The 71,848-nt window shown below is 49.3% G+C and overlaps 2 protein-coding genes and 1 pseudogene across 2 annotated transcripts; all 3 read left to right on the top strand.

The window, feature by feature from the left end:
* Positions 1-31,149: 31,149 nt before the first annotated feature.
* Positions 31,150-36,374, top strand: LOC125536813 (rab GTPase-activating protein 22). The gene is made up of 11 exons (XM_048700083.2): positions 31,150-31,522; positions 32,435-32,530; positions 32,665-32,768; positions 33,291-33,550; positions 33,626-33,748; positions 33,822-33,910; positions 34,058-34,163; positions 34,259-34,356; positions 35,347-35,622; positions 35,829-35,912; positions 36,089-36,374. Exons 1-11 carry the CDS (start codon positions 31,421-31,423, stop codon positions 36,107-36,109), a joined length of 1,359 nt encoding a protein of 452 aa, XP_048556040.2. The 5' UTR covers positions 31,150-31,420; the 3' UTR covers positions 36,110-36,374.
* Positions 36,375-36,977: 603 nt separating this feature from the next.
* LOC147984597 (uncharacterized) lies at positions 36,978-37,511 on the top strand. Its single transcript, XM_087541173.1, has one exon. The coding sequence runs from the start codon at positions 36,978-36,980 to the stop codon at positions 37,509-37,511; it is 534 nt and encodes a 177-aa protein (XP_087397299.1).
* Positions 37,512-38,989: 1,478 nt separating this feature from the next.
* On the top strand, positions 38,990-41,254 carry LOC147984596 (uncharacterized; annotated as a pseudogene).
* Positions 41,255-71,848: the final 30,594 nt, after the last annotated feature.

Raw genomic sequence — 71,848 nt, 5'->3', positions numbered from 1 at the left:
TTTAGCGGGTTCGCTAATTATGACATATAAATCATATTTTATTGTCAGAAATAATGGTTAAAATCAAACAAAAAATATGAGTAGATCTTTTTTAACAAAAGTTGATGTTATTAGCTTAAATGTAGCATCAAGAAAATACACACATTTCCGGCTTTTGCATGGCTTGGATGCACATAGGAAAATCATATTTTATTGTCAGAAATAATGGTTAAAATCAAACAAAAAATATGAGTAGATCTTTTTTAACAAAAGTTGATGTGATTAGCTTAAATGTAGCATCAAGAAAATACACACATTTCCGGCTTTTGCATGGCTTGGATGCACATAGGAAAATCAATACACACAAGAACGCGCAGCACTTAGCAAAGTCATAGTCCCAAACTATGTGTAGGCTAGAGAAAAAGAAAACAAATCACAGAGCGTTCAGATCCGTGTGCGGCAAACTATAGCAAGGACAGTATCCATATCAATCATCTCATGTCACCACACGGACGACGACATTCTTCTACAGTTGTGCCTTCGGGAAGGAAACGACGCTCAGGTGTTTCCGTCACCGGATTCAACTATCAAGACCATAATCTAAGTTTTCACCCCTAAAATTCAGTCCAAGTATATCCGAGCAATTGTTATGTTATGCTCCAAATTCAAGTATAAAGAGAAAGACTAACTTCTCTTGATGCTTTCAGTAGGCTTGGGCCCATGAATTCCGCCAAGTTAAATGTTCTTAGAGGAAGCACTATTACTGGTACTGTTGTTGTTGCTGTTACTTCTGATAAATCCAGTAAAACTAATATTTGGCATATGCGCCTTGGGCATATGAGTAAACTTGGCATGGCAGAATTGACCAAGAAAGTACTTGATGGCTGCAACGTAAGTGAGTTGGAGTTTTGTGAGCACTGCATTTTTACTAAGCACAAGAGGGTAAAGTTCAATGTTGCTGTTCATACTAGAGAAGGTATATTAGATTTCGTACATGGTGATTTGTGGGGACCTTCCCGTAAACCCTCGCTTGCTGACGCTCGTTATATGCTTACAATTATTTATTTTTTCACGAATACGTAAAAGTGCGTATCATTTCATTGATAGGAAGGAGAGTACGAGGGGGGGGGGGGGGTTGCAGCTCGAGCCTTGTACGGTAGAGGCAAGGCATGGAGCCATAGAGCATTGGTGACAGGGTGCTCGGCCCGTTACACGAGAGGGCCTGTGCTATCAAAGCGCCAAGACCACGCGCTCCTGCCCGAGCCCAGGTGTGGGCCTCTTCCTGGATCGATGAGAAGAGTTGCGAGGGGGAGGGGTTCTCGCCATCGAAGACACAACTGTTGCGGTAGCGCCAAATAGACCATGTCGTGAGCACCACCAGCGTGGCTAGGCCCTTGCGGTGGCCGGTAGGGGATATCCTGATTGTGGCCGAGCACCAGGGAAGAAAGGCTTCGTTGCCAGAAGGGGGGTGAAGTAGCATGGGCCCAAGCAAGAACGTCATGCCAAATTTGTTGGGAGAAAGGGCAGCCAATGATGATGCGCTGTATGGTCTCCTTGGCCTGGTCACACAGGGCACATCGATCATTGTGCGGCAGGCCATGTCGAGAAAGTCTAGCAGACGTCCAGCAACGGTCGAGGTCCATGAGCCAAGTGAACATCTTGACGCGGAGGGGAGCCCAACATCTCCAGGTGAGGCGCCAGAATGACGCAGAAGTGGATCCAGAGTAGAGTGCTCGATAGCAGGATTTGGACAAGTACTTGGCGTTGGTAGTCCATCGCCAGAGGAGGCGGTCCGGGCGGGTGGAGAGGGTGGTGTACCGGAGCAATCTCCAGAGGCGGACCTAATCGGTCAGGGCGGTGGGGTTGAGTGCGACGCGTAGATCAGCAATCCAGCGACGGTCCTGAAGGGCGTCGGCGACAGTGCGCTTCCGCAGGCGCCGTGGAACCAGGGGGGCAGAGACGGAGCAACATCCGAGATGGTGTGACCGTTGAGCCAGTGGTCGGTCCAGAAAAGGCATGTTTGGCCGTCGCCGACGGCCCAGGATGTGGAGGCCCTGAAGATGGCAGAGACATCGTGGTCGCTCGGGAGGTGGAGATGCGCCCAAGGCTTGGAGGGATCCGTGCGCTGAAACCAGAGCCACTGAACTCGCAGGGCAATGCCCTGGCGGTGGAGGTCCTGGATGCCAAGTCCGCCGAGCTCGAGAGGGCGGCAAACACGTTGCCAGTTGACGGGACCATGGCCGTTGCGGGTTTCTGCCGTACCACAGGAACTCGCGGATGGTGCGGTTGATCTGCTTGAGAATCGGCGGGCAGATGGCGATGGCCACCATAATGTGAGAAGGGATCGCGCATAGGACATGACGAACCAGAGCGAGGCGCTCGCCGCGGGAGAGAAGGGCAGCGCGCCAGGTGAACAGCTTCCTCGCGAGCCTCTCGACGATTGGTTGCAGGGATGATGCCGAGGGTTTCCGAACCAACAATGGGATGCCCAAGTAGGTGATAGGAAAGTCGAGGACAACCAGGCGAGCTCGGAGTTGATGCACGTGAGCTCCGATTCACCGCAGCGGATGGGCGTAGCCGAGCATTTTGCGAAGTTGGTGCGGAGCCCGGAAGCCACACCAAAGATGCACAGCAGCTCGCGGATGACTCGCAGGTCGTGGCTGGAAGGGTGGCAGAATATGACCACGTCGTTGGCGAAGAGGGATATGCTCAAGGTGGCATGGCGGGCTATGAGGCGCTGGAACAGGCCGCGCTGATGGGCGTGCAGCAACAGGGAGTTGAGGACATCGATGGCCATCGTGAAGAGCATGGGAGATATCGGATCACCCTGGCGCAGGTCGCAGGCGAGGGCGATCGGGGGGCCGGGGGATCCGTTGATGAGGATCCGCGTGCTGGCGATGGAGAGGAGAAGCCAAGATGCCGGAGGATGTCGATGAGGAAAGGCCAAGAGAGCGTGTCGAACGGGCGTGCGATGTCAAGCTTGAGGAGGACACGGGGTAGCCGAAGATTATGAAGCTGGCGGGCGGTCTGCTGGACCAACATGAAGTTGCCGTGCACGCAGCGGCCAGCGATGAAAGTGCTCTGGTTCATGGACACGAGCTGTCCCAGCCGTAGGGCGAGCCGGAGGGAGAGGACCTTTGCGATGAGCTTGGCCACAAGGTGGAGCAGGCTGATGGGGCGGTAATCCGAGAGGGCGGAGGCGTCTTGCCTTTTGGGTAAGAGGATGATTAGATCTTCGTTGAGGCGCTGCATGCTACGCCCGTTCATGGAGTGGAACTTGTCAAAAACTGCGCAAATGTCGGCCTTGACGATGTCCCAGCATGCCACAAGAAATTCAGATGTGAAGCTGTCAGGTCCCGGAGCCTTGCCGCGGGGAAGCGCGCGGGCAGCTTGTAGGATCTCCTCCTCGAAGAAAGGAAGCTCGAGGTCAGTGAGGTCAAATGATCTGTCGTCGAACTGATCAAGATCAAGGGCGAATTAGTGTGGCGAGGAGGAACCGAAGATCGAGGAGAAATGATCGAAGGCGGACTCGGCCATGTCGTGCTCGTCATGAACCGTTGTGTCGTTGACCCGAAGGGAGTGGATGACGTTCTTTTGGCGCCGGTGAGCAGCATGGATTTTGAAGAATGCTGTGTTCGTCTCGCCCTCCTTGAGCCAGGAGAAACGCACGCACTCGCGAGCAATGGATCTCTCGAGCGAAGCAAGCCCGAGGTAGGTGCGCTTGAGGTTGTTGCGGAGCCAGGTTTCGGACTGGGATAGAGGGCGGTAATCCTACGCCGCATTGAGCCAGGCCATGAGTTCTCTGGCTATCATGAGTTGTAGAGTGACATGGCCGGTAGTGCGCGCGCCCCAGCTCTGGAGGCGGAGCGTGGTTAGTATCGAACGTACGGCACCTCCGCGTTCAGCACACGTTCAGCTCGGTGACGTCCCGTGAACTCACGATCCAATAGAGCTCGGGGAAGAGTTTCGTCAGCACGACGGCGTGGTGACGATGTTGATGAAGCTACCGCAGCAGGGCTTCGCCTAAACACCGCTACAGTATGACCGAGGTGGATTATGGTGGAGGGTGGCACCGCACATAGCTGGGAGAGATCTTTGTGATCAACTTGTGTGTCTAGAGGTGCCCCCTGTCCCTGTATATAAAGGAGCAAGGGGGAGGCCGGCTGGCCCTTGTTGGCGCGCCTAGGAGGAGGAATCCTCCTCCTAGTAGGAGTAGGATTCCTCCCTTTCCTACTCCTACTAGGAGGGGGAAAGGCAGGGACAGAAAGAGAAGGAAAGGGGGGCGCCGCCCCTTCTCCTAGTCCAATTCGGACAGGGGGAAGGGGGCGCGCTGCCTGCCCTAGGCCGGCCCCTCTCTCTTTCCCTTATGGCCCAACAAGGCCCATTAGTCCCTGGGGGGTTCCGGTAACCCCTCTGGTACTCCGGTAAAATCCCGATTTCACCCGGAACTATTTCAATGTCTAAATGTAGGCTACCAATATATCAATCTTTACGTATCGACCATTTTGAGACTCCTCGTCATGTCCGTGGTCAAATTCGGGACTCTGAACACCTTCGGTACATCAAAACATATAAACTCATAAAACTGATCATCACAGAACTTTAAGCGTGCAGACCCTATGGGTTCGAGAACTATGTAGACATGACCGAGACACGTCTCCGGTCAATAACCAATAGCGGAACCTGGATGCTCATATTGGTTCCTACACATTCTACGAAGATCTTTATCGGTCAAACTGCACAACACTATACGTTGTTCTCTTTGTCATCGGTATGTTACTTGCTCGAGATTCGATCATCGGTATCCAATACCTAGTTGAATCTCGTTACTAGCAAGTCTCTTTACTCATTCCGTAATACATCATCCCGTAACTAACTCATTAGTTATCATGCTTGCAAGGCTTATAGTGATGTGTATTACCGAGAGGTCCCAGAGATACCTCTTCGACAATCAGAGTGACAAATCCTAATCTTGATCTATGCCAACTCAACAAGTACCATCGGAGACACCTGTAGAGCACCTTTATAATCACCCAGTTATGTTGTGATGTTTGGTAGCACACAAAGTGTTCCTCCGGTATTCGGGAGTTGCATAATCTCATAGTCATAAGAACATATATAAGTCATGAAGAAAGCAATAGCAGTAAACAAACGATCAAGTGCTAAGCTAACGGAATGGGTCAAGTCAATCACATCATTCTCCTAATGATTTGATCCCATTGATAAAAAACAACTCATGTCTATGGTTAGGAAACTTAACCATCTTTGATCAATGAGCTAGTCAAGTAGAGGCATACTAGTGACACTATGTTTGTCTATGTATTCACACATGTATTATGTTTCCGGTTAATACAATTCTAGCATGAATAGTAAACATTTATCATGAAATAAGGAAATAAATAATAAATTTATTGCCTCTAGGGCATATTTCCTTCAGTCTCCCACTTACACTAGAGTCAATAATCTAGATTACACAGTAATGATTTTAACACCCATGGAGCCTTGGTGTTGATCATGTTTTGCTCGTGGAAGAGGCTTAGTCAACGGGTCTGCAACATTTAGATCCGTATGTATCTTGCAAATCTCTATGTCTCCCACCTGGACTTGATCCCGGATGGAGTTGAAGCGTCTCTTGATGTGCTTGGTTCTTTTATGAAATCTGGATTCTTTTGCCAAGGCAATTGCACCAGTATTGTCACAAAAGATTTTCATTGGACCCGATGCACTAGGTATGACACCTAGATCGGATATGAACTCCTTCATCTAGACTCCTTCATTCGCTGCTTCCGAAGCAGCAATGTACTCTGCTTCACATGTTGATCCCGCCACGACGCTCTGTTTAGAACTGCTCCAACTGACAGCTCCGCCGTTTAATATAAACACGTATCCAATTTGTGATTTAGAATCGTCCGGATTAGTGTCAAAGCTTGCATCAATGTAACCATTTACGATGAGCTCTTTGTCACCTCCATAAACGAGTAACATATCCTTGGTCCTTTTCAGGTACTTCAGGATGTTCTTGACCGCTGTCCAGTGATCCACTCCTGGATTAATTTGGTACCTCCCTGCTAGGCTAATAGCAAGGCACACATCAGGTCTGGTACACAGCATTGCATACATGATAGAGCCTATGGCTGAAGCATAGGGAACACTTTTCATTTTCTCTCTATCTTCTGCATTGGTCGGGCATTGAGTCTTACTCAACTTCAGACCTTGTAACACAGGCAAGAACCCTTTCTTAGCTTGATCTATTTTGAACTTCTTCAAAACTTTATCAAGGTATGTGCTTTGTGAAAGTCCAATTAAGCGTCTTGATCTATCTCTATAGATCTTGATGCCCAATATATAAGCAGCTTCACCGAGGTCTTTCATTGAATTTTTTATTCAAGTATCCTTTTATGCTGTCCAGAAATTCTATATCATTTCCAATCAACAATATGTCATCCACATATAATATTAGAAATGCTACAGAGCTCCCACTCACTTTCTTGTAAATACAGGCTTCTCCAAAAGTCTGTATAAAACCATATGCTTTGATCACACTATCAAAATGTTTATTCCAACTCCGAGAGGCTTGCACCAGCCCATAAATGGATCGCTGGAGCTTGCACACTTTGTTAGCTCCCTTTGGATCAATAAAACCTTCAGGTTGCATCATATACAACTCTTCTTCCAGAAATCCATTTAGGAATGCAGTCTTTACATCCATTTGCCAAATTTCGTAATCATAAAATGCGGCAATTGCTAACATGATTCGGACGGACTTAGGCATCGCTACGGGTGAGAAGGTCACATCGTAGTCAACTCCTTGAACTTGTCGAAAACCTTTTGCAACAAGTCGAGCTTTGTAGACAGTAACATTACCGCCAGTGTCTGTCTTCTTCTTGAAGATCCATTTGTTCTCGATGGCTTGTTGATCATCGGGCAAGTCAACCAAAGTCCACACTTTTTTTCTCATACATGGATCCCACCTCAGACTTCATGGCCTCAAGCCATTTTGCGGAATTTGGGCTCATCATCGCTTCCTCATAGTTCATAGGTTCGTCATGGTCAAGTAACATGACCTCCGGAATTGGATTACCGTACCACTCTGGTGCAAATCTTGCTCTGGTTGACCTACGAGGTTCGGTAGTAACTTGATCTGAAGTTTCATGATCATCATCATTAGCTTCCTCACTAATTGGTGTAGATGTCACAGGAACCGGTTTCTGTGATGAACTACTTTCCAATAAGGGAGCAGGTATAGTTACCTCATCAAGTTCTACTTTCCTCCCACTCACTTCTTTCGAGAGAAACTCCTTCTCTATAAAGGATCCATTCTTAGCAACGGATATCTTGCCTTGGGATCTGTGATAGGAGGTGTACCCAATAGTTTCCTTTGGTTATCCTATGAAGACACATTTCTCCGATTTGGCTTCGAGGTTATCAGGTTGAAGCTTTTTCACATAAGTGTCGCAGCCTCAAACTTTAAGGAACGACAACTTTGGTTTCTTGCCAAATCATAGTTCATAAGGTGTCATCTCAACGGATTTTGATGGTGCCCTATTTAACGTGAATGCATCCGTCCCTAAAGCATAACCCCAAAACGATAGCGGTAAATCAGTAAGAGACATCATAGATCACACCATATCTAGTAAAGTACGATTACGACGTTCGGACACACCATTACGCAGTGGTGTTCTGGGTGGCGTGAGTTGTGAAACTATTACGCATTGTTTCAAATGTAGGCCAAACTCGTAACTCAAATATTCTCCTCCACGATCAGATCGTAGAAACTTTATTTTCTTGTTACGATGATTTTCCACTTCACTCTGAAATTCTTTGAACTTTTCAAATGTTTCAGACTTATGTTTCATTAAGTAGATATACCCATATCTGCTCAAATCATCTATGAAGGTGAGAAAATAACGATACCCGCCGCAAGCCTCAATATTCATCGGACCACATACATCAGTATGTATGATTTCCAACAAATCTGTTGCTCGCTCCATAGTTCTGGAGAACGGCATTTTAGTCATCTTGCCCATAAGGCATGGTTCGCAAGTACCAAGTGATTCATAATCAAGTGATTCCAAAAGGACATCAGTATGGAGTTTCTTCATGTGCTTTATACCAATATGACCCAAACGGCAGTGCCACAAATAAGTTGCACTATCATTATCAACTCTGCATCTTTTGGCTTCAACATTATGAATATGTGTATCACTACTATCAAGATTCAAAAAGAATAGACCACTCTTTAAGGGTGCATGACCATAAAAGATATTACTCATATAAATAGAACAACCATTATTCTCATATTTAAATGAATAACCGTCTCGCATCAAACAAGATCCAGATATAATGTTCATGCTTAACGCTGGCACCAAATAACAATTATTTAGGTCTAAAACTAATCCCGAAGGTAGAGGTAGAGGTAGCGTGTCGACAGCGATCACATCGACTTTGGAACCATTTCCCACGCGCATCATCACCTCATCATTAGCCAGTCTTCGCTTAATCCGTAGTCCCTGTTTTGAGTTGCAAATATTAGCAACAGAACCAGTATCAAATACCCAGGTGCTACTGTGAGCTCTGGTAAGGTACACATCAATAACATGTATATCACATATACCTTTGTTCACCTTGCCATCCTTCTTATTCGCCAAATACTTGGGGCAATTTCGCTTCAGATGACCAGTCTGTTTGCAGTAGAAGCACTCAGTCTCAGGCTTAGGTCCAAACTTGGGTTTCTTCTCCTGAGCAGCAACTTGTTTGTCGTTCTTCTTGAAGTTCCCCTTCTTCTTCCCTTTGCCCTTTTTCTTGAAACTGGTGGTTTTATTGACCATCAATACTTGATGCTCCTTCTTGATTTCTACCTCCACAGCCTTTAGCATCGCGAAGAGCTCGGGAATAGTCTTATTCATCCCTTGCATATTATAGTTCATCAAGAAGCTTTTGTAGCTTGGTGGCAGTGATTGAAGAACTCTGTCAATGACACTATCAACAGGAAGATTAACTGCCAGTTGAGTCAAGTGATTATGATACCCAGACATTTTGAGTATATGCTCACTGACAGAACTATTCTCCTCCATCTTGCAGCTATAGAACTTATTGGAGACTTCATATCTCTCAATCCGGGCATTTGCTTGAAATATTAACTTCAACTCCTGGAACATCTCATATGCTCCATGACGTTCAAAATGTCGTTGAAGTCCCGGTTCTAAGCCGTAAAGCATGGCACACTGAACTATCGAGTAGTCATCATCTTTACTCTGCCAAACGTTCTTAACATTGTCAGCAGCATCTGCAGCAGGCCTGGCACCCAGCGGTGCTTCACGGACGTAATTCTTCTATGCAGCAATGAGGATAATCCTCAAGTTACGGACCCAGTCCGTGTAATTGCTACCATCATCTTTCAACTTTGCTTTCTCAAGGAACGCATTAAAATTCAATGGAACAACAGCACAGACCATCTATCTACAACAACATAGATAAGCAAAATACTATCAGGTACTAAGTTCATGATAAATTTAAGTTCAGTTAATCATATTACTTAAGAACTCCCACTTAGATAGACATCCCTATAATCATCTAAGTGATCACGTGATCCATATCAACTAAACCATAACCGATCATCACGTGAAATGGAGTAATTTTCAATGGTGAACATCACTATGTTGATCATATCTACTATATGATTCACGCTCGACCTTTCGGTCTCAGTGTTCCGAGGCCACATCTGCATATGCTAGGCTCGTCAAGTTTAACCCAAGTATTCTGCGTGCGCAAAACTGGCTTGCACCCGTTGTAGATGGACGTAGAGCTTATCACACCCGATCATCACGTGGTGTCTCGGCACGACGAACTTTGGCAACAGTGCATACTCAGGGAGAACACTTTTATCTTAAAATTTAGTGAGAGCTCATCTTATAATGCTACCATCAAACAAAGCAGAATAACATGCATAAAGGATAAACATCACATGCAATCAATATAAGTGATATGATATGGCCATCATCACCTTGTGCTTGTGATCTCCATCTCCGAAGCACCATCATGATCACCATCGTCACCGGCGCGACACCTTGATCTCCACCGTAGCATCATTGTCGTCTCGCCAACTATTGCTTCTACGACTATCGCTACCGCTTAGTGATAAAGTAAAGCAATTACAGGGCGATTGCATTGCATACAATAAAGCGACAACCATATGACTCCTGCCAGTTGCCGATAACTCCGTTACAAAACATGATCATCTCATACAATAAATATAGCATCATGTCTTGACCATATCACATCACAACATGCCCTGCAAAAACAAGTTAGACGTCCTCTACTTTGTTGTTGCAAGTTTTACGTAGCATCGTTCGTCAAGTTGGTGATGTTTTAACCTTCTCAAGGACCGGGCGTAGCCACACTCGGTTCAACTAAAGTTGGAGAAACTGACACCCGCCAGCCACCTGTGTGCAAAGCACGTCGGTAGAACCAGTCTCGCGTAAGCGTACGCGTAATGTCGGTCCGGGCCGCTTCATCCAACAATACCGCCGAACCAAAGTATGACATGCTGGTAAGCAGTATGACTTGTATCGCCCACAACTCACTTGTGTTCTACTCGTGCATATAACATCTACGCATAAAACCAGGCTCGGATGCCACCGTTGGGGAAAGTAGTATTTTCAAAAAAATTCCTACGCACACGCAGGATCATGGTGATGTATAGCAATGAGAGGGGAGAGTGTTGTCCACGTACCCTTGTAGACCATTAAGCGGAAGCATTATGACAACGCGGTTGATGTAGTCGTACGTCTTCACGATCGACCGATCCTCAGTACCGAACGCACGGCACCTCCGCGTTCAGCACACGTTCAGCTTGGTGACGTCCCGCGAACTCACAATCCAGTAGAGATCGGGGAAGAGTTTCGTCAGCACGATGTCATGGTGACGATGTTGATGAAGCTACCATAGCAGGGCTTCACCTAAACACTGCTACAGTATGACTGAGGTGGATAATGGTGGAGGGGGGCACCGCACACGGCTGGGAGAGATCTTTGCGATCAACTTGTGTGTCTAGAGGTGCCCCCTGCCCCTGTATATAAAGGAGCAAGGGGGAGGCCGGCCGGCCCTTGTTGGCGCGCCTAGGAGGAGGAATCCTCCTCCTAGTAGGAGTAGGATTCCTCCCTTTCCTACTCCTACTAGGAGGGGGGAAGGCAGGGAGAGAAAGAGAAGGAAAGGGGGGGCGCCGCCCCCCTTCTCCTAGTCCAATTCGGACAGGGGGAAGGTGGCGCGCTGCCTGCCCTAGGCCGGCCCCTCTCTCTTTCCCTTATGGCCCAACAAGGCCCATTAGTCCCCCGGGGGTTCCGGTAACCCCTCCGGTACTTCGGTAAAATCCCGATTTCACCCGGAACTGTTCCGATGTGTAAATGTAGGCTTCCAATATATCAATCTTTACGTCTCGACCATTTAGAGACTCCTTGTCATGTCCATGATCAAATTCGGGACTCCGAACTACCTTCGGTACATCAAAACATATAAACTCATAAAACCGATCGTCACCGAACTTTAAGCGTGCGAACCCTACGGGTTCGAGCACTATGTAGATATGACCGAGACACGTCTCCGGTCAATAACCAATAGCGGAACCTGGATGCTCACATTGTTCCTACATATTCTACGAAGATCTTTATCGGTCAAACCGCCAACACTATACGTTGTTCTCTTTGTCATCGGTATGTTACTTGCCCGAGATTCGATCATCGGTATCCAGTACCTAGTTCAATCTCGTTACCGGCAAGTCTCTTTACTCGTTCCGTAATACATCATCCCATAACTAACTCATTAGCTATCATGCTTGCAAGGCTTATAGTGATGTGTATTACCGAGAGGGCCCAGAGATACCTCTGTCGGATTTCGGGTTCCGGCAGACCCTTGAGGTTCAAACACTGGGGTGCGCGCGGAGATCTCTCCCCTACCGATCTACGTCCAATCTCCTCGCGTGATCTAAACTGGAAACAACAAACAACACAAGGGACACAAGGTTTATACTGGTTCTGGCCACCGTTGTGGTGTAATACCCTACTCCAGTGTGTGGTGTGGTGGATTGCCTCAGGGGCTGATGATGAACAGTACAAGGGAAGAACAGCCTCGCGAGAGGTGTTCTTGAGCTGGCGCGATGAACTGCTTGGGTGAGTTCAATCGCCTCTCTCTCTCTCTATCTCTCTTTTTCGGTCCCTTCCTGTCTGTCCTTTACTCTGTGGTGGCTAGCTCTATTTATAGAGGCCCTGGGCCTCTCCCCAAATAATGAGCAGGAAGGGCGCCAACAATTGGCCATTTCGAAGGGGAACATCCAGTACAAGTTATCCTGACCAAAGGTGGTCTTCGGCTGCCAAAAGTACTGGTGATGATGCCGTCTTGGGCTCCACGGTGACCTCTGTCCTGCCGCTCTGCTGGTCTTGGTCTCGTTGCACCGGAATGGTAACCTTTGCCCGATGCCTTGGCCTGTGCTTGCCCCCTTTGCACCAAAGGGGAAACAAGGACACTGCGCAGGCCGGCGCCCGCCTGGCGCCCGCCTGGTCTCAAACGTCATGGCTTGCGTCACGGGCTCCTCGCAAGGTACCCCTGCCTTGATCTCTCTGCCTCCTCGTGAGCCTGCCTGACGAGGCTGCCTCTGAGGAAGCTTCCTGTAGTCCGCCCCGCGAGGCTTGGCCCCTCGCGAGGGTCTTGAGCTTGAGCTGATGAAGATGGGCCGCGCTGGGCCCCCACTTGAGCCACGCCGCAGGCCGCAGGCAGGCAAGTCTGGGGACCCCCGTCCCCAGAACGCCGATAGTAGCCCCCGGGCCCAAGGCGCGCCCGGGCTTGGCCTAGTAGGAAAGCGAAGGGTCAAGCACGGAGTGCCGCGGGCCCTAACAGCCTGCGGCCTTGGGCGCCGCATGGCGATTGATTGGACGTGGGCGACTGCGCTTCCCCACGACGCCTCGGTGACCGCACGACTTGATAAGTCCCTGCATGCAGAGAAACCGATCATGATTACCTGCGATCGTGGTGCTCGGCGGTTGGCCTCCTCCGGCTATAAGTACGGGGCCGCGCAAGCCCCTTCAGCCCGTCCCTTCTTGCTGCTCCTTTTCTTCTTCTTGGCTACTCGCCGTCCCCATGGCCCCAAAGAGGTTCTCGGCCGCGGAGAAAGGAAAGGCCCCCCAGGCAGGGCCCGACTCCCCCCCCCGACGAAGCGCGGCCGAGGCCGCCCTCGAAAGTATACCACGGTCCCCGTGGTTGCCTCCCGCGGCCATGGAGGCGATTCCCTGCGCGCTGGTGAGCGCCCGGTTGCCGACGGGGGGCATGCCGTGGGTGTGCGCCCCCCTAGGCCATGCTTTCGCTCTGCGCAGGTGCTGCTGGAGTTCGTCGTGTGGTCGGCGGACCCATACAGCACCAGGCTCCAGCTCCCCCATTTCTTCGTAGATGAACTGCCGGCCAGCGCTCGGTGCGGCTTCTGGCTCCAGGCAGACGGCTGCTGCAGCAGGGCCTCCTGGGCTTCGCTGGAGGTCTCCGTTTCTGGGAATAGGGCTTTGACACGCGGCTGGCAAATGTTTGCCCGCGCGCGCAGCCTGGGCCGGTTGTGCACCCTGTACTTCAAGTTTGATGGCGACGCCACCCTCTACGTGAGGGTGTTCGGGGAAGATGGTCGCCGTGCCGGGTGCTGCCCTGAAGACGACGACCGCGGCCGCCTGCCCAGCCCCGACACTGACCAGGATGAAGATGGCGACTGGCGTACAGGCGGAGGTGCTCGGGGTTCGCTGAGCTTCGGCGACCCCCTCTCAGGCAACAGCTCCTCCAGCGGTGGCCGCGACCAGCCCCCGCGCCGTCGCGCCCGCCTGGGTGAAGGTAGCGGGTCAGCCCGCCGTCGCGCCCCGGTGAAGCGAGAGGAGGGATCCGCCTGAGCTCTAGGAGCAGCTTGAGCCTTCGCTGTGAGCTGGCGCAGGACGAATCACGCCTGTTTTGTTTTCTTCCTTATCTTGCGCAGAAATAGAAAGTAATGTAGGGCCCCGCGGGGGCGTGTTAGAACTGCTGCTGTTTAACCATCGCGTTGTTTCCGCTATTTCTGTGCTGTGTTTCTGTGCCGCACACCCATTTGCGAGAACTATTTTAGCTCGGTGGGGCTTGGCGCGGTCCTCGCCTCTCAAGGCCGTGGCCTCGTCGTGCGCTTCGTGCCCTGCAAGGATCAGTAGGAGGGGTAACTTACAGTCTTGGTTGTGGGGGCGATCGGCCCAGGTCCTGCGCTCGTGTCGCGATGCCCGTGGGGCACGAACTGGGAGGGGTGCTCCCGCAGAGGACTCGGATAGGAAAGCTCCAAACGATCGGGGCAGAAAACACTCGCGAGGGTGCCCGCGAACCTCCCTCGCGAGACTTGTGCGAGAGGAAACGAGGCAAGCGAGCGAGAAAGACAAAGAGTCACAAGCCAGGAACGTCGGCAACTCCAATAAAACTTCAAACGAGAATAAACAAGCCAACTGCAGAAAGAAAATGGGAAAGCCACGCCCGGCACCTATTCTAGTCTTTGACGTCTTCTCACCAGCGCGGAGCTAAGTGCTGCCACTGGGCGTGGGCGGGAGCCCCCGAGGCCCGAGGGCGGCACTCCGGAGACTCCGGGGCGTGTATAGCCCCACTCATTATTACGTGAGAGTGTCACGGGTGGCGAGCTTCACAGGCATTCGCCTTCTTCATAGGCACCGGGCCTTTCCCAAAATGCAACAGCTTCACAGGCATTCGCCTTCTTCACAGGCACCGGGCCTTTCCCAAAACGCAGCAGCTTCACAGGCATTCGCCTTCTTCACAGGCACTGGGCCTTTCCCGAAACGCAGCAGCTTCACAGGCATTCGCCTTCTTCATAGGCAATGGGCCTTTCCTAGGCGCTAGGCCTCGCTCAGGGATAGAACCTCCGGAGATGTTGAATGTTCCACGCGTTCTAGATGGGTACCCCCTCCATGGTCTCCAAGCGCGCGGAGCCAGGCCTGGAAACATGAACAACCTTGAACGGGCCCTCCCACATGAGAGAGAGCTTGTGCAGCCCCTCCCTGGAGAGAACCCGTCTGAGCACGAGATCCTCTACCTCAAGAGTTCTGGGGCGGATGTTGCGGCAGTGGTATCGTCGCAGCGCCTGTTGATACCTTGCCGCTCGCAGCGCGGCTTCTCGACGGCGTTCCTCCCCCAGCACGAGATCCGTCCCCCGCATGGCGTCCTGCTGCGTCTCATCGAACGCCAAGACCCGTGCGGAGCAATGCCTGACCTCGTGCGGGAGAACAGCCTCTGCTCAGTAGACGAGGAAGAACGGGGTCTCGCTAGTCGGCTTGGTCGCAGTTGTGCGGATGGACCACAGCATGGACTGGAGCTCGTTGTACCAGCCCCTGCCACAGGCCTCCAGCTTCTTCCTGAAGGTCCTGGCTTTGAGGCCCCTCAGGACCTCCGCGTTGGCCCGCTCGGCCTGGCCGTTGCTCCGGGGGTGTGCTACCGAAGCGTAGCATATCTGCGTTCCAAGGTTAGCACAGTACGTTTTGAAGAGATTACTGGTGAATTGCGAACCGTTGTCGGTGATGATGCGGTTGGGCGCCCCAAATCGGCTCACGAGGCCCTTGATGAATTTGACCGCTGAGCCTGCCGGGATTATGCGGACGGCTTCCACCTCAGCCCACTTGGTGAATTTGTCCACGGCGACGTAGAGGTAGCGATAGCCCCCTGGTGCCTGAGGAAACGGGCCCAGAATGTCCAGCCCCCAAACTACGAACGGCCATGAGAGGGGTATAGTCTGTAGACCCCCCGCAGGCTGATGGATCTGCTTAGCGTGAAACTGGCAGGCCTCGCAAGCCTTCACAAGCTCAACGGCGTCGTTGAGCGCTGTGGGCCAATAGAATCCATTACGGAACGCCTTGCCGATGAGGGTCCGTGACGACGAGTGGTGCCCGCAGTCTCTGCCGTGTATGTCCGCCAGTAGCTCCTTCCCTTGCTCTCGAGAGATGCAACGTAGGGACACGTCATTTGGTCGCTTCCTGTAGAGCTCTCCATCCTTGATGCAATAAGCCGTGGCCTGCCGCGCCACACGCTCCGCTTCCTCCTCATTCTCCGGCAGAGTCCCTTGCATCAGGTAGTTCTTGAGCTCCGGGATCCAACACCTTCCTGAGGCTCTAACGCCAGGAGCAGGCGTGCCCCTGAGGCTGGGCCGCAGACCGGGGCTCCTGAGGCAGGCGGCTGAGGGAGCTCCTCCCTTGGTTGCGCCGTGCTCGACAGTGACGGCACCACCGAGGGTTTGAAGAGCCGCTCCTCGAAGACGCCAGGCTCCTGAGGCAGCCACCTAGATGCCCTCTTGGCAATGTCATCAGCCTCCTGATTGGTGCCGCGAGGCACATGCTGCAACTCCAGCCCCCAGAACTGTTTCTCCATCTTGCGAACCTCAGCGAGGTAGGCTTCCATGTGCTCGTCCTTTGGCTCGTATATCTTGTTGGAGAAGTTGATGAGGAGCTACGAATCGCCCTTGATTATGAGTCGCTTTACCCCTAAGACAATCGCGGCCTTCAGGCCTGCTATGAGGCCTTCATACTCCACTATGTTGTTGGAGACCTTTTCTCCGTGCTGGAAGCAGAGTTGTACGGCGTAGTAGAGTTTGTCCTGGGTAGGGGATACGAGCAGTGCGCCAGCTCCCGCACCGTGTCGGGAGAATGCCCCTTCGAAGTACATGACCCAGCCGTCCGGTGCTTCACTTCCCGGGGAAAGTGGTCGGTCTTCGCCTGCCTCGAGACCCGGCGCTTCTGCCCATTCTGCCATGAAATCCGCAAGTGTGGCTCCCTTGATGACTCTGGTCGTACTGAATTCTAGCTGAAATGCCTGCAGCTTAATGTTCCACTCAGCGACCCTCCCAGCTAAGTTGGGGCTCCTGAGTACTCTTTCCAAGGGGTATGCTGAGACGACTTTGATGGGATGGCCTTGGAAGTAGTGGCGCAGCTTGCGTGAGGCCACTAGTAGCGCGAGGAGGAGTTTTTGAGGCATGGGGTACCGCGCCCTTGCGTCCCGTAGCACCGTGCTGACGAAGTACACAGGATGCTCGATGAGGTTGAGGGTGCTGGCGCAGCTTGCGTCCTCCAGAGGTCGAGGCATTTCTTGAGACGACGGTGCCCCCAGTGCTCGGTCACCTGAAGAGGCCCCTCCTGCTTCAGGTGCATTCTCCTGCTGCGGTTGTTCCTTTCCGGCTATGGTTGCGGCCTTCGCAAGGCCCTCCCGGCTCTACTTTGCTTCAGTCCGGACGGTCGATGCGGCCTTGGCACAGCGCTCCTCCCTGACCGCCACCAGGGTTGTGCTAGCGGAGTAGGGGGTGGCCGCAAGGTAGAGCACTAGGGGTTCTCGAGGACGCGGAGCTACCATCACTGGTGGGCTGGTAAGGTACCTCTTGAGGTCTTGTAATGCCTTGTCAACCTCTTCGGTCCATTCGAAGGGGCCCTTTTTCTTCATTAGCTTGAAGAAGGGCAGCGCTCGTTCCCCAAGCTTGGAGATGAAGCGCCCCAGCGCAGTCACATGCCCAGTGAGCTTCTGCATTTCTCTGAGGGTCCTCGGCGGGCTCATGTCTTCGACTGCCTTGACCTTCGCTGGGTTGGCCTCGATGCCCCTGTGGGACACGAGGAAACCCAGGAGCTTGCCCGAGGGGACTCCAAACACACACTTCTCCGGGTTGAGCCGTAGGTCCACTTCATTGAGGCTCGCAAAGGTTTCTTCCAGGTCCTGTATCAGGGTTCTTGCCTCACGAGACTTCACCACAATGTCATCCACGTAAGCTTCAGCGTTGCTCCCGAGATGCCGGCCTAAGGCGTTGTGCATCATCCGCTGAAAGGTCGCGCCTACGTTGCGCAACCCAAATGGCATGCACGTGTAGTAGTACACTCCACACGGGGTCAGGAAAGCCATCTTCTCCACGTCTTCTACCGCCATCTTGATCTGGTGATAGCCCGAGAAGGCATCTAGGAAGCACAATAGGTCACACTCTGCGGTGGAGTCGACTATCTGGTCAATGCGGGGGAGCGGGAATGGATCCTACGGGCAGGCCTTGTTGAGGTTGGTGAAGTCGACACACATGCGCTCCTTTCCTCCCTTTTTTGGCACAACGACCGGATTAGCCAGCCAATCAGGGTAGCGGACCTCGCGGATAACTCCTGCCGCCTCTAGCTTCCGGGTATCTTGAAAGATGAAAGCGTGTTTCTCAATAGACTGCCGCCTTGCCTTCTGCTTCACGGGGCGCACATTGGGGCACACGTTGACGTGATGCTCAATCACTTCCCTTGGGACCCCTGCTAACTGATCAGGTTCCCACGCGAACACCTTCTTGTTCGCATGCAGGAACCTGATCAGGGCCTTCTCCTGCTCGGGCTCGAGGTTGGCCCCTATGGTGAAGGTGGCGCTAGTGGACCCGTCCTCGTCGACTGGTACCTGCTTGGTTTTCGCTTTGTCTTGGGTGAATAGCTGCTTCTTTTTAGCCGGTGCAGCCCCTTTGGGCTCAAGGGCGTCGGTGCTAGTGGGCTGTGCCACCGCGGCTGCCCTAAAAACAAGCTGGAGCACCTGCAGCGCATCCCTTGTGTCTCCTGACACGGTGAGGACGCCGCTGCTCCCAGGCATCTTCATGAGGTTGTACGTCGGGCGAGTTGCTTCCATGAACCGAGCCAAGGCCGGATAGCCGAGGATGGCGTTGTAGGGGAGGCCAATGGGGGCGATGTCGAAGTCGATCAACTCCGTGTGGAAGTTTTTGTAGGTGCCGAAGGTCACTGGGAGGCGGATCTGTCCCAAGGAGGTGGTGGAACCAGCTCCGACGCCCGAGAAAGGCCTGCTGGGTTGGAGCTGCTCCAGCGGCACGTGGAGGAGGCTGAAGGCCTCCACCGAGAGCACGTTGAGGCTGGCACCACCGTCGATGAGGGTCCTGGTGACGGCCACATGGCAGATGGTGGGGGTGCACAGCATCAGGAGCGCGCCCGAACCGATGGGGTTGAAGGGGTGGTCCCCCGAGTCGAAGGTTAGATCGGCTTCGGGCTCCACCTAGCCCGGGGGGGGCTTCTCGGTGCTTGGAGGTGGTGTTGATCCGACGGGTGAATGGCTTGACGTGATGGCTCGAGGGCGGTGCCTGGGAGCCACCCAGGAGAGCTGCGACGACGGGCGGCGCTGGAGTTAGTGACGGTGTGGCGGTGCGGTCCTCTCGCCGCACCGAAGGATGCTGGGACGAGGCCTGCTGCTCATTCCCCGCCGGGCCGGTGGCGGCGTTGGTGGCAGGCGACGGGGAACGACAGGGGCGTCCGCCGACGGGTGCCGTTTGGGCGACGCGGGTGGCGAGAGCAGCCCGGCGCTCGGCGCGAGCCCAGCGGGCGTCAGCCATGGACACGACGGGAGATCGTACGCGAACAACGGAAGAGAGATTCCGGCGCACCCCCTACCTGGCGCGCCAAATGTCGGATTTTGGGTTCTGGCAGACCCTTGAGGTTCGAACACTGGGGTGCGCGCGGAGATCTCTCCCCTACCGATCTACGTCCAATCTCCTCGCGTGATCTAAACTGGAAACAACAAACAACACAAGGGACACAAGGTTTATACTGGTTCGGGCCACCGTTGTGGTGTAATACCCTACTCCAGTGTGTGGTGTGGTGGATTGCCTCAGGGGCTGATGATGAACAGTACAAGGGAAGAACAGCCTCGCGAGAGGTGTTCTTGAGGTGGTGTGATGAACTGCTTGGCTGAGTTCAATCGCCTCTCTCTCTCTCTATCTCTCTTTTTCGGTCCCTTCCTATCTGTCCTTTACTCTGTGATGGCTAGCTCTATTTATAGAGACCCTGGGCCTCTCCCCAAATAATGAGCGGGAAGGGCGCCAACAATTGGCCATTTCGAAGGGGAACATCCAGTACAAGTTATCCTGACCAAAGGTGGTCTTCGGCTGCCAAAAGGACTGGTGATGATGCCGTCTTGGGCTCCACGGTGACCTCCATCCTGCCGCTCTGCTGGTCTTGGTCTCGTTGCACTGGAATGGTAACCTTTGCCCGATGCCTTGGCCTGTGCTTGCCCCCTTTGCACCAAAGGGGAAACAAGGACACTACGCAGGCTGGTGCCCGCCTGGTCTCGAACGTCATGGCTTGCGTCACGGGCTCCTCGCGAGGTACCCCTGCCTTGATCTCTCCGCCTCCTCGCGAGCCTGCCTGACGAGACTGCCTCTGAGGAAGCTTCCTGTAGTCCGCCCCGCGAGGCTTGGCCCCTCGCGAGGGTCTTGAGCTTGAGCTGATGAAGATGGGCCGTGCTGGGCCCACACTTGAGCCACGCCACAGGCCGCAGGCAGGCAAGTCTGGGGACCCCCGTCCCCAGAACGCCGACAACCTCTCCGACAATCGGAGAGAGAAATCCTAATCTTGATCTATGCCAACTCAACAAGTACCATCGAAGACACCTGTAGAGCACCTTTATAATCACCCAGTTACGTTGTGACGTTTGGTAGCACACAAAGTGTTCCTCCGGTATTCGGGAGTTGCATAATCTCATAGTCATAAGAACATGTATAAGTCATGAAGAAAGCAATAGCAGTAAACAAACGATCAAGTGCTAAGCTAACGGAATGGGTCAAGTCAATCACATCATTCTCCTAATGATGTGATCCCATTGATCAAATAACAACTCATGTCTATGGTTAGGAAACTTAACCATCTTTGATCAATGAGCTAGTCAAGTAGAGGCATACTAGTGACACTATGTTTGTCTATGTATTCACACATGTATTATGTTTTCGGTTAATATAATTCTAGCATGAATAATAAACATTTATCATGAAATAAGGAAATAAATAATAACTTTATTATTGCCTCTAGGGCATATTTCCTTCAGACGCGCCGGAAGGGATCAGGGTCGTCGACGCCGGCCCATGCATCCGCCACAGCGGCATGAAAGCCGTCAAGCTTGATCCAAAAACATTCGAAGTGGAATCGTTTTGGGCCAGCGTGTTGTGTTGAGCAGTCCAAGAAGAGAGGGCAGTGGTCGGAGACGGTCGTGGCGAGGCACCAGAGAAGGCAGTGCGGCTGCGAAGTATCCCAGTCTGAGGTGCAGAGAAACCGATCGTTACACACAAGGGTGGGGGAGTCGCGCTCGTTCGACCAAGTATAGCGACGACCATGCATGTACACGTCACATAGCTCCATGTCACCGATGAAGTGTCGGAAGCGGCTCGAGGTGCGCCTATTGATGCGCCCATTGCTCTTGTCCTCGAATTAGGAGACGAGGTTGAAATCGCCGCCCAGGAGCCAGGGGCCAGCACAAGTGTCGCGAGTTTCCTGGAGGTCTTGCAGGAAAAGGATCTTCTCATCATCCTCCTGTGGCCCGTAGACGCCGAAGATCCACCATGGATGCGCTCCGGATGTGGTCGAAACGAGGGTCGTGATGTGGTGTTGACTGATGTAGGGGCTAGAGATGGAGACTTCGTTGCGATTCCAAGCTAGGAGAATGCCACCGCGCGTGCCAATCGTAGGGAGGAAGAAGTCCTCAAAGCAGGGACCAAGGGTCTCGATGACAATCGGCAACGAGAAAGAATCCAACTTGGTTTCTTGGAGGCACACAATGTTGGGAGAGACCGACGCAATGACGGAGCGGACCGCGGTACGTTTGGCCTAGCAGTTTAACCCGCGGACATTCCAGAAGAAAATTTTAAGAGTACAATCCATAAAAAATGAGTGGGGCGTTGGGGCGAAACGCACAGTGACTAGCTGGCAGAGATTGCGTGAGGAGCCGAGGGAGATCCGCCTCGGTCAGACAGCGCGCTAGAGGGGATGCGCCAGCCGTAGTAGTCCACGAAGGCTTGAACAACATCCTCGGCAAGTGGCTGCTCAAAGAGCTTGCTGTATCACTCGAGTGTTGCTGTGGAGGACGGCTCCCCCTCACGGATGAAGCCAAGACAAAGCGAAAGCACCCTTTTCGCCTTCGCTTCAGAATCCAGGCCCCGATCATTCTTGGCGATCTGGTGGCTCCTCCTACGTGTGAAGTTGGGAGGAAGCTCCTTTCGTTTCCGCTTTGGGCCTGGGGTGGGCAGCGCCGGTGTGTCACGGCGTTGTATTCCAAGGAGAAAATCCTGCAGCATCAAGTCGTCAGAGGCAGTTGGAGCGCCGCATGCATGAACCTGCATGGAAGGAGCGGTGGCGGTTCGTCCAGTTGGCGAGAAGGGGGTGGCCGCAGCGGAAAGCTGGCTGGGAGAGCGGTGGCCCGCCACAGGAGATAGGGGGACAGCGTGCAGGTAGGGGCCTCGGGTTCCGCATGTGCATCCAGTGGTGGGGGGGAAGGCACGTGATCAGGGGTGTCGGGATCCGACAGGAGGATCCCGCGCGACAGCACCGGGGCGGGGATGGCAGCCGAGGCCTGGTTGGCGGCCTCAGGATCCGGCAAGTGGGCCTCGCGTGGCAGCACCAGAGGGGGCGGGGTAGCCATCGTCTAATTGGCAGCCACGAGATCCGCCTGATCCGCTGACGGCCGGGCTGTCGGGAAAGGCGAGGCGGGGGTGTCGGCATCCCTGGCGCTAGCCAGGAGTGGGCCCCTGAAAGGCTCGCGAACAGGACTCGCAGGAGGGGAGTCCTCGTCAGGGTTGTGGTGGGGCCTGAGAGTCAGCAGTAGAGGAGGGTGACTGGGTGGAGCCGGGACGGACAAAGTGGGAGAGTGGTTCGCCACTTTCGCGCCCTGGTCAAGGCGGCTTTGCGCGGGTCCAAGACGGCTTTTGGCATGGGCCTGGGGGGCGTCAGCATGCAGAGGGTGGGGGCTGAGGATCCCACGTCCGTCGGAGGGAGGGTGGTCGCCGTCGACGGGAGTGTCGTCCAGCGCCATAGGTACCGGAAGTAGAGCTCGGGGCGGGCTGCGCGTCGGCACCGTTGCCGGAACAACGCGGGAAGTCGAAGTGGCGTGGCCAGGCAGCAGGGCACGACGGCGAAGGAGGTGCGCTGAACGGGTTACTATCGTCAGAAGGTGGCGGTGGCGGCAGCGCCGGGGCCGGGAGACGGAAGTCAGTGGTGCACGTCACATGGATGGTCACTGGGTAACGCAGGACCTCCATGGCGAACCGCTCGGCGGCGTCGGGGTTGGCTTTAGGGAGAACGGCGCATGCTCCGAGAGGTAGAGGTCGGATGCCCGAGGGATCAAGTCAGGGTTAGGGGTCCAGGCGGACAGCCGGAAGACGGACATGTCAGAGCCATCGCGGGTCTCGGGGGCGAGCTCGTCCACCAAGCAGAAGGGCGCGAGCAGGGAGATGGCAGACGATTTGTGCCAGCCGTGGTTGGGGATGCCGGAGAGTTCCAGGTCGACCCTGAAGCGGAGCGTGACCGGGTGGGCACCGGCGAGGCGGCTCCAGGGGTGCATGAGGAGGCGGAAACGCAGCCCGCGAGCGACGCCCGCAGCAAGGCGAGCACAATCCTCCATGCGCTAGAAGCGTAGCAGGAACTCCGCAGGGCCATGCCGGTGGACCGAGAACGCATCGGCAGGGATCTTGAAGCATCCGCTGATCAGGCCCGTGACGTTGGTGCAGGACACCCCGGAGCGGTGGCCGGCCACCGAGGCCACCAGGGCGTGCTGGAGCGCTACCTCGGCAGTGTCGATCTCGGCGGAGCGCGGGATGAAGCACGTCGCGGCGGCAGGGTGGAGAGCGGGGTGGCCAGACATCACTGTAGGCATGCCGGACGAGGAGGATCGCGTCGCGGCCGAGGACGACGAGGATGGTTGATGATCCAGCAGCATCCTGGAGCGGGGACGAGGCCGAGGGGGGCGGGGACTAAGCCGCCCCGGTGGTCGACGTCGACCGCGGCGGGGAGGGCGCTGGAGACACGGAGGGGGACGCCAAGGCGGGGGGAAGGGCACACGACCGCTTGGCTGGACCGGGCCCGTGGAGGAGCGCACGGGGCACGGTGCAAGCACGCGCCTTGTGCACAAAGAACCTGCAGCGGTGACAACGGATGTCCTTATGGCAGTCAATGCGGGGGTGGCCGGGGGAGAGACAGCGGGGGCACGCGCCGTCGGAGAAGGCCGGGGAGCGCGGGCGATTCGTAGCAGGGTGACGCAGGCGCTGGGGTCGCGGCCTCTTCCGGCGACGGTCCATGGCCACCTGCCAAGGCTCCTCGGAGGGCAGAGACGCGCAGTGGATCTTCGATCGCGGCCCCGACCGGCGAGAAGGGCCTGAGATGGGAGAGGGGGCATCGACGGAAGGCGCGGGAGAGGCGAGGAGGGCGTCGCGATAGGAGCATGCGACGGAGCCAGATCCGCCGAGGACGGGCTGGAGGCCAGCCAGCGCGGCACGGGGTGCTAACCATCGGGGGAGGGGGAGACGTCCATCAGGCAGCGGCCGGCGGGGCGCACAGATGAGGGGTGGCCGCCGGGGCCGGAGTGGCCACCGGCGCGGCTGGGCTCGCGGAGCGCTAGAGCGGGGGAGCGGGGGCGAGTTTTTCTTTTTGGCACTGTCGGCTATGCTTACAATTATTGATGATTACTCCAGAAAAATATGGCCTTATTTTTCTAAAAATATATATGATGTGTCTGATGCCTTTAGGGATTGGAAAGTTATGGTAGAAAGACAAACTGCGAGGAAGATAAAAATACTTCTCACTGACAATGGTATGGAATTCTAAAAGCTTTTAACAGTTATTGCAGAAACTTGGGCATCGTCAGGCACCACATCGTCCCATACACTCATCAACAGAATGGTGTGGTTGAGCGCATGAACATAATCATCATCTGCAGGGCTTGTTGCATGTTGTCCAATGCTCGCATGCACAAACATTTTTGGGATGAAGCCGCCTCCACCGCCTGTTACCTCATCAATGGATCACCATCCATTCCACTTAATCAGAAAACTCCCATTGAGGTATGGATTGGTACACTAGCTGATTAGTCACAGTTTAGAGTTTTCGGTTGCACTGCATATGCACACGTTGATAATGGAAAACTTGAGCCTAGAGCTATTAAGCTTGTGTTTGTTGGTTACGGTTCATGAGTAAAGGGATACAAGTTATGGAATCCTGAAACTAATAAGATTTTCATGAGAAAGGGTGTTGTTTTCAATGAATCTGTTATGTATCATGATGATCTATCCACGGGTACTTTTGATGAACAGCCTCAACGAGTTACTGTGCAGGTGGAGCAACTTGATGAGGAGGAAAATGTAATTGTGGATAATAATGATGTTGCTCCAGATGCACAGGTTGGTGATAATGGTGATGGTGCTCCAGATACAGAGGTCCATGATGATGATGTTGTGCAGCACTCACCCCCTGTTTTGCAGTGACAAGTTCAATCTCTTGTAGCCGGCAGGAGAAAGAGAGTCATTAACAAACCTAAACGCCTAATTGATGAATGTGACATTGTTCATTATGCTTTCAGTTGTGCAGAACATGTTGAGAACATCCATGAGCCATCCACATACACTTTGTTTCCGGTTACTGGGAGAAGTTGATTGCTGCTATGTAGGAAGAGATGTTGTCACTTGAGAAAAATGGCACATGGGATGTTGTGCGCTTTCCTAAACAAAAGAAGACCGTTCGCTGCAAATGGATCTTCAAAAGGAGGGAGGGCTTGTCTCCTAGTGAGCCCGCGAGATTTAAGGCAAAGTTAGTGGCTAAAGGTTTCAGTCAGATACCATGTATTGATTATAATGATGTGTTATTTTCAATTGTGAAGCATAGTTCCATTCATGCATTTTTTTGGTATTGTTGCTATGCATGATCTTGAGCTTGAGCAGGTAGATGTTAAGACTGCTTTTCTGCACGGTGAACTAGAGGAGGAGGTTTATATGGACCAAACAGAAGGTTTCATAATGCCTGGTAAGGAGAAATTTGTTTGCAAGTTAAAGAGGTCCCTATATGGTTTGAAACAATCTCCGAGACCGTGATATAAAATGTTTGATTCATGTATGATAGCACATGGATTTAAGAGGTCTGCATATCATAGTTGTGTTTACATTAAATTTATTGATGGATCACCTATATATACTCGTGTTGTTGTTTTATGTTGATAATATATTGATTGCTGCCAAGGGCAAGAAATATATCACTACTTTAAAGGCACGGTTAAGTAGTGAGTTTGAGATGAAGGATCTTGGTGCTGATAAGAAAATTCTCGGTATGGGACAAAAATTTTGATTTCTTATTTCTTAGTCAGCAAAGTTACATTAAGAAAGTTCTTCATCGTTTTAACATGCATGATGCTAAGTCGGTAAGCACTCCCATTCCTCCTCATTTCAAATTATCATCTTCTCATTGTCCAAGTAATGATGAAGAGTTTGAGTATATGTCAAGAGTTCCATACTCCAGTGTTAGTTTTTTAATGTATGCCATGGTGCGTTATAGGCCTGATTTGTCATTTGCAATGAGTTTGGTCGGATTTTCAGGTAGCTTCGTGGCACTTCCAATGCTTGTTTGAAATTTGGCAAGACTGGTGAGGGACTAGCTGGCTATGTGGATTCGGATTTTTCTTCCAGCGATTTGGACAAGAGGAGGTCCCTTACAGGTTATGTGTTCATAGTTGATGGTTGTGCCGTGAGTTGGAGGGTAATGTTGCAGCCAGTAGTTGCCCAATCTACCACTGAAGTAGAATATATGGCTATTGCAGAAGCATGTAAAGAGTCAGTTTGGCTGAAAGGTTTGTATGATGAGCTTTGTGGAGATAATTCTTGCATTAATTTGTCTTGTAACAGTCAGAGTGCCATTTACCTCACTAAGGATCAGATGTAAACCTCCTCCTCTAGTTCACCGTGCAAAAAACTGTAGGAAGTCACTGTAGCACAGTCTACGACCTCCCTGCCGACTAGGTTTGAAGCACCATCAAATCTAAGTCAAGGCAACCACGCTGGGTCGATCATGGACGATGCCAAAGCTACTGTTGCCCGACATCATATTTGTCAAAACCTCCATTATCAACACACACCGTAGCTACCACCTGTCACCTCCTCCTCCGCAGGCCTGGTTGGACCCTGATCTGGACGACTGCTAGACCATGTCGGTTGGATCGGTTGCCGGACCGCGGTTAGGCCAACTCCACCGCACGACCCCAAACGGACGTCCGCTTTGTCCGGATTTTGTCCGTTTGGGGGTGCCAATGAGGTCGTGTCCGCCCGGATTTGGATTTGCGTCGGCCGAGCGCCCACCGCAGCACACCCATCCCAAAAATTGTCCGGCTCGGTCATTTCAACAAACACACAAAAGACAGCCGGCGCCGCCCTCCCAAGCGGCCGCCACTCGCCAGGCCGACCGCGGCAGCCCACGCGCCGTGCTCGCCCGTCAACGACAAACCGCGCGTGCGTCGCAGCTCGACCGCCCGCCGCGCTTGCCGTTCGCCGTGTCGCCCGCCGCTTGCCGTGCCACTCGCCGCTCGCCGTGCGGCACGCGCCCACGGCTGCAGCGGCTGGCTAGCTAGCCCGCATGCGTAGCGGCTCGCTAGCTTAGCCCGCACGCGGAATGCGCACACGGCCGCGGCGGCTCGCTAGCTAGCAAGCTCGCCGGCATGCACGCACGCTCGTATGCCTGAAGCTAGCTAGCTAGCCCGCAGGCACGCGTCGCATGCTCTCGTCGCCGTGCCTCGCCTGGCCGTCGCGCCTCACTCGTCGCCGCGACGTCGCTATGCCCGCTCGCTCTGCCGCGCGATGCGCACGCCCGCCCCCGCGACCTCGCCACGCCCGCTCGCTGTGCTCGCCGTCGGTCCGCGCCGCGCCTCACTCGCCTGCGCGACCTTGCCACGCCCGCTCGCCACACTCGCAGCCGCACCGCTCCCCCTGCTCCGTGCTGCTGTTGCCGCAGTCGAGCTCTCCGCGGCCTGCCCGCCCCGCCGTACTTGCCGCTCACCGCCACCCGCCGCGCCACCGCGTCCTGCCCACCCTTGCTTGCGCGGACAGGTGGGTGGGTGGTGGGTCCCTTTTTGTTTCGATGACAGATGGGGCCATCATCTGCATGCACGGACGCAGCCGGACGCACGAGCGAGGAAAACGTCCGCATTCTGTCCGCTTTGACCCCAAAACCAGACCAAGTTTGGGCTGGGGATGGGTCAAAAGCGGACACAAAACGGAGAAAAGTCCGTTTGCGTCCGTGCGCTGGGCCGTCTGATTTGTCTGTTTTACCCCAAACGTATGGGGATAGACAGGATGGGGTCGCGCGGTGGAGTTGGCCTTAGAGCATCTCCAGCCGTTCACCCCCCAGGGCGCTAAAAAAGAGTGGTCTGGGGGCGAACCGGCGCTAGTTCGGCCCCTGGGGGCGACCTAGCTCCCAGCCACGCCCCCAGGACGTGAAAAATTTGAACTTGGTCGTTCCCGCTCACAAAAGACGCCACAAGTCGGGCGATCACAAGCCACAGTTCGGCGTACAAAAAATAGAGCGGTAGACGTTCACGTGCGCATCACTCGGCGGGCTCTGCCCCAGGCGTCGGCGGAGTTGGCGTGCGCGAGCTTGGCGGTGTCGGAGCAGCCTCTGCGCTGGGCGGTGTCGGCACGGCTTCGGTGGTGCAGGGCGTCTTGGAGGCGTCGTCACGCGGGCTGGGCGGCGGCGTCGGCGTGTGCGTCGGCGTCGGCGTCGGCGGCCTTGTCGAGGAAAGCTGGTTCAGGATGAGGCCGCGCTCCGCCAAGTACCACGCCTTGACCGCCTCGTCGGTGCTCTGGAGTATGTCCGCCCCGCCCAGCAAGAAAGCCAGGTCGGTGTTTCTCTTCTTCGCGGCGACGTTCGTCTGGAGCAGGTCGAGCTTGACGCCGCTGCTCGACATCAACGCCAACCACCGCGCCTCGGTCTTCTCTTCACGAAGGACGGCACGAGCCTGCGCGTCGGCGAGGCAGTGCTCGATGGACTCCTGCACTCGAGCGGTGGCCGCGTCGGCGTATTTCTCCTTCTTGGCAACTTTGTTGCCATCCAGCCGCCCTTTCGATGCGCCAGGAGTCGGCGCGTCCGTCTTGTAGGTCTCCTTGGCCTTGTCGAGGGTGCGCCGGACTTCCGCCCACTTCTCGCACTTGTCAATGCGCTTGTAGACGTGGAGGTACTTGAATTCGGCGTCGCTGTTGCTCTGCCGGTACAGGGCGAACATGCGCAGCAACTGCGCGGAGGAAGAAACAGTTGGCGCGCGTACACGGCGAAGAGAGGCGGGAGGCCGGCGTGGCATACCTGATCCTCGACGCTGGCGCCGCTCTCCGGGCGAGCCGCGACCTCCTCGACGACCCCATGCCATTTGTTGCACGCCCCCAATGGTTTGCCATCGCCTTGGAGCCGCACTGCATGTAGATGCCTTTGAAGTAGGGGTCGACGAGTTTGCGCTCGTCGAACTTGGCCTTGATGCGGTCCCAGTACGTGTCGATGCTCTGGTTCGTGTCGGTCGTTGGGTCGAGGCAGACGACTTTCCATGCTTCGGCGAGGCATTCCTCCTCCTTGGACGCCCACTTGATGCGCGGCTCGCCTGTCCTGGCCGCATGCTTCTTCTTCTTGCGCCCCCTCGCCGTCGCAGGCGTCGGCTCCTCCTCCTCCTCCTCCTCCTCGTCGTCGTCCTCCTCCTCCTGCTCCTCCTGCTCGTCCTCGCCGTAGACGTAGCGGAGCTCGCCGTCCATGCTGCCACTGAGATCGACCACCTCGTCCTGGGTGACGAACCCGGGAGATGCGGCGGCCGCGGCCGAACCTGCCGCGATGATGTCGTCCATGTTGGCCTTGGTCTCGTCGGTGTCGCCGAGGTGCGAGAAGGGCAGCGGGCCACGACGTAGTGGGGGCGTCGGGGAGGAAGCGTAGGCGGGCGGCGAGTAGTTGTATGGAGGGTACTGCACGCCGGCCAAGACGGAAGAGGCCGTGCGCTGGGCCGGGTATCCATGGGGAAGGTGATGTTTGGGTTGAACCCACCGTGCGCGTCCCCGTCGGCGTAGCCCGGCGAGGGCGATCCCCATGGCTGCGAAGAGCCGACACCTTGCTGGCCCCAGGACGCGTACTGGGCGTGGCTTCCGGGTGGATTCATCATCCCCGCGCGAGTCGCCTCGGCCTCGGTTTGGTCCGCCGAGGCAGCCGCAGCCGCGCGCGCCGCGTTGTCGTGGGCCTTCTTGGCGATGGCCCTATTCCGCCGGTCGGCGGTGACAGCCTCCCGCCGCTGAACTTTCGCCCTTCACTCGGTGTTTGACATGCCCGGTGGCTTGATCGGCGGCGCCCTCGGCTTCCTCTGCTTCGGCTGGGCGACGGAGGCGGTCGCGGTTGCCGTCGCGCGGGGGGCGACGTACTTCTTCGGTGGCATGGCGGCCGACTGGGAGGAAGGCGAGCGGGAGGGAGATTGGCGGGAGGAAGGAAGAGTACGGGAGGGAAGTGGGGAAAACGCGGGAAGAAACGGCGGGAAGAGGCGCTCGTCTCGCCGACAGGGCGGACCCACGCGCCCTTTTCGCTTGTGCCGGCGCCCTAGGCGTCCTAGGAAGCCGGGTTCGGACTAGGTCCGCCGGCACCAGTTTCGCCCCAAGCCGGCAAAAAACGAGTTTCTGAAGACGCGACTGGACCGTTTTTTCGGCGCCGGCACGGTAAAAACGTCTGAAAAAGACCTGTTGGGGGCACGGCTGGAAATGCTCTTAGCCACGTCCTGCCGCTGCAGTCTCTCCTGGCCGAGTGGCCCATCGCCCGGAGCTATCCACTCGTGAGGGCAGAGCAACTGCCGGCGGCGGCGGCGGCACGAAGCAATGTAGACCGACATGGGGGAGGAGAGGACGGGGAAGAAGGGAACACCCTGCCGCCGCCATGCAACGCATGGAGCTTTGCCCCCGCGTGGCCAGCCGGCGATGGAGAGGAGAGGCAGCGTGAAGAACAACAGATTTTGGGTGATGCGCGGCCGCCGCTCGAGTTGCCTGGAGGGGACGCAGGGGCCAGATTAATTTTTTCGGAGACCCAAATCGTCGTTTCGAAATATGAGTAGATGGAGGGAGTATTTGGAATTAATCATGAAATTGAGTAATTTTCCAAAACTGGAACCAAGTCTTCCTTTTCTCCAAAAAAGGAAAAGGACAAGGCGAAGTCTTCTTCGCTGAAGAGCAAGCGTCGCTCTCCATTTCCGACCATGAAAACTAGCACCAAGATGGGCAAAGATGCCCGTAGAAGCCGGCAAGCTCGTGCCCGGCAGCGGCTTGGAACCGGTCGTCCTCGTCCTTCCACGCCCTCCGGCCCTGTCCTCTCTAATTTAACCCCACTAGGCCTTCCCGATTTTGCCTGACCTCGTCCCCCCTTAACCTCCCCTCCTCCTGCTATTCCACTCGCACCCTTCCTTTCAGGAGGAGAAGGTCCAAGGGGGGATCAGTTCCATTGCACTTGATCCCATTTTCTCTTCCTGGTTTGCTTTTGCCATTTTTTGATTCGTGAGGTCAAATAGAGCCCGGTTCCTCCCCCCTTCCCTCAGAGGCGCTGCCGCCTTTCTTGGCTTCTTGATTGGGTTCCGGCTGCTGCTACATTCTTGATTCACTTGGAAAATGATCAAGTGGGGGATCAGCAGCGGGACGCCCGCGGATTCGTACTACGAGATCCGCTCCGATTGCACAGACGATGTGCCCAAAAGCAAGTTCAAGATCAAGGTTTGCTTTCCTTTTTCCTTCTATTTCATTTTGTGTTTGTGTGGTAGCTGTTGGGCCTACCGAAATGTACTGGTTCTAGGCAAAATGGGATATTCATGGCATTGGAGTATGTACAATGCAATATCGATGATATGAATGAAAATGACGAAGAATCTCGAGGAAAAACATTACACGAGTGAAAATATGGAGAATTTATTTTTGAGTTGAAAATATGGAGAATCTAAGGGTGTATCATTGCAATAAAAATATTTTTTGCTTTTGCAGAATAATTTTGGAGTAATTTCCTTTTGTGAATGTGAATGTGTTGCAAATGACAGTCGAACTATTTGTTTCTTAATTTATCACTGATTTTGTACAAAATGACAAACAATATTCACCACATTGCAACATATATAGGTTTTCCTGAACACACATCAAAATGCACGTCATTTTGTATCAGAGAAAGAAGACAACCAGACCCGCCAAAAAGATACAAAACTAACAAAGCAGAACAAAAAATGGAAAAAAAAACCCGAAACAAAGGCCTAAATAGGACAAAGAAGTAAAATGTAGCATTTATCATCAGGTTAAATGAAAGCGAGGAAGTTGGCACGGGGTTAATACAATTAGAGATAGGAAGTTTGTGCATGTTTAGTTCTAATCATAGTTGCCGTGAAAACTCGTTTTTTTATGTGCTTCTACTGATTTTAAAGCTCAATGTTACTTACTTTCAAGCATGATGATTTGTGGTGGTGCTTGTAAATAAGGCTGCAATGTGCTTTAAATTTCGTATTTTCCATCTTAGTTCTTGGGAGAGCACTGGGGAACATACCTATTATGATCTGCAATGGTGTTAAGGCCACTCTTGTTTCTTATGTATGGAGTAGAGTCCTTTCTTATTCTGAGCAACTTAGTATTGTCCCTTTGTTTCAGGCTGGCAAAACACTGAGTGTTCGGAAATGGCAAGCTGCATTTAATCCTGATGGCTGTCTTGACATTGTCTCGGTCCTAAGCCGGATACAAAAAGGAGTAAGATTCCTCAATTTAGAGTTTTTTCTGAGTTTCAAAATACGCTATTGTTAGACAGTTGTCTTCTTATATGCATTGTGATTGTGCATGGTTAACAATCTAAAGATCATAAATGGTTTATTTTGTTCTTTTAGGGTGTTCACCCGACTGTCAGGGGGGAGGTTTGGGAGTTCTTACTTGGCTGCTTTGATCCGAGGAGTACCTTTGATGAGAGGGAGGAGATCAGGCAAATAAGAAGGTACTGTCCTTCCTTAGAGCATCTGGTGTGCAATTTTGCTACTGCACACTACCTTGAAGAGTGATGTCATCGTGTGCACATCTTAACCATGCATCTGACATCCATTATACGGCTGTCCGCTCACGCTATTTATTTCAAATTTGAGTTGTTGAATTATGTCTGAAGATAGTTTAACCAAACAGTAAGCATGGAGTTTGTCCTTATCTAAATCAGCCATATTGCTCCAAAAAAATTGTTGCCTACTTAATGTACTCTATCCCCCAAAAAGGATAGTGCCTTCCAAAAACAATAAACGTATGCTTACATAATGAGAAAAAGGAGGCAATTGTGGGTATCATCAGGAGCATGCCAATTTTTCTGTAACTGTTAATCATGCAGTGGCCATTGTAATATCCAAGCATTACAGTTATGTTTCCCATGATATCTCTAATAATTTATTTTTATGATTTTCAGCAGTAGATAACTGTAAATAGAACACTGTGTTCACTTGGTCTGAAGTGTTTTACCTGATGATTTATGCAGGCTACAATATGCTAGATGGAAGGAAGAATGCAAAGAGATGGATTCTCATGTTGGTAGTGGTAAGGTTATCACAGCACCACTTATCACTGAGGATGGAAGACCTATCAAGGATCCTTTGGTTTTACTTGAGGCTACTTCAAACCAAAACACCTCAGAGGGTGCTTCAACTAGCAGCCACAATGGAATTGAAGTAGACGAATCTGCAGAATGTATTACTGACAAGCAAATTATTGAATGGAAGCTTACATTACATCAAATTGGTACAGTTTAACCCTTATGTTTCTCTACTTTGACTCTTTTCACCCAATTTCTTCTGATTTTTGAAAATAATATAGGACTTGACGTGCTACGTACTGACCGCACCATGGTATTTTACGAGAACAAGGAAAATCTTTCAAAGTTGTGGGATATTCTAGCCGTGTATGCATGGATTGACAAAGATGTTGGTTACTGTCAAGGTGCGCTACATCTGACTTGCACAGGAAACTTAGTATCCAGACAAGCTTACAATGTAACTTGTATATCTCACAGGAATGAGTGATTTATGCTCACCAATGATTGTGCTACTCAACGATGAGGCAGATGCGTTTTGGTGCTTTGAGAAGTTGATGCGTAGATTGGTATGCCTTGCCCTCCATGTTTTCTCATGACATCTTTCCTCTAATTATAAAAGTAACCATTGTGCATTTGTTCTACTAGAAATTACCTAGAATTGATTTCTTTTTTCTTTGTCATTATTCTAACCATCTGATGTTTGATCTTTAAAGCGAGGAAATTTCAGATGCACAGATCAATCTGTTGGGGTGGCTAACCAACTTCAGCACCTTGCATCTATCATTCAGGTGCTGGACCCCAAGCTACATGACCACCTAGGTATAAATTTCTGGACCGATCATATTGTGAAACATCTAATCTTCTTTTCTCTGGTTTACCTATGGTTTTATAATATTGTTGAGTTCTGGACACAGAAACACTTGGTGGAGGTGACTATCTTTTTGCATTCCGTATGTTCATGGTTCTATTTCGACGTGAGGTGTCATTTGGGGACTCCTTGTACCTGTGGGAGGTATGAAGCTATCCTAATAACAATATAGTATGATGAGTATTGCTAGAACCAGACAATCGATTTTGACATCTCATTTTTCTGTTTGATGGTTGTTCTAAATTATTATATGCTGTACATTTTATAGAATGTGAGATAGATGGTGGAAAGTTACTTTAGGGGGGATCACAAAATCCTGTTGGCTTAGGCAAAAGATCAACATGACAATTCCCTTTTTTTGGAAATGTAGTTTGTGGAGTCTTTTGAAGGGGAGCCTTGACCCAACGGTAAAGCTGTTGCCTTGTGACCATGAGGTCACGGATTCGAGTCCTGGAAACAACCTCTTGCAGAAATGTAGGGAAAGACTGCCTACTATAGACCCAAAGTGGTCGGACCCTTCCCCGGACCCTGCGCAAGCGGGAGCTACGTGCACTGGGCTGCCCTTAGTTTGTGGAGTCTTTTAGATGTATCATCGTTTCAAATTAACTTCCAATTGAAAATGGGATGGTAAACCAAAAAAGAGAATTTTGCCATGAATAGTAACTTTGTTCTTTCATTTATTATTTTGTCAGAATTTTCTCTTTTTCATTACTCTCGACATAGAGAGTTAGAGCTTCAATAATACAGATTGGCTAAGTCCATTGAAAAGTACACTGTCTACAACCTGGTTTGGATTCTTCGACTTTTATTTTGTGCTTAAACTAAAGGGTTTGCATGCATGTTGCATTTGATATCTCTCCTTTACTGAAATTATCAAATAGGTGTTCCATTATTTGTTACACGTGGACGAACTTAGTGGCTTGCTTCCTCTTGAGGAAAAAAGAAAGATAATAACACGTTTCCATCTATTTGCAAAGTAGGGTGGTTTGTGTGCTTGCATGAAAAAAAATCTCACAAAATTGTAAGCACTGATATTTATTTGGTATTGGCAAACGTTAAGTGGTATTTGTATCGGAATGAGTTTCTGTTAGTTGCTTCTGATTCTCTTATCTGATTTTTAAAACCTACCAACAGATGATGTGGGCTCTCGAATACGATCCGGATATCTTCTTTGCAGCATGTGAAGAAGCAAGCGGTGCACATAAAAAAGTATCGAAATCAAAATTAAGAGGAGTGCGCCATTTTGCCAAGTGGGATAAGGACAAGGACAAGGACAAGGACAAGGACAAGGATGTCTCTGAGGAAACTGATGGCCCAGTTCCCATTTCAGTTTTCATGGTTGCAAGTGTGCTCAAGGAAAAGAGAGAAAAACTGTTACAAGAAGCTAGAGGACTGGATGATCTTATTAGGGTACTGGACCAAAACCTGACTTTTCTTTCTCTTCAAAATTCCCAATCAATTTTAAGCAAGTTGCCAACGACTAAGCTTCTTTTTAGTTAAAAGAAGGCCAATTTTAAGCACATCTCCTAAAATTAAATCAAATTTGAGCCCATATTATATGTTTGTATATCATCATGTGTTCTGTATCTGCAACTCCTGCATTTGTTTCCTTTCAGATATTGAATGATGTAAATGGGAATTTAGATGCGAAAAAAGCCTGCGCTGGAGCTCTGAAACTTCACAAGAAATACCTCAAACTGGTAAGTTGCTATTCTTCTCACTTTTATTTGCAATAACCTGACTAGATTTAGTGTCATATAAACAGATAAAGTACTCCAATACCCTAGCTACTAGACTATCAATGAGACAAAGAAAATCTAAAATACACTGGAACTGGCAAAGAAAACCTACAAATGTAACTTTGTTCATTTTACAGGTACAGGCAAAGAAAACCTAAAAAGGCACCGGAAGATATGCTTCCACTGAGGGATTCTTTACCATTTGAATCTACACATACACGACCATATTTGGCACAGAAACAGCGAGTGAAGGTTCTCATGGGTGGTCATAATCGGAAGATGGCCCCGGATACAGGATAGATGCAACTTCTGTATGTAATGATATCACATTCTCTGTATCCCACATAAGTTCATATGCTTGTACAGACATGGTGCTGTGGGTACCTTGCAAAAATAATAATTACAATTCAAGTTGAAATGTCATGCATGTTGAGATTCACCTGGAGAGAATATTGTAGCCACAGAAGTACAGAACTTTGTTCCAAGAAAATTTGACGCCTTACACTGCACGATTTTGCTACCTTGTGTTCTGAATCTATTATCTATCTATTAGTATTATATTATTAGAATAAGAGACAAACAAGCCACCCCATTGTTCCACTTAAATTATCTCTACCATTAAAATTTGATACCTACGGCTAAGATTTAAAAGAAGCAAAGGTTAAATATATCATTAATGTCACGTACAAAGTCTTTTTTTGGACACGGGATTAGTGCGATCACAAACTAATCCAAAGGAGTCATGCTGTAAAAGAAGCTAATGAAATGGGGGTTGTGCTATAAAAGTAAGGAAAAACTCCGGTTGTCCCTAAAAAACAGAGCTATCAGGTTGGGTTAAAGAAGAGTAGTTCGGTTCCGAGTTCAAAACAGATTGAACTGCGCAGAGGATTCTTGTGGGAAGGGAAGGAGCTCGCAAATGGTGGGAAGTGCCTGGTTAGCTGGAAAGTGGTTTGCCGGCCGACTGGCTTCGGGGGGCTAGGAATTTCAGACCTCACAGCACAGAGTATTGCCTTGCGGCTGCAATGGATGTCGATGCACTGGACTGACCCGGACAAGGCCTGGAGTGGCTTACCGCTGCCCTCTGACCCCAAGGTGCTGAACCTATTTGCGGCCTCAGCCAGATTCCACCTCGGGGATGGTCAACGTATCAGGTTCTGGCTCGACCCATGGATGGATGGACTAGCTCACTGTCATCGGTTCCCTGCACTATTTCTCTTTTGCACGAGGAAGAAGCTCTCGGTGGCGCAAGCTATGGACGATAACCGATGGACAAGACACCTTAAGACTACCATCTCGCCGCAAGCCATCCGCGAATTCACAAGTCTATGGGCAATGATGCAAGTTGTGGTTCTCGGTGATCAGCAAGACACGGTTTCTTGGAGGCAGACTGCTAATGGTGAATTCTCCATCGCGTCCGCATACACCATTCAATTTGAAGGCTCTCAGCGTTTGGTTTGCAAGCAACTCATTTGGCAATCAGATGCTACCCTGAAATGCAAGACTTTCTCTTGGATGGCCGCCCTGGGGAAGATCTTGACTGTTGATAACCTTGCAAAGTGAGGCTGGCCACATAACCCACTTTGTCAGCTTTGTGGTGTTGAGCAGGAGACAGCGCCTCATTTACTAGCTGCTTGCACCTTCGCCGTTGACCTCTGGAACAGGGTGCTTCATCGTTGCGGGCTGCCAAACACGCTCGGACCAACACCCACAACCTCCTCGTTGCTTCCATGGTGGGAGCGGAGCAAACAACAAATCCCGAAGACCTACCATAAAGCTTGGAACTCGCTGATCCAAATCGTATGGTGGCACACTTGGAAGGAAAGGAACGCGCGTATTTTCGACAACAAGGTCTCAACTGTTGATCAGGTGACGTCCCGCATCAAGACATCGAGCAATGGACGGCTGCCGGCAAGACCAAGATCGCAATGCTGATTCATAGACCTAGAGAGCCCGATTAATTAGCTAGAGAAACCTTTCCTTAGGTGTGCGGTGGGATACTCCCTTTGTAACCCTTTTTGATGTAACATAAAACAATCTTCTTCTGTTAAATTGTGATCCAAATGCTACCGTATTGGACTAGACGTAGTACATACGGTGTGGGCCTTTGCATTGGTACCAATGCGTACAAGTACAACTCGTTTACTTGTCCTCCAAGGACTCTCATATATTGCCCTCATATATACCCCATGTAGTCGCACCTCAGACGGTCTGTCGTCTCGTGCTTGTAATACTCCTCCTCATAGTGATTGCGCCTTCGTGCGTCTGTGGTTTTCTTCCGCAAGGATTTCCACGTAAAAATCAGTGTCTCTCGTGTCTTGTTTTATCTCGTTATTATCTAACAAGTGGTATACAGAGCCAAGTTGAAGATACGAGATTTGAGACGAGAAATTGGGGTTATCTGTGCGTGCCGCCGCAACGTCATGCGATCCGCCGAGTTCGACAGGATTTGACGGCTCATCGTCCGTGTCCAGGTCAGGTTCGGAGACTGACTTTTCTCTAGGCCGAGATCGAGACGAATCCAGCAGCTCGCGTATTGTGGGATTTATTCTGGCCGCCGCTGCTCCCGAGTCTCAAGGCGATAGAAGCAAAGCTGCAGCAGGAGACACATCAAATCCATCGAGTCGACGTGCTGCGTGTGTGAAGACCAATTCCATCGGTAGTACTACTTCAAGTAGAGACGTGTCATCGTGCGGGACATCTCCCCCGCGCCTCCCTCCCCGCGCGCCGCTGGCCGCTCCGGCCGCGGCGGCCACCCACCAGCCTTAATGGCGACGTCTCCTCCGCCATCGCCAGCTGCGAGCGCAAGCTCCGGACTGGATCCACCAGCGTGGGATATTCCTGTTTCCCCTGGTCCGTCCGAGGTGCCGGAAACACATTTGGAGGCTTCCCCAGATCCGGCCGACTGGCCGCAGATCTAGCAGCAATCCTCGCTGCCGCTGGCCGCGGCGCCTTCAAGCGAGGCCGAGCTACCGCCCCCCCTATGCAGCGCCTTAAATCCATCATCGTCGCCCCCCAGCTGTCCAGATTTCTGTTTTGGGATGGACGGTGGGTGGACCGAGGTCAGCCACCAGAAGAAGAAACGCCCTGCCTTTGGCTCGCCGGGCTACAGGGCACGCCTCGGGGTGCAGCGGCCGGACCGGCGCAGTGGCTTCAATGTGGACGCCGCCCGCACGGCCTTCTTAAGTCGGTTCCGCGGCCGCTGCTTCTGTTGCCTCAGCAAGAAACATCGCCGCGCGGACTGCCGTGATCCCATTCACTGCATCCTCTGTGAGCTGCCCGGCCACATAGAGAAGCAGTGCCCACAAAATCAGCGCTCCAGGCCTAGGCAAGCCGCTCCTCCGGCGCCAATCCACTCGGGCCTCTGCTTCCCGCCGCCTGCTGCATCCACCATGCCCACCACCCCGGCCATGCAGCGCCACATCGACCCCTCCCTCTGCCCCAGAGAGAGCTACTCGTTGACCATGTCTTCCCCGGCGATGGAGCAGGCCATTTTCTTCCTACGCAACCACGCCGTCACCATGACTGCGACGGACGGCGTCAATGCCACGTCCCCCATGGTGGTGGGCCGCGTGCTGGAGGCGCAACTTGCCGTCCTAGTGAGCCAGCTGCGTGTCACGGCTCACCACCCGGAGCACTACCTCGTCATCTTCAGCCAGCCCATGCACCGCGTCAACGCCATTCGCCGCGGCTCAATCAGGGTCGATGGCGCCGCCTTCAACATCGCGTCGTGGCATGAGCACGACCACGCCGCCTTCGACACGCTTCAGCTTCACATCAGAGTCGTCATCGAGAAGGTCCCTATGCAGTACTGGTCCTTGGAAGGGATCGAGGAAATCCTCGGGAAGAAGGTGCGCGTCGACCGCCTCGACTGCAGGACGCAGGAGCGCGAACACACGAAGACTTTTGCCTACTGGATCTGGACGAACGACGTCGCCCACATCCCCACCAAGCACACGCTCGGGGTCCTGCCGTGGGGTGCGGGACGCGTCGAGGAGATGCAGGGCTACTCGCCGCCCGACCGGCGCGTTGCTCCACCACCGGGCACCACGGACTACACCATGCTCATCCACGTCGACAGGGTCGAAGACTGGACCCCCCCCCCCCATCGCCGCGCTCTTCGCACTCCACCCAAAGCGGGCTGCCGTCGTCCAACTCCGACACTGATGACCGGCCCCGCTTCACCGTGATCCCTGCCACCTGGACCATGGAGGTCGAGGACGGGCAGAGGGGTGATCGCCTCCATCGCCTTGGGCGCGCCCCGGTGGCCAACCTGGGCTACCGCGGCATGCCACGCGATGGACGCGACCACGGCGACGCTGGCGGAGCTGGCGGTGCTGGTCGCAGATCCTGGAAGGATGCCCTGCTACGTCGGGGACGCGCACCGACCCAGCCGGCGCCGGCGCCTGCCCCGCGTCATCGCAGCCGCTCCCCCCCCAGCCAGGCGCCACCACAAGAGCACGCACAGCCGCCGCGTGGGCGGCAGGAGGCCGTCTGCGGGAGAAGCGCATCAACACCACCGACGGCCGTCCGCCCCTCGCTCGCCACGGGCGGCGTCGGTCTCCGGTGCGGCAGAAGGCGACTGCGTCAACAACAAAGGAAAGGATCCGGTCGACGACTTCTCCAGACAAGCAAAGCGGCCCATCCTAGCGTCGGTGATCATCGACAACTCGGCGGCGGACGTCCAGGCCGCTGCAGACGCCGTAGTTGCTGCTCCCCTCGACTTCGACAACGGCAAGCAGAAGGCAGACGCCGAGATGGAGGCGCAGCTAGATGCGTTCTCCCCCACGCTTGCCACCACCCCCAGGCCACCGGACAGTACAACAGGTGCGCCCCCACACCTTCTCATACGCTGGAGATGCAGCTCGGCACGGTCACCAATCGCGTCTGCCAGCTCAAGATCGCCAACAACGATGCAGAAATCGCCCCCAGCCCCTCGCCACCTGTTAACCGTCGCCCCTGCACCGATCATCGCCAACGCCCCTTTGTGCCGCCCGTCCACACCACCCAAGGCACGTGTGGCCGTGGCCCCTACCAGGCACAACGCTCGACAGGCCGCCATCACCTCCAAGACGCCGGTCTCGCAGCGCGCCTTCCTACGCATCGTCAAGGAGCTCGGCCTGCTCGGGCCCAAGGAGAAGATGACCAAGGAGGTAGCGTACGCCCTCATTCGTCGCTTCGACGAGCCACCCACAGATAACGACATCACCGTCATCGCCAAGCTGACGCGCCTCGACAAGGACTCCATGCTCGTTGCTGCAAGCCTTGTAGGGCCTGAGGGAGCAGCCGCTGCGGCCCCTGTTTAGCCATGTTAGCACACCTAAGTAATAGTCTCCGGTGGCGGATGGCATTCTGCCGGGTAGAGCTAGGTTTCCTTTCCTCTGTTTTAGTAGCGTGTTCTGCTTCTCACCGGCGTGGTTTGTGTGCTATTGGTGGACGCCGGCGTGCCCCTGCTAGTTTGGTGGTGTCTGTACTGTGCCTGAGGCCATTTAGAATCTTTCAGTCACCAGAGAAACTATCGTTTCCATATGAGTGAAAGCTTCTGCCCGATCATGTCGTGGAACGTCCGCGACCTAAACCAGCTGGTGAAATGGGCGGCGATCTGTGAGGTTGTCACAGCGCACAGCAATCCTATGCTTGTAGGAGACCAAGATAGATGTCTGGACGCCCACCATCGCAGGGAAATTGGTGGTGCCGCCCTGACTGATTGCGTCGTCCTCCCTGCGATCGGCTCTCGTGACGGAGCGGCAATTTTATGGAACATTGAACTAGTTAGCATCGCTTCCCACGCAATAGGCGAATTTGCGATCACTGCCAAGGTGACGCTTCTCCGACAATCCAAAAGTTTCTGGCTTTCCATAGTTTACGGCCTAGTAGACGACGCTAGAAAAGCAGCCTTCCTCGACGAACTAGCTAGAACAGCCCCCCCGTCATCTGATCCATGGCTCATCAACGGAGAATTTAATCTCATCTACGAGGCGAGAGACAAAAACAACCATCAGCTCAACCCCAGGGTCATGGGCATGTTCAGGCGGGCCATTGACGTCGCCGGCCTCAAAGAGATCAAGTGCAAAAATCGCCGTTTCACCTGGAGTAACGAGCGCGAGAACCCAACGCTCGTCAGCATCGACAAGTTCTTCTGCAATAGCAGCTGGGAAGATCTTTTCCCCACGAGCACACTGATGGCGGCGTCCACCGCGTGCTCAGACCACTGCCCTCTGCTTCTCGCGGATGCAACTGCTCCTCGCCGTCGCGCCAAGTTCAAATTTGAAAGCTTCTGGCCGCAGTTCCCGCGCTTCCACGACACGGTCGACCATGCTTGGAGCAGGCCAGTCCACAGCTCCTGTGCTTTCAAGCGGCTGTCCATCAAGATGGCGCGCACTTCAAAAGACCTGAAGATCTAGAGCTCCTCCCTTTTCAGCGATGCAACAGAGATCATCCTGCACCTCGACATAGCCCAGGAATCCCGCAGCCTCTCCACACCGGAGTTCAACCTTCGGCGACTACTCAAGTAGAGGCTGCTTGGCCTCGCCGGGATCGAGCGAGCGCACAAGCGTCAAGCCTCTCGGCTGACTTGGCTCAAGCTGGGCGACGCGGGAACCAAGTTTTTCCATGCAAAGTTCCGTTCACGCCGAAGGAAGAACTACATTCACAGCTTGTTGACGAACACGGGATCGCCACGTTGCAAGGAAACAGCCATTTTCGAACACTTCAACTCCATCCTCGGCTCCAAAGGGGCTCGACCAACAACCATCAACTGGAGCCAACTTCAACTGCCCACAATCAGAGGAGGTGGCCTAGATAACCCTTTCTCAGAGGATGAGGTTTGGGAAGCGATCAAGGCCTCGCCGGCGGAAAAGGCTCCGGGACCGGCCGACTTCATTGGAGTTTTCTTCCGTAGCTGCTGGAAAATCATCAAGCACGACATCATGAGGGTTTTCTACCAGTTCTATTGTATATCCGGCGACGATCTTGCCACATTCAACTCCGCCCTGGTGGTTCTGATCCCAAAGAAGGACGTCGCAACAATAGTTTCGATTTCAGGCCCATTAGTCTAGTCCACTCTATAGCTAAGCTGATCACCAAGGTCCTCTCCATGCGCCTCTCCAACGTCATCGACTCCATCATCTCGCCGGCACAATCTGCCTTCCTGGCAAAGAAGAGCACACATGACAGTTTTCTCTATGTACAAAGTGCAGTTAGAGCGCTACACAGGAAGAAGACACCGGCACTGCTTATCAAACTAGACATCGCAAAAGCATTTGATAATGTCTCCTGGGAATACTTACTCGAACTACTCCAAGCCCTAGGCTTCTCAGCTAGATGGCGCGACTGGATCACTATGTTGCTGTCGACATCGACCTCCTCCTTCTTGCTTAACGGCGTGGAGGGCAAGAAAATTTTACACTGCAGAGGGCTCAGGCAAGGCGACCCGCTGTCCCCACTTATTTTCATCATCGCCATAGACCCTCTGCACCGGCTCCTCCAACGCGCCATGGAGCTAGGTGAGCTTGACTCACTACCAGGCAGGGATCTGTCGCTGCGGGTGAGCCTCTATGCAGACAACGCCATCATCTTTGCCAACCCAGTGAAAGAAGAGATTGATACGCTCATGAACATCATCCACGACTTCGGACATGCTTCAGGACTAAAAGTGAATATGCTGAAATCTTCAGTCACTGCCATAAGATGTGATCACATTGACCTGCAGCAGGTGCTTCAGAACTTTGGAAGACAACAAGATCACTTCCCCCTGCGCTACCTTGAGCTGCCAGTCACCATCTCCAGGCTATGGATTGTGCATCTGCAGTTCATTTTGGACAGAATCAGAGCTCAACTGGCAGGCTGGAAAGGACGTCTCTTGTCCATTGCAGGGAGGAGAGTTCTCGTCAGAAGCCTGTTGAGCGCACTACCAACCTTTGCCCTGACTGTTCTGAAGGTGCCAAAGAAGATTCTGGCCGAAGTGGACAAGATCAGACGACGTTTTCTATGGGCTCAAGATGAAGAGATCAGCGACAGGAAGTGCAAAGTAAGCTGGCCGGTGGTGTGCACTCCGATCGACAATGGTGGACTCGGCATCTTAAACCTGCACCAATTCAGCCGTGCACTCAGGCTTAGGTGGCTCTGGTTCTCTTGGATCACACCCAACAGACCCTGGGTTGGCATGCAGCTACCATGTGACCAAGGAGACAAAGACCTTTTCAATGCTTCAACAACGGTGACACTGGGAGATGGGAAGACGGCGAGCTTCTGGGACAGCTCCTGGACTGGTGCAGGAGCACCAAAATTGGAATTCCCCGAGCTCCACAAGCACTAAAGGAGAAAGAATAGGACAGTCCATGCAGCAATCCTCAATGAAAATTGGATCCTGGACCTTGCCCATGGAAACACTCAACATCTCTGGCCGGAAGTGATCCGTCTGAACAGATGGCTCATCTCGAGAAACCTAAGTCTAAATGAGCAGCCGCGAGACACCATTCAGTGGAAGCACACGGCCTAGGGTTCCTTCTCCACCAGTTCGGCATACAACTGCCAATTCCAAGGAATGATCAAGACCAGTTTCAGAAAGATGCCTTGGCAAGCATGGGCACCGGCACGGCTCAATTTTATGGTCTGGCTACTCCTCAAAAACAGGATTTGTTGTAACGACTGGCTACAGAGAAGAGGATGGCCAAATGAGTATTTCTGCCAATTTTGCCTCAGAAACTTGGAAACCTTGCACCATTTGTTTTGGCAGTGCCCCTTCTCATTAGCAATCTGGGAAAAAACTGCTCAACGACGCGGATGCACCTCCCTGCACCCCACAGTTTGGCAGCACAAGAACAAGGCCGTGGAGATCATTGCAGAGATGATCAGCGAAGTCGCAAATGAACATAAGAAGGGCATCAAGACAATGATCATTCTACTACTGGTAAACATTTGGCAGCAGCGCAACGAATGCACTTTCAGGCATAAGATAGCAAATCATACAGAAACACTAGCGAGCATCACAAGAACCGTCGAGCTATGGCGCCAAGCAGGAGTGACACACCTAGAGCACCCTTTCTGGGATCCCCCATGAGAGATTTTCTACCAGCGTAGCCAAGGGCTATTTGTGTTTTCTTTTTAGTGTCTTCTTCTTCTCTCCTTGATCGCTCGATCAAACACCACCTTTCAATGTTTCCCCGCTTGCTTCCTACTATGATTTCAATATATGCCAGCCAGCAGCTGGTCCATTCAAAAAAAAGTAGAGACGTGTCCTACTCCTCACGTGACGGCTACAATAGCACTTGTGAAATCACAATTTGGATAATTAGTACTAGTTGCCGTGAATTGCTTCATCCGCCAGTATAATATCCAGGTGCTATTTACCCTATTTTTTATCTGTTTCGCAAATTAATTCTATTAATAATTTTTCTACTGGCTTGTACTACTTTGTGCACACAAATTTATATACTCATGGCTTCCATGAAGTACGATCTTCCGCCGCTGGACCGTGACACAAGGTTTACCCTATGGCAAGTCAAGATGCGGGCTTTGTTGGCACAAACCGACTATGATGAAGCACTGGATAGTTTTGGGAAGAACAGAATTGAGGACTGGACTGATGAGGAGAAAAGAATTGATCGTAAGGCTTTGTCAAAACTTCAACTCCATTTGCATAATAATATTTTGTAGGAAGTTTTGAGTGAGAAAACTGCCACCGCTCTATGGTTAAAGATGGAAGGGATTTGCATGACTAAAGATCTTAGCAGCAAGATGCATCTGAAGCAAAAATTATTCCTGCACAGGTTACCCGAGGGAGGTAATGTTTTGAATCATATTTCTGAATTTAAAGAGATCATATCTGATCTAGCTACAATGGAGGTTAAGTATGAAGAGGAAGATGCTGCTTTAATGTTACTTTGTTCACTGCCAAGTTCTTATACCAATTTTAGAGACACCATATTATACAGTCGTGATACTCTCACACTTAATGAAGTTTATGAAGCTTTGAACTCTAAGGAGAAGATGAAACTAATGGTGCCTCATGATGGTTTGAGTTCATCCCAAGCCGAGGGATTATCTGTTTGTGGCAGGACAAAGGATAAGAACTCACATAATGGAAATAGAGGAAAAAGTAAGAACGGCTACAGGGGCCGGTCGCAATCCAGAGACAAGAAGTATTGCAGGTATTTCAAGAGAGACGGGCATGACATCTCAGAGTGTTTCAAGTTGCAGAACAAGGAAAAGAGGGAAGGTAACAAACAAGGTGAAAATTCTGCTAACGTTGCTCGTGATGATAGTTCTGATGATGCTCTTGTCGTTATTGCTGGATGTGCTGAGACCAATGATGAGTGGGTACTTGACACTGCATGCACTTTTCATATGTGCCCACATAGAGATTGGTTTAATACTTTTGATTCCACTACTTCTGCTGGTTCCGTTTTGGGTTTTGATAATTAACCATGCAAGATTGAAGGCATAGGTTCCGTTCGAATCAAGATGTTTGATGGCATAATCAGAACTTTGATAGATGTTTGGTATATTCCGAAGATGAAGAGAAATCTTATCTCTGTGAGCGCCCTTGATGCAAAGGGGTACAAGTATTCAGGTGGAGATAGTGTTTTGAAGGTCACCAAAGGTTCCCTTGCTGTGATGAAAGGTGACTTAAGTTCGACCAATGGTATTTATTACCTTCGAGGTTCTACCGTTTCAGGTAACGCTACTCCGGTTGTTTCAAAGAATTCTGATTGTGATGCTGCTAACCTTTGGCATATGCGTCTTGGACATATGAGTGAACTTGGTTTAGCAGAGTTAAATAAGAGAGGTCTTCTTGATGGATACGAACCTGGTAAATTGAAATTTTGTGAGCATTGTATTTTCGGCAAGCACAAGAGGGTGAAGTTCAACACTTCGACTCATACAGCTGAAGGTATTCTTGATTATGTCCATTCTGATTTATGGGGACCATCTCGCAAGAAGTCACTAGGTGGTGCTAGTTACATACTGACTATTATTGATGATTATTCGAGAAAAGTTTGGCCTTATTTCTTGAAGCATAAATATGAAGCATTCTCGGCATTTAAGGAGTGGAAGATTATGATTGAGAGACAAACTGAAAAGAAGGTAAAAATACTTCGCACTGATAATGGTATGGAATTTTGTTCTAAGCAATTTAAGAATTATTGCAAGTCTGAAGGCATTGTCAGACACTACACCATTCCTTATACTCCTCAACAAAACGGTGTTGCTGAGCGTATGAACAGGACCATTATTTCCAGAGCCCGTTGCATGTTGTCCAATGCAGGTTTGCATAGGCTTTTTTGGGCTGAGGCCGCTTCCACTGCTTGTTATCTCATTAATCATTCACCATCTATTGCTCTTAATAAGAAAACTCCAATTGAGGTATGGTCCGGTTCACCCGCTGATTATTCACAGTTGAGAGTTTTTGGTTGCACTGCTTATGCTCATGTTGATAATGGAAAGTTGGAGCCTAGGGCTGTTAAGTGCATCTTTCTTGGTTATAAGTCTGGTGTCAAAGGTTTTAAATTGTGGAATCCTGAAACCCAGAAGGTGGTTATTAGCAGAAATGTTATCTTTAATGAATCTGCTATGTTACATGATGTTTCATCTACTAATGTTCCCGTTGAGAGTGAACAACAACCTATTATTCAGGAACCTACTGTTCAGGTGGAGCATGTTATTGATTCAGGTGATACATCCGGTAATGAAATTGTTGATGCACATGATGAACCCATCGTTAATGATGATCATGTCACTCCCACTCCAAATCAGCCTATTGTTCCGCTCAGTTGGAATCTTGCACGTGACAGAGTTAGGTGGGGTATGAATAAACCTGAAAGGTTAATTGAAGAGTGCAATATTGTTTCTTTTGCTTTATCTGTTGCAGAAGAAATTGAAGGTAATGCTGAGCCTTCTTCATATTCCGAGGCTATTATTTCTGGTGATAGTAATAAGTGGATGACCGCTATGCATGATAAGATGGAATCACTTGAAAAGAATGACACTTGGGATTTAGTAAGATTACCTAGAGAGAAGAAACCTATTCGTTGCAAGTTGGTTTTCAAGAGGAAAGAAGGTGTTTCTCCTAATGATGAGACAAGATATAAAGCAAGGTTAGTTGCTAAAGGTTACAATTAGATTCCAGGTATTGACTATAACGAAGTCTTTTCTCCTGTTGTGAAGCATAGCTCTATTCGCACTTTACTTGGTATTGTTGCCATGCATGATCTTGAACTTGAACAATTGGATGTTAAAACTACATTTTTACATGGAGAATTAGAAGAGGATATTTATATGGAACAACCTGAAGGTTTTGTTATTCCTGGAAAAGAAAAGCTTGTCTGTAAGTTAAAGAAATCTCTTTATGGATTGAAGCAATCCCCTAGACAGTGGTACAAGAGATTTGACACCTTTATGCTCTCTCAAGGTTTCAAAAGGTCTAATTATGATAGTTGTGTTTATTTGAAAATTGTCAATGGTTCAACTATTTATTTGGTCCTTTATGTTGATGATATGCTTATTGCTTCAAAGAGTATGTCAGATATTAATGAACTAAATAAGCAATTGAGTAATGAATTTGATTTGGGTGCAACAAAGAAAATACTTGGCATGGAAATATCCAGAGATAGACCATCTGGAAAAGTATATCTAAGTCAGAAGGGATATATTGATAAAGTTCTTCGTCATTTTAATATGCATAATGCCAAGCCTGTAAGTACTCCATTAGCTGCACATTTCAAATTATCATCAGCTTTATGTCCTAAGTCAGATGCAGATATTGAGTACATGTCTAGAGTTCCCTATTCAAGTTCAGTTGTTTCACTCATGTATGCCATGGTTTGTTCTCGTCCCGATTTATCATATGCATTGAGTGTTGTCCTGGAAAAGAGCATTGGAAAGCAGTTCAGTGGATTTTCAGATACCTGCGAGGTACTTCTAATGCTTATTTACAGTTTGGGAAAACTAGAGATGGACTTGTTGGTTTTGTTGATTCTGATTTTGCTGGTGATTTGGATAAGAGAAGATCACTCACAGGTTATGTTTTCACCATTGGTGGTTGTGCTGTGAGTTGGAGAGCAACTTTGCAGTCTATTGTGGCATGTTCCACTACTGATGCCGAGTATATGGCTATTTCCGAGGCATGCAAAGAAGCTATCTGGTTGAGAGGTTTGTACGCTGAGCTTTGTGGGGATTCATCTTGCCCTACCATATTTTCTGATAGTCAAAGTGCCATATATCTTACAAAGAATCCAATGTATCATGAGAGGACAAAGCACATTGATGTCAGATTTCATTATATTCGAGATGTTGTTGCTGAAGGCGATTTGAAGGTATGCAAGATAAGTACTCATGATAATCCTGCTGATATGATGACAAAGCCAGTTCCGACCAATAAGATTGAGCTTTTCTCAGGCTTAGTTGGTATTTCTCACTAGTCCTATGGACTTTGACGCACAAGGTGTTTATGCTGATTTGGATGGAGTTATCTACTTTCTTCGACTACTGGAGGGAATTTGGCTCAAGGTGGAGATTGTTAAATTGTGATCCAAATTCTACTGTATTGGACTAGACGTAGTACATATGGTGTGGGCCTTTGCGTTGGTACCAACGCGTACGAGTACAACTCGTTTACTTGTCCTCCAAGGACTCTCAGATATTGCCCTCATATATACCCCATGTAGTCACACCTCAGACGGTCTGTCGTCTCGTGCTTGTAATACTCCTCCTCATAGTGATTGCGCCTTCGTGCGTTTCTGGTTTTCCCCCGCAAGGGTTTCCACGTAAAAATCAGTGTCTCTCGTGTCTCGTTTTATCTCGTTATTATCTAACATCTTCTACCAAGTCCAATGAAAAGCTGCGCCATCAGGATTTCGTCAAAAACCCCCCAGAAAAGTGGGTTCAAAATAGAGCAGTATGCTTCCAAGTTCAAAACAGAAAAGGTCATCTACACATCTGTTCTGTCATTGCCCAGTTTCGAAGACAATTTGGTCCAAGGTTGCTAGAAGGAAGGGTTGTGAGGCGATCGACAACGCTGTCAACACAGACACTGGGAGCATCATGGAGCTCTGCCAGAGAGCGATCTGTCGTGCCCTAAGCCCACGCTAAGGAATCAAGACCACTCTAATACTACTTATTTGGAAATTTGCAAGGAAAGAAACATATGGATCTTTACCAAACAGTGCAAACCGGTTACAGGGATAGTTCATGAGATCAGGTTGGCCTTTTTGGATTGGAGATTGGCAGGGGTGAGATTTATTTTTTCTTTCAAAAAAGGGATAACCCTGGCCTCTGCATCAGACGATGCACACATCCATTTTATTAAGCAAGAAGTACATCCAAATCATCGAGTATCAAAAGGTTTACAGCAAATCACGAACATCTCGGTCGGAAACAAGATTACATATCTCAACCACATAATGTACTACCCGGATGCCAGCGAAACTGGCTGAAGAAACCCCGTGCAACCGTTTCCATAGGCTCCCGCGTAGCCACACACTGCAGTGACGACTACATAAGGATCGACGTTGTAGCTCTGAAGATAACCCACAAACAACTTGGAATAGATTATATGTTAAAAACATAATCATTCCGGTATTTCAAAATTGCCCAAAGAATGGCACAAATTCCCACACCGATTTGGCCCTTCAGATTATGGTTAATATGTCTCAACCAATTACAAAACAAATTTGGTATTCTTGTTTGTGGTGGTAAATTGAAATTAACATGAATACTACGACAAATCAATTTGGCAAACAATATGACATGAATAAATGATGAATCATTTCCTCCTGATCACAAAAACAACATTTTGTGCTACCTTGCCCATTTTGTTTTGCAAGATTATCTTTCATAAGAACTACCTCCCTCTATAAAAGCCATATAAAAACTTTGAATTTAGTTGAGTTTTATTTTCTAGATATGTTTTCTTCGAAAATAGGCCCCGAATTCATGAGAACGACATACATAGACTTCACAGTTGAGACACCAGTACTAGTCAACCTCCAGGAGAATGTATCTTGGCATCTAAGTTAGATTGATCTGCATCAACCTACCATTTATCGTGAAGTAAAGCTCTGTGGAATTGAATATTCAAGTGGCTAGCCCCCAAAGCAAAAGCACCGAGGCGTCCTTTCTAAACGCAATATTGTAGATGCATTGTTTCTCCCTTTTGTGATCCTTGAGGAGACCTCTGGTTCCCTCATTTTTCCCTTTCTCTCATCTTTTGCCTTGAGGTTAAGCCGCTCATGTGAATATCTCTAACTTCTTATAAATGAAATCTCTGTCATTTGCCAGATAACTTAAAAAAATGTTCAGCCTAGTCCCAAGACTATAAAAGAAGCCCCATGCTAGATGAGATCTAAAATACTTCCCGATCGGAATTTCTTGGATCGGGGACTCTCACCCAGTCATCCGGCACTAGGAAGCCCCGCCATGGGAGATGAAGCAAAGGTACCAAGGCCATCCTCTCCCCATTAGTTGCTTTTGTTTCCCCACCCCAGCTATCAGCTATAGACGGCTATGTCAGCATGGCCACGTGGTGTCTATGGAAGCCGTCTCTAGCTGTTAAGGCTAGGGATCATGGCGGGGACGGAGGTCTCCGATACGGACAACAACTGATGCGTGTGTCCGTTAGCACCAGCACGACAAACGTTGCCGCTGCCGGTTTGGGAGACGCCCGCATGCCATGCATGCCTTAATCTGATTGGTGGTTTGTGCATCTTCCTGCAGTGGTAGGAGTGCGGCGGTGCTTCCTTGTCCCTACGACCGAAAATGCGGATAACAACCTCCTATGGTTGTCTCACACAATGACTGGTGTGCGCCCTCTAGTTGCAGATATAACGGAGTACTGGGGCCAATATACGCCATGTGGACACCGGCACGATGACACCAGCCAGGAGGATGGTGGTGCACCGCGCCCGGGTGGTGGATCATGTCGGTTGAGACTGTGCATATATGCGCCGCTGCCAGCGGCATGCGGCGACGTCGCGATTGTGATGAAGGAGAATTCATCACTGTCAACCAGCGGGATGGTCGATCTAGTAGTCGGTGACCTTTCAATGGTGGTTTGCTGGTGTCCTCGGCAGGACGTTTGGCGACCAATGGCTGGGAAGGTTTTGGTCTGCTGATGGGGCCGGGGCTCAATGATGCCACACCATTGCCACCTTACGTGGAGACAATCGCCTTTGTTCACACAGAGGATACCGGGGTAGCAGTTCCGGGAATGTGGTGATGTTAAAGGTTGGCTCAAGAGGGTTTGGAGTGACAATGACCAGATTCGAGCCGCATCCCCTCGACGACTTGGGTGGTCATTTATTGTGGGTAGACATCCCACCCATCTGCTAGGGATACTATGTCCTATAGTGGAGTATTGGATGGTGATACGTCTCCAACGTATCTATAATTTTTGATTGTTCCATGCTATTATATTATCAATCTGAAATGTTTTATATACATTTACAAGCAACTTTACATCATTTTTGGGACTAACCTATTAACTTAGTGCCCAGTGCCAGTTGTTATTTTTTTGCTTGTTTTTGACTTTGTAGAATATCAGTACCAAACGAAGTCCAAATGCCATGAAATTTTTTGGAGATTTTTTCCTGGCAATAGGAGACCCTGGAAGCTTCTGGAGGCCACACACCAGGGCGTGTCAGGGGCCTCTGGCACACCCTAGTGGGTAGTGGGGCCCACGAGCCTCCATTTGACCTACCTCCACCTCAATACCCTAAAATCAGAAAACCTATGAGGGAGTCCACGAAATACTTTTTTCGCCACCGCAAGTTCCAGAACCACGAGATCCCATCTAGAGGCCTTTTCTGGCACTCCATCGGAGGGGAAACGATCACGGAGGGGTTCTTCATCATCCTTTCTGCCCCTCCGATGATGCGTGAGTAGTTTACGACGAACCTATGGGTCCATAGTTAGTGGCTAGATGGCTTCTTCTCTCTTTTTGATCTTCAATACAACGATCTCCTTGGTGTTCTTGGAGATCTATTTGATGTAATGACTTTTTGCAGTGCATTTGTTGGGATCTAATGAATTGTGAGTTTATGATCAGATCTACCCATGAATATTATTTGGGTTTTCTCTGAACTCTTTTATGCATGATTATTATAGCCTCATATTTCTTCCCGATTTATTGGTTTGGTTTGGACAACTAGGTTGATTTATCTTGCTATGGGAAGGGGTGCTTTGTGACGGGTTCGATCTTGCGGTGCTCAATCGCAGTGACAGAAAGAGACATGACACGCATGTATCGTTGCTATTAAGGGTAACAAGATGAGATTTATTTCATACATGAGTTTATCTTGTCTACATCATGTCATCTTGCTTAAGGCGTTACTCCGTTCTTTCATGAACTTAATACACTAGACACATGCTAGATAGCGGTTGATGGTAGAGTAATAGTAGTAGATGCAGAATTGTTTCGGTCTATCTATCTTAGACATGATGCCTATGTATGATCATTGCCTTGGATATTGTCATAATTATTTGCTTTTCTATCAATTGCCCGGTAGTAAATTTTTTACCCACCGTATGCTATTTTCTCGAGAGAAGCCTCTAGTGAAAAATATGCCCCCCAGGTTTATTTTCTATCATATATTAAAACCAAAAATACCTTGATGCAATTTTCTTTTGTATCTTTGTCAGATCTATCAATCAAAAACTCTATCTTCTAAAGTTGCGCATAACTGTTGAGGGATTGCCAACCCCTCTACGCGTTGGGTTGTAAGTATTTGTTGTTTGTGTGCAGGTGTTGTTTACATAGTGTTTCTTGGTTCTTCTACTGGATTGATAACCCTGGTTTCATAAATGAGAGAAATACTTATCTCTACTGTACTGCATCATCCTCTCCTCTTCGAGGAAATCCCAACGCAGCTCACAAGTAGCATGAATAATTTCTGGCACCATTGCCGAGGAGACATCATCAACATCTATCAAGTACCTACGCATAAACTTTCATCTCCTTGCATTTACTTTATTCGCCATTTGCCTCTCGTTTTCATCTCCTCAGCTTCTAAAAAGTTCTTACAAAAATACAAAAATATTTTCCGTTTGCCTTCTTGTGTCTTCTATGGGTTTGCTTGCTTGCCCACTCTATCGTTATGGCTAGTTCTTCCCTTGCTACATGCACTCTCGAGAATGAAGTTCTTAATTTTAAGCAAAGGGGGGAGAGAATTTAAAAGATGCTTGGTATAGGATTTGCAATGCTCATAATAGATCAATTCATAAGCATTCTACTATGGTTTATCTTCGTAATTTTCTGTGGGTATTACTACTTGGCATAGATTTGTACTCGACACTATTACCGGAAGTAATTTCTTGATGTGTCCCTCTATAGACGCTATCAATGCTATGGAAAATTTAGTGGGATCACCACCTACCACTATTAATGAAACGGTTTTAACTATGGAACATCTTATGCAAAGGTTAGATGCTATTGAAAAGAAGATGCCTACCATAGAACATATTGATAATTTGGATAAAAATATTTATAACCATGTCACTCAATTTGGATCAAAGTAAGGAATTACTCTAAAGATGCTAAAGGAGAAAGAACCAATAATCAATGAAAAGGTAGAACAAAGTCTCGCTAGGATTGATAAGTTGGAAGAAATTATTAATAATTTGGGTTCCACTTTTTCTTCCATTAAAACTATTGAAAAAACTCCTCCTAGCAAGAATTGCAAGTTTATTTCTGTTCTTAAGGACAAGGGTGCCACGACTAGCAATAATAAAGAAGATCTTAAAATGATTAGTGTTCAGCCCAATTTCGTTGATCTGATAAAGGAACCAATATATGAAAATAATTCTCTTGATTTTGTTCCTAGGAGTGTGATTACTGCAAACATATATGCTAGAACTCCAAGGAAATATGGTTGTCTGATTGGGGAATTGGAAACCAAAGATGACAACACTTGAAACTATGTTTTATGCCTAGCTAGGGGCATAAAACAATAGCGTTTGTTGGGAGGCAACCCAATAGTTAACTTCTAATTTTTTGTTTTACTTTCTGTTTTTCAATAAATACACAATTATGCTACTGTTATGATTGTGTTTTATTATTTTAATTAGTGTATTTGCCAAGTAAAGCCTTTAGGATGGTTTGGGTGATAGTTGACTTGATTCTGTTGAAAAACAGAAACTTTTGCACCCAGTTCTGGAATTCTGTAAATTCACAGAAATGTGGTTTTTGCTCTGAATTTTTTACACATAATTTATATACAAATTTCCCACATTGTCCTAATTTTTCAGAATTTTTGGAGTTAGATAAGTATGGTCAAAGTTCAGATTGCTACAAACTGTTTTGTTTTTGACAGATTCTATTTTCTTTGCATTGTGTGCTTATTTTGATGAATCTTGAATTGTATCGGGGGGGGGGGGAGGGTATAAGCCATGGTAAAGTTAGAATACAATAGGTACAATGCAATAACGAAATATGAATGGGTTTGCAACAATACTTAAAATGGTGATTTGCTTTATTATACTAATGGAACTCACAAAGGTTCTTGTTAAGTTTTGTGTGATTGAAGTTTTCGAGTTTTGGGTGAGATCACGATGGATGAAGGAATAAGGAGTGGAAAGAACCTAAGCTTGGGGATGCCTGAGGCACCCCAAGGTAATATTCAAGGACTCTCAAGCAAATAATCTTGGGGATGCCCCAGAAGGCATCCCCTCTTTCTTCTAACGACCATCGATAATTTTACTTGAAGCTATATTTTTATTCGTCACATATCATGAGTTTTTCTTGGAGCGTCTTGTATGATAATAGTCTTTGCTTTGTTTGCTACTTAGTTTGTCACAATCATCCTTGCTGGACACACTTATTTGAGAGAGCCATATGTCATCATGATTTGTTAGAATTGCTCTATGTGCTTCACTTATATATTTTTTGAGCTAGATGATTGCTCTACACTACTGCAGGATGCTGCTAATGCGACACTACAATCAGAGACCCTTCGAGAAACTGTGTGCGATACCATAATCGCAAACGGTGATGTATGAAAACCATCAAAAATGTGTAAAACGTTTGCGATAACTGATGCATCAAACACGGTTCAGGTTTTAGTTGCGTGTGCGATGACGGGCATATGGTTCAGTTCAATGAACTGTTTGCGATGAGGAGGAACAAAAGAAATGGGCAACCAGATGGAGGCGTGTGCGATACACATCATACGGTTCACTCGGATGAACTGTTTGTGATTAGGCAACACAAAAGAAACGGTCGGCCATATCAAAGGTGTGTGCGATATACGGCATGCGGTTTAGTCGGATGAACTGTTTGTGTTGAGACATGAGAACAGAAACGATTCAAATGAACAAGATGTGTGTGATACGAGGCAAAAAGGTCTGTAATCGGAGACGTGTGCGAAGACCGATAACAACACAGACGATTACTGCTAACAAGCCGTGTGTGTTGTGAGCAAACGATTGCTGGTATACAATTGTGAGTGATTGATGAAAACATCACCGACGGGTTCCATTGTTTAGTCCATGTGCGATGTGATTTTCTTTGTCCACACAACATCTACACTCTGTCTACAACATCAACATATATACTTAAAAAGACATCATTGCATAACCAAATTAAGCACACAATTACACAAGTGACTACACACATAACATTCCACACACCAAAGAAAGCAATTACATGCATACTAAAGTAGGAGAAATGAGGATCTAATCATCTACTTATTATTGCGACGACACTTGCCATTGCTCTGCTTCCGGCTGGATCCCTGGCCGTTTTGGGGAAGGAGGGACTTCCTCATGTCAACGATCCGCCTGTACATGTCGTAGCTCATGTACGCCTCCTTTGCCGCGTACACAACGTGAGCTTTATCAAGTTTCTCCATCCAGGCCGAGTGCCAGGCACGCTTGTCCTTGTTGCACGTATCCTTCATGTCTCTATAGTAGGGGTCGATGATGGCCTCGGCGAGGTGAACTAGTGAGTCCTTCTCATGCTCCTTGCTGCCCCTGATCTTGTATTGGCCCTGGATGTCGACAAGATTCTGGCAGGCGATGCCCGAATTCTCGAGCGCCTTTACATCGTTGGTGATGTCCACCGTAGCGAACATGTAGTGGGGGCTGTTGACAAACCTGGCGAAACGCTCGCAAGGCCTTGTGGCCAGGCAGTAGTGGTAGACGAGGACGTGGTGGCACACGCACATCTGGGCGGCGGCGACCTTGGGACGAGACCTGGCACGAGCGCGGGTGTACTCGAGGTCGAACTCGACCACCTTGTACTTCTCCTCGGAAAGCAACCGCTCCATGATGTGGATGGAGTGCTCTGACCAGACCGGGTCGTTGGTGTACACCACCGAGAGGTCCATGAACCTTCTGTGGGTGTCCACCACGGCACACATGGTGAACTGCTGCTCATCGTCGGCAGCCGCTCGGAGCGCCATTGGAGCCCCGCAGGATACCCTCTAAGAATTTCTCGTGGTGGGGGTGCTTCTTGCAATGGTGGGGCGCGATCGAAAGGTTGAAGAGACACAAGGGTAGGTTAAATGGCCGCTGTAATAAATGGGGGCCGGCCGGCCTGTAATCATCACGTCTTGTCACGGCGTTCATAGCGGAGGATTCCAAAATCCAGTGCACGCTTGACAACACCACACCCCAGGCGTGGGCTCGAAGAGCCTGTTCCCGCGCTACCGCGCTGTTTACCGTGCAAGCTTCCCGCCTGGCTAGTTTGGCCATGCGTCGACTAGAAGAGGGACAAATCATGGGCGTTTATTGGCAAAAAAGCTTTGTAAAAACGAAGTGTGTGGAATGACTTCGGTCATAAGTTTACCCTTGGGTGATGAGGTCAAAGTTACACAGAAGGGTGATGATGGACACTCGAGTGCAATAATTAATTCTGCGCTCTACAATGCACACGGTGGAAGAAACCAACTGTGTGCAATAATGTCGAAGATCGCAATCGAGTTAGCTATATAGATCGTGTGCTGTGAGATCGACAAGGTAAATTGATTCGACAATGGTTAATAAAATCTAAGACCATTGCCTATTAAGGTCAAGATAGTGCTGGCAATATACGAGTCTCATACAATGCCATTTCAATGATTGTACCACAAAAGCTCGAAATGTTACAAGGTTTAAATTCCAGAGTTATATGGCTCAAATTCGAAGATTACAAGGTTCAAACTGATATTAGAAATGAAATTCAGCTCATCAGCTGCAAACGCTCACGCTGATGCGCTGAACATGGATATCAGAGAGGTTCAAACTAATATCACGCTTCTAAGTATGGCTTCGAAACCTCACAATTTTTGCAAAGGGGTCAGCCACTGAGAAGTCATGTATGGGGCTGGCCCGATGACTTCCGATTACTCTGTCATTTGAAGTTCCAAAATGAAATTCAGCATTTTTGGAGCCGCCGGCGCTGATGAACAGACCATTCATTTTTGCGAAATAAATGTAGGGCAAACCTCATTTCCTTCAGCACCCTTGCTCTAAGAACAAAGTACCTGGCGAATATAATCACTGGTAAGGTCCCTCGGTAGGAGTTCAAAGTAATTTCTGAGAGATGCAGATCTAGGCATTCGATGTGATTGTTATATTGTATCACATTATCCACCAATGGGACTAATCTTATTTGCAAAAGAAGAAAACATGTTAGTGCCTACATGCAGTTTTGAACATTACTACAGGCCTAGCTATTTGGTTTGCAGGATTTGTAAAATGCACTAACATGCCTCTTCGATCTGACATGATTAACATGGGCATTTGATTACATTCTAGAAAAATGTAGCCTTCTTCACAAGAGTTTGGAGTGGATGAAAAGTTCCCTAAGAAAACTAGTATAGATAAATCCAAAGGAGAAATGCTTATTGATTGTAACCATATGGATCAAGCAACCAATACGGGGGGGGGGGGGCATGTATGTACTGAAATCCTCCAAAAGAACCTTTAGAAATCGTAGTACATTGTCATTGTAAACTTGGAAGAAGGTGTCACAAATTGAACTCCCTTATGGTTAACATTTAACAGGAAAGGAACATCACCTCGATATATAGCTTCTCCAGGCACGGGAAGCATCTCAGGAAACTGACAACTTGCTGCAGGTCAGGCCCGATAGATTCTAGTGCCAAGACCTTCACTGTGCGCAGTTTCGGGGTCAAGCTTGTCAGAATCATTTTCTGAATGACAGACGAACAAACATCTTCAAAATTATAAATAATGTTAATTTGTAGAAGGAGAGGTAGAAGACGGCTGTTGTACCTGAACGGGTGTGGATCCAATAACATGTCCAGAGTATTTGTCAGACAAGTAGCCCACCATTGTCAATTTCAGCGCAGAAATGATATTGATTCTTGTTGTACCTTCTTGATCAACTACAAGTAATCTCTCAAGTGCAGGTGTGTCCTGGATGACCATACCGCGGTCCACCTTTTGTTATGTCTTCCTACCACACCAGCCACACACATAAATAGTCCGGAGAGTCATGGAGGTGATGTGAAAGGTACTCAACCCATTGATCGCCTAAAGACGAAGGTACTCGAGTGTAGTACAGCCATGGAGCAGGCGCTCCATGTCACCCTTTGAGAGGCAGACAATGACGAGCTCGAGGTGCTTCAGTCATGGTAGAATAAGAGCGGGCGCGTCATTAAGGGGCGGGAAATGGCAGTTCCTGAACTTGGCGATGCAGCGTGGGCGCGAGGCGGAGTGCGGATGTTGGCAGCGACCGCATATGCCCATCATCAAAAGTGAGCTCCTCGAGCTGATCTAGGGCGGGGGATCGAAACCAGTCGTCAAGCTTGGCTCGGTCCTTGCCGTTGGAACGGAACTTGCCCATTCTAAGGCCTTTGGTTGGGCCAAGGTGACTGCCAAGGATCTTGGAGAACGCATCCAAGCTTTTGTGATAGCCATGGCAGAGCTCGTGGGTGTCGATGAGGTCGAGAGGGCTGGAGTTCCATAGGGGGCGCCACCGCCGGGAAAGGAGGGTTGTCCGCACCCCATATTTGATTGGGAGGAGGGAGATGATGACTCTCAACATATCATCGGGGAGGCTGCTGATTAAGTCTAGGCCTGCTGGAGTCACTTGCGGTTCTAGCTCGCCCCGCCTCCGCTTGTTGGCAGCCCCGTTCTCCACCTCCGGAGTCTCGTTGTCAGCAGTGCTTTCTGATAGAAATGGGAGTACATGGAATATTTAGTTAAAACAAGGCAATAGAAAAGTTTATTGGTAACTAGAAGTTATTAGGTAGGAATATAGTAAGATAAGGGAATAGCAATTGGTTGCTTAAATACTACACAATTCATTTGACATTGCTGGGTAAGTCAACATATGCAGATAGGTGAAAAGAAAACTTACTTCGAACAAAGTCTTGACGGATGATTTTGTCGGGGAAGTTAGCATATATCTCATGACCAGGCCCTTCTATGTGTAGTGCAATTTTAGTGCGAGCTTTTAGTACATAAAACTTTGCAATTTCATTCCAAAAGCCAGTGCCAAAATAGGAGTCACCACGTTCATCAAGTCTTACAGTAGCAACGATTGTAAATCCATGGTTTGTGCGCAGTATGACATTCATGGAGCCTTGATGTATGTAAAGCGAAAAATTGTGCACTACATAATCTGTTGCATAGTGAGGGATGTCCTGTAGAAAATGGTAGGGTTGTTAAAGAAAATATGGTAACATGCAAATATGGGCCCAAATTGAAAGAACTGTACATCAATTGAAATCGAAGGACAAAAGTCTATAATTAAACAGATAGGGTAAACATGATGTCATGGAAATATGAGAGTAATCGAAAGAACAATACATCATTAATTTGCCTAATATAGAAAGAAGAGGGGGGAAATCCCCATTGACGTATATGGTGCATGTGGCACCTTTTATCCAAATGTAGCAATATTTAGAATATGTTCAGGAAAGTAGGCCATGCAAACCGATTTAGGGTGAGATTGAACATACTGCGCGCGTCCTCAAGTTATCTAGTACGATGAGATGGAATTTCTGGCGGCGGTCGCCAAGTCCCGAAGTATCGGCGCACTGTACATTCTATGAATGAAAGAAAACCCTCAAATCAGCTCGAATAAAAATGAATTCATGCCGATTTCCACCGGGTGATTAAAGGAGGCAGATGAACTAGGATAAGAGATGAGATAATATCTCATTAAATTAGTTACCTTGTCGTCCATGAGAAAGAACCCTTAGTACGGCAGATTCCCCAACCGAGCGGAGCTGGGTCGACCACGAGCAGCATCGAGAAAGTCGATGGCCATAGGCGGTGGCAAGCGGAAGTGGCGAAATGCGGTGGGCTTTGCCACAGCCTGGCGGTGGCGGCAGGCGTCGAGATAAGTGTTTACCGCCGCGATAGGCGGTGCCATGGCATAGACGTGGAGGAGCTTGTGCAGGTGTGAATGGGGAACGTATCGGAGGGGCCGAGGTGGGTGGCGGGCGGGGTGAGGGTTTTTGTGACGTGGGGATGGCGAGGGTTTTCTTTTTTGAATTGGATGGCGAGGGTTTTCTGTCCCACAAAGAATTTTGGGGGCGACGGTTTGCTAGAGCGAACCATGTGTGATTGACGTAGCAGGCAAAATGAAAGTCATTGCACATGGTTCCAATTTTGGGAACCGTGTGTGATTGACGTACTACCTCCGTCCTGGTTTATTGGTCCCCCGTTGTAATTTTTACCAAAATTTGGCGAAATAATTAACATACTCAGACATAGATAATAAGCGTACACGTAGATAAGCATAGTTCAACCATAAGTACTACATAGTTCGACAGTATTAAGCATACTCAAGCGTACATATATAGTTCCATCCATCCCACATCTCATCTCACAGGCCTACACGATCATGAAGCTTCTTCAGGTACTCGGCATACGCGTCGTGCGCCACCCTGCGAGAATACTTCGGCATGAAGGAGCCAACGGCCCGTCCTCTTGCATGCGCCAGAACACTTAGATACACGTCATGAAGCTTCTAGTTGCAAAGTGGGCATCCATAGCCGCTATTCCAGGTCCTAATACGCCTGTTATGCATTCCCAGCATAAAGCTCCCTCATGATTTGCCTGTTGTACCTCCTTTGGACATCTTCATCCTCGCTGTCCACATCGTCAGACAACACCTATACAAATAGTAAAACAAATTTGGGATCAAATCACTGATTACATGCCGTGAAGTAGGATTAGGAATTTATGGCTATTTATTTATACATATCTAGAGATTATGGTTTGATTTTTAAGCACAGTCATCTATGTACAGACCAATCTTGAAGAAAATAATGGCACAAACATAGGTAGGTCATTCAAAATCAATTGTCAAGTCCTGGCTAGGAATTATTAGCATGAACATTAACCCTAGTCGGATCACTAGCAGAAATCATTTACACAGATGAAACAACTAATCACTTATCACCTGTACCATTCAAACAATCAATACACTACACAGATCTAACGAAACTTACTCAGATTTCATGGATTGGGAGAACATAACCACATGATTTCTATTCCAAAAAGGGGGAGGCAGGAGTAACCAGAGAAACCCTATGATCTATTTGACACATAAATTGGTATAGATGACTAACCAGCTATCCGTCGTTGTCGGAGTCGTCGCCGGAGTGCTCATCGGAGTCGTCGCCGGAGTGGTCATCGGAGTCATCGCCGGAGCGGTCATCGGAGTCGGTGTGGAACTCCGCCTTCGGCTATGGAAGCTCGACACCGTCGACGATGTCAGGGTGCAGCGATAACTCGCCGGCTGTGACGGCAACCTCTGTCTCCATATCCACGCCGTGCTCCGGTGCTTTAGCAGCCCCGGCGCCACCACTCCCTCCGATGGGGCGCTTCGGCGGCATTCTCATACACTAACAACTTTGAGGACTGAGAGCGGCGTCGAGGTTGCAAGCAGAGAGAGAGGATTGTGTGTGCGTAGCGAGGATGGGTGCTGCGGCCACTCGGGCGCATGATTATTATGGAGTAGTGGGAGTTGTGGGAGAGAGGCGGGCGGTGGTCAAACCGATGGCTCGCCTCCCGGTGAGCCTGCGCACCGGACTGCTGGCATGCCTACCAAAGTTTCACACAGCTACTCGCACGCTGATACGTCTCCGTCGTATCTACTTTTCCAAACACTTTTGCCCTTGTTTTGGACTCTAACTTGCATGATTTGAATGGAACTAACCCGGACTGACGTTGTTTTCAGCAGAATTACCATGGTCTTATTTATGTGCAGAAACAAACACTCTTGGAATGACCTGAAACTTCACGGAGCAACTTTTCAGAAAATATGGAAAATACCTGCAAAAGATGAAGGCCAGGGGGCCCACCACCTGTCCACGAGGGTGGGGGCATGCCCCCTACCTCGTGGGCCTGTCGCCTCTCCGACTCCAACTCCAACTCCATATATTGGGTTCCGGGGAGAAAAAAATCAGAGAGAAGAAATCATTGTGTTTTACGGTACGGAGCCGCCGCCAAGCCCTAAAACCTCTCAGGAGGGCTGATCTGGAGTCCGTTCGGGGCTCCGGAGAGGGGGATTCGTCACCGTCGTCATCATCAACCATCCTCCATCACCAATTTCATGATGCTCACCGCTATACGTGAGTAATTCCATCGTAGGCTTGCTGGATGGTGATGGGTTGGATGAGATTCACCATGTAATCGAGTTAGTTTTGTTAGGGTTTGATCCCTAGTATCCACTATGTTCTGAGATTGATGTTGCTATGAATTTGCTATGCTTAATGCTTGTCACTAGGGCCTGAGTGCCATGATTTCAGATCTAAACCTATTATGTTTTCATCAATATATGAGTGTTCTTGATCCTATCTTGCAAGTCTATAGTCACCTATTATGTGTTATGATCCGTTAACCCCGAAGTGACAATAATCGGGATACTTACCGGTGATGACCGTAGTTTGAGGAGTTCATGTATTCACTGTGTGTTAATGCTTTGTTCCGGTACTCTATTAAAAGGAGGCCTTAATATCCCTTAGTTTCCGTAAGGACCCCGCTGCCAGGGGAGGGTAGGACAAAAGATGTCATGCAAGTTCTTTTCCATAAGCACGTATGACTATATTTGGAATACATGCCTACATTACATTGAAGAACTGGAGCTAGTTCTGTGTCACCCTAGGTTATGACTGTTACATGATGAACCGCATCCGGCATAATTCTCCATCACCGATCCATTGCCTACGAGCTTTCCATATATTGTTCATCGCTTATTTACTTTCCCATTGCTATTGCTATCATCACTACAAAATACCAAAAACATTGCTTTTACTACCATTACCTTTTGTTACTGTTACCACTATTATCATATTACTTTGCTACTAAACACTTTGCTGCAGATATTAAGTTTCTAGGTGTGGTTGAATTGACAACTCAGCTGCTAATACTTGAGAATATTCTTTGGCTCCCCTTGTGTCGAATCAATAAATTTGGGTTGAATACCCTACCCTCGAAAACTGTTGCGATCCCCTATACTTGTGGGTTATCAATACTATTTTCTGGCACCGTTGCCGGGGAGCATAGCTATATTCTTTGAGTCACTTGGGATTTATATCTGCTTATCATTATGAAGAACTTGAAAGATACAAGAACCAAGATTTATCCCTCAACTACGAGGGGAGGTAAGGAACTGCCATCTAGCTCTGCACTTGATTCACCTTCTGTTTTGAGTAAGCTTGCGACACCTACACCTGCTTCTGCTATTCGTTCTGATATGTCGCATGTTATTGATGATGCCACTTCTGCTATGCATGATACTTATGATGAGACTACTTCTATGCTTGATACTACTGTGCCACTTGGTAAATTTCTTGATGAACAACTTGCTAGAGCTAGAGAAATTGAAAATATTGAATCTGATGATACTGATGAAAGTGATGATGAAGAATCACTTGTTACTCCTAAGGGTTATGTTTTTGATCAAGAAACTTCTTTAGCTATTTTAGCTTGCAAAAATAGAAATGAACTCAAAAGGTTATTAGCTAAATGGAGTAAGCAATCTCTAAATGCTAGAATGAAACCTGACCCTGCTTTTGCTACTTCACCTATCTTTGTTGCTGATAAGGATTATGAATTCTCTGTTGATCCTGATATAATTACTTTGGTTCAATCTGATCCTTTTCATGGTTATGAGTCTAAAACTGTTGTGGCACATCTTACTAAATTGAATGATATAGCCACCCTGTTCACTAAAGATGAGAGAATTCGTTACTTTTACATCCTTAAAATATTTCCGTTCTCATTAAAGGGTGATGCTAAGATATGGTTTAATTCTCTTGATCCTGGTTGTGTGCGTAGTCCCCAAGATATGATTTATTACTTCTCTGCTAAATATTTCCCTGCTCATAAGAAACAAGCTGCTTTAAGGGATATATATAATTTTGTGCAAATTGAAGAAGAGAGTCTCCCACAAGCTTGGGGGAGGCTTCTCCTATTACTTAATGCTTTGCCTGATCATCCTCTTAAGAAAAATGAAATACTTGATATCTTTTATAATGGACTAACCGATGCCTCTAGAGATTACCTGTATAGTTGTGCTGGTTCTATTTTCAGGGAAAGAACACCAGATGAAGCTGAAATTCTATTGAATAATATGTTGACAAATGAAAATAATTGGACACCTTCGGTGCCAATTCCTGAGCCTATTCCTAAACCAACTCCGAAGAAGAGGGGTATTCTATTTCTCAGTCCTGAAGATATGCAAGAGGCAAATAAATCTATGAAATAAAAAGGTATTAAAGCTGAAGATGTTAAGAATTTACTTCCTATTGAAGAAATACATGGTCTTAATTTACCGCCTGTTGAAGAAACATATAATCTTAATCCATTACCTATTGAAGAAACTCATGGTCTTGATAACCCTACACAGGTAGTAAAGGTAAATTCTCTCTACATATATGATAAAGCTGAAATCCCATTTACTAAATTTGCTAGCCCATGCTTAGATGAGTTTGATAAATTTATGGCTAAGCAAGAAGATTTTAATGCTTATTTTGGTAGACAATTGAAATACAATTCAAATATGCTTGAACACTTGGGTGATTATATGGCTAATGTCAAAGGTGAACTTAAACTTATTAGTAAACATGCTTCTATGGTTACCACTCAAGTAGAACAAGTACTTAAAGCTCAAAATGATTTGCTCAATGAATTGAATAGTAAAGATAATGATAATGCTGTTAGAGTTATGACTAGAGGTGGTAGAATGACTCGGGAACCTTTGTATCCTGAAGGCCATCCTAAGAGAATTGAGCAAGATTCTCAGAGAAATAATGTGGATGCACCTAGTCTTTCTAAAAGGAAGAAAAAGAAAAATGATATGACTTTGCATGCTTCTAGTGATCCTATTGTTGAAACACCTGAGAATCCAAATGATATTTCTATTTCTGATGCTGAAACACAATCTGGTAATGAACCTGAAACTAGTGGTAATGTTAATGATAATGTTCATGATGATGCTCAACCTAGTAATGATAATGACATAGAAATTGAACCTGTTGTTGATCTTGATAACCCACAATCAAAGAATCAACGTTATGATAAGAAAGACTTTGTTGCTAGGAAACATGGTAAAGAAAGAGAACCATGGGTTCAGAAACCCATGCCTTTTCCTCCCAAACCATCCAAGAAAAAGGATGATGAGGATTTTGAGCGCTTTGCTAATGATTAGACCTATCTTTTTGTGTATGCGATTAACTGATATGCTCAAAACCAATCCTTATGCTAAGTACATGAAAGATATTATTACAAATAAAAGAAAGATACCGGAAGCTGAAATTTCCACCATGCTTGCTAATTATACTTTTAAGGGTGGAATACCAAAGAAACTTGGAGATCCCGGTGTACCAACTATACCATGCTCCATTAAAAGAAATTATGTTAAAACTGCTTTATGTGATCTTGGAGCCGGTGTTAGTGTTATGCCTCTCTCTTTATATCGTAGACTTGATTTGAATAAGTTGACACCTACTGAAATATCTTTGCAAATGGCTGATAAATCAACTGCTATACCTGTCGGTATTTGTGAGGATGTGCCTGTTATAGTTGCAAGCGTTACTATTTTAACGGACTTTGTTATTCTTGATATTCCCGAGGACGATAGTATGTCTATTATTCTTGGAAGACCCTTTTTGAATACTATAGGGGCTGTTATTGATTGCACTAAAGGCAATGTCACTTTCCATGTTAATGGTAATGAGCATACGATACACTTTTCGAGGAAACAACCTCAAGTTCATAGTATCATCTCTATTGGAAAAATTCCATCGATTATATTTAGAGGTTTTGAATTTCCTCTTCCTACTGTCAAGAAGAAACATGATATTCTTATTATTTGGGATGTGCATATCCCCGTTGAGGTAACATAGTGTTATTCGAAATTTCTCCGGTTCCATGTTATTCGGAATGAGTTCGTTAACAAGACTTGATCAACCTTGTTAGTGGATTCCTTTTGATGATCATGAGATGGATGAAACTAGAAGCCACAACCTTCTGTACCCCACTTTTACTTTCTGTTATTTATATTAAATAAAATAAAAATAAATATTTGTCTGTCTGTTATCTGATTATCCGTGCAATATAAAAATACCTCGAAAATAAAAGTTCTCCGAATGCCCTGAAATTTAAATATGATTTTTTTAGAATATTTGAGAATATTTGGCACTAAGAACATAGCAGGGGGGCCAACCACCTGCCCATGAGGGTGGAGGGCGCACCCTACCCCCTGGGCGCGCCCCCTGCCTCATGGGCCCATGGTGGCCCTCCTCCACTTATCCTTTCACCCACACACTCCTTCCTCCCACAAACACGAATAACCAGCTCAAACCCGAGTCCAAGCTCGTTTTGCTGCCATTTTCGATCTCCTTGCTCAAAGCACCTCTCACAAAACTGCTTGGGGAGATTGTTCTTTGGTATGTGACTCCTCCATTGGTCCAATTAGTTTTTGTTCTAGTGCTTTATTCGTTGCAAATTTTTGCTGCTTAGGTGACCCTGTTCTTGAGCTTGCATGTCAAATTTATATGGTCAAAAGTAGTTTTGATGCATGATATAGGCTCTAGGCACTTGTAGGAGTAGTTTCTATCAATATTATTGAGTTTGGTTTACTTTTATTTTGAAGTTACTAAAAAATTTCAGAATTTTTCAGAGGAAGAAATATGCTTAGGAAAATGTTCCAAGGTGGTTCTTCAAGGAAGCAAGGACCCAGGCTTGGAATGCATGATGCTGATTATGACCCACCAAGAGACGCTTCAGTGCTTCCTTGTGAATGGCCTTCTGAGAACTTTATGGATCGAGCGGGAATTAAGGACGAATTCAACGCATATTTGCGTAACACTGATCTTGTGAGCTTCGAGGAAGAGAAGTGTAGCCATTATCACAACCTCACCAGTTCCTTTGTGAGGAGGTTTGAATTTTCAACTTCACGTAATTCTCCAACTGTCCTGTTTGATCTTTATGATAATTCTTACACTATGGACTCAGAGGATTTTACCACTGCTTGTAAAATTCCACAATGGGGGAGTATAAAGGATCCTCGCAAATATGAATTTAGAGATTTTCTTGCTTGTATAACTGTGGGAGAATCTAGAGATATAACACAAGCTACCATAGGGAGCATTCACTTTCCAGCTATACATTATTTTGCTTTCTTCATAGGTAGATGCATTAATGGTAAAGATGAGGCATGTCACATGTGTGCCCCTGACCTCGGTATTCTTTGGAGTGCTGTGTTAGGAAACAAATCTTATAATTTGGGAGCCATTGTTGCACGTAGGTTGCATCTTAATAGATTTAATGGAGATTTCTTTGGTGGAATTTATGCAACCCTCTTAGCTAATTTTCTTGGTATAGCCATACGCGTAGATGATATTGAATTACCCCCTACTTACCTAGACTTTAATGCTATGGTTCACCACCAGTTTGTCAAGAGGAATGAATCACCTCTCCAGTATCGACTAATCTTTGACAGACACCGTGCTGTCCATATTACTCTCCCTGCTCCTGCCTTCTTTGACCATCAGGCAAAAGGAAGATATACTATTACCAGAGAGGAGGCAGATGAGTACAAGAGGAGAGCGGAGGCTGCTCGTCGCCACGCTGGAGCTCAGCAGGCGATAGCCGCTGCATCGCAGTACGACTCCAACTACTATTATGGATACCCTCCTGGCCAGCCGTGGCCATAGACCAACTAGGCCAAAAGCCTAAGCTTGGGGGAGTACGTATTTCCCACCGACATTACATTTATGTTCACACACTCATTGCTAGATGTCGGTGCTCATACTTTTTCATTGTATCATCCATGCTAGCACTACAAAAAAAGACACATCCGTGACATTTTGGGCCGAACGAAATTTTTTCTGTCATACATATGACACTTCTATGATGATAATTGTGACAAAACCCGGTATCATCATAGATGTGGTGGGCTCCTACTTCTATGACAAAAAATCCTGACAAAAATGGGCTTTTTGTCCTGGGCGGGCCGGAGACGCAGTTGCATACATTCTTTGGGCCGTCCATGACGGAAAAAACCATGGTAGAAGGAAGGGCGAGGAAAATTTCGGGGAGTTCCCGGTTACGGTGGGAGGTCGGGGGCCGAGCGATGCGCGTTTCTCTCGTACACGTACGTGTGTGTGTGTGTGAGGCGTTGGCTCTAACTGAACCCGGGCGCGGCGTTGGGCTCCAACTGAACCCGAGCGATTGCACTGCAGGCTACGCGTTACTGAACCCGAGCGACCATCGTTGGCTGTTAACTGAACCCGGTCGAGCGATTCCTTCGGTACTACTGCTAACTAAAGCCGATCGATGCTGCCTCTGGGATGAACAGTGAGCGTTGCGGGGGTGTTTGGATGAATAGTGAGCGGTGCTGTTGCCTCTGGATGAACAGGACCCCGTGGTGTGGTGGAGGGCTGGATGAACAGTAGACGGTGGAGGGGTGCCCGTGGAGGGGTGGTTGAATAGGACCCCGTGGTGTGGAGGGCTGGATGAACAGTAGACGATGGAGGGGTGGTTGAACAGTAGCCGGTGGAGTAGCGCGCGGTAGAGGCTGGATGAACAGGAGCCCGTGGAGGCTGGAGGAGGTCAACGGTAGCCCGTGGAGGCTGGAGGAGGTCGACGGTGGAGATGAACAGTATCTCGTGGAGTCCCGTTTTGCGGTACGCCAGACCCCTCCCGATGAACAGGACCCCCGTTTCGACCGTAGCGCTCCAACACAAGTCCGTTTCGTCCGTTTTGCGATACGCCACACCCCTCCCGATGAACAGGACCCCCATTTCGACCGTAGGAGGTCCGTTTCGTCCGTTTTGCGGTACACCACACCCCTCCCGATGAACAGGACCCCCGTTTCGACCGTAGGAGGTCCGTTTCCTCCGTTTTGCGGTATGCCAGACCCCTCCCGATCAACAGGACCCCGTTCCAAACGTAGGAGGTCTATTTCCTCCGTTGTGCGGTACGCCAGGCCTTGTTTCCATCGCCTGTTCTGTCCAAGCCCTCCCGATGAACACGACCACGCATTCCGTTCTGACCCATCCGGTTGGCTCCCACGCATTCCGTTGCCTCCCGATGAACACGGCGCATTCCGTTGCCTCCCGATGAACACAACGCATTCCGTTGCCTCCCCATGAACACGACGATGACGCTGTTTCTCCGTTCCAACCCAGCCATGTAAACGAGCCCTGGCCATACGTATGCGCGAGTAGGCGTTCGAGACCCCGCCTGTATGTACACATACGTGGCCGTATTTTCTTTCTTGCACCCTGGCCGCTGTACGTACGTGTATATGCTACGTGCGCGCCTCTACTACGACACGTACGCGCCTCTACTAAGAAACGTGTGCGCCTCTACATCCACCAGTATATATGTACGTACACGTTTGCGACCAGAATGACAATGCTACGTACGCTTCGACCAGGTGGGCCCTGACTGTTAGGCACTTTCTTGCCTGCGAAGATGTAGCTGGTGGGTCCCAACAGTCAGGGGGGCGAATCGTTTTTTTGCCCGGATGCACTTCCTTGCGTGCGAAGATGTAGCTGGTGGGTCCCAGCTGTCAAGGGAGACGTTTTTTTCACGAAATACAGTGGCCTGTCCGGTGGGTCCCAGCTGTCAGGTGGAGGAATCATTATTTTCCGCATAATAAGGAGGCACTTCCTTGCTGCGGCCGTGGACCCAGCTGTCAGCCTCTCCATGTACAGTCCACGTATGATGGAAGTTGTTCCTTGACCATGTTGACCACGCTGCGCCGAGAGCACCAGGGCGGTGGACGACGGCGAGGCCTAGGAAGGGGACGACGGGGAGCCGGGGAAGACGCGGCAGTGGAAGCCCGCGCGGAGAGGAGTACGAGGGTTCACTGGTTCGGCTGCGGTGTGAGGCTGCCGTCGCCGCAGGGCCTGGCCAGTGGTGGGAATAGTAGGGGGCAGTGAGGCCTCCGTGGCAGCACAGCCGGCCACAGGAGGCAGGAGCATGCGACACGACCGGCGCTGCTTTGGGCGGCTGGAGCAAGAAGACCAGAAGTTGAAGAAGCACTACGGTCGTTGGATGGACATCATACGGTCACTGGAGCTAGAATCGTTCATATTGACTAAAGTTGACAAATGCCCCGTCCCAGTCAACTTAGTAGGCCCACAAGTCAGCCTCCCACCATGATGGGTCCCAGCTAGCAGGGGGAGTATTCATTTTTTTGTGCATAATAAGGAGGCACTTCTGGTGGGTCCGAGCTGACAGCGGGGGGAACATTTTTTTCGCGAAATATGCTGGCCCGTCCGGCGGGTCCCAGCAGTCAGGGGGGAAACGTTTTTTTTCACGAAATAAGGTGGCCCATCCGGTGGGTCCCTGCTGTCAGGTGGAGGTATAATTATTTTGCGCGTAATAAGGAGGCACTTCCTTGCGGCCGCCTGGATCCAGCTGTCAGCCTCTCCACGTACAGTACTCTTTCGATGGAAGTCGGTCGTTGACCACGTTGACCACGC

Source organism: Triticum urartu, chromosome 2A (genome assembly GCF_056163025.1).
Source record: "Triticum urartu cultivar PI428250 chromosome 2A, HENAU_Tu73, whole genome shotgun sequence".
In the NCBI taxonomy this organism is placed as follows: Eukaryota; Viridiplantae; Streptophyta; class Magnoliopsida; order Poales; family Poaceae; genus Triticum; species Triticum urartu.
The sequence above is the reverse complement of the archived record's forward strand: the minus strand, read 5'-3'. Positions and strand labels throughout refer to the sequence as shown.

Excerpts from the sequence above, each read along its gene's own strand:
- LOC125536813 (XM_048700083.2), top strand. The coding sequence starts at position 31,421 with ATGATCAAGTGGGGGATCAGCAGCGGGACGCCCGCGGATTCGTACTAC. Across the intron at positions 31,523-32,434 it reads AAAGCAAGTTCAAGATCAAG|GCTGGCAAAACACTGAGTGT; the intron begins GTTTGCTTTCCT and ends CCTTTGTTTCAG. Across the intron at positions 32,531-32,664 it reads TAAGCCGGATACAAAAAGGA|GGTGTTCACCCGACTGTCAG; the intron begins GTAAGATTCCTC and ends TTGTTCTTTTAG.
- LOC147984597 (XM_087541173.1), top strand. The coding sequence starts at position 36,978 with ATGTCGATGCACTGGACTGACCCGGACAAGGCCTGGAGTGGCTTACCG.